Source organism: Acomys minous, assembly GCF_964271855.1.
Source record: "Acomys minous genome assembly, chromosome: 19".
In the NCBI taxonomy this organism is placed as follows: Eukaryota; Metazoa; Chordata; class Mammalia; order Rodentia; family Muridae; genus Acomys; species Acomys minous.
In genome coordinates, this window is record NC_140499.1 from 30,991,653 (window position 1) to 31,063,741 (window position 72,089).

Below are 72,089 nucleotides of genomic sequence, written 5' to 3' on the forward strand. Positions count from 1 at the left end.
GAGCACCAACAGCTACGACACTAAGATCAACAATTAATAAATGGGACCTCATGAAAACTGAAAAGTTTCTGTAAGGCAAAGGACACTGTCAATAGGACAAAACGGCAGCCCACAGACTGAGAAAAAATCTTCACCAACCCTCCATTTGTCAAAGGGCCAATATCCTCTCTCTACATATACATATATATATATATGTAATTCAAGATATTAAACAGTGACAAACTAAATAATATGATTTATTTATTTATTTATTTATTTATTTTACTTTTGTTGAATGTCTGTGATTTACATGTCATGCACCAAAATCCCTCTCTTCCCCCTCAGTAAAATAAAACAGACTAGCAAAAAATCTTGTCACGGAAGCTGTAGTGAATCATGCAGCATAACCTTTTGTCCATATATGTTTACTTTCAAAAGGGTCTGGTTGGAGGACTACACTATAGTTGCCCGGTCCTCACTGGGAATCCTGTCAGATATCTCATTGTTGCTGTGTGTCAAGGAGATTCTTAATCTCTGAATCTGCAGGTCCAGCCCCTTCATGTGTTCCACCAGGTCATACATGGGGTAAATGTTGTGATGAGGTCGACTCAGAGCCCTGGATCAGGGCCTACTCCCTTGTCCTCAGGGTAGGGCCCACTCTCTCACTCCTGTATCATCATGGCAGGGCCTGCTCACCCACTCTGCTGTCATCATGGCAGGGCCTGCTCACCCACTCTGCTGTCATCTTGGCAGGGCCTGCTCACTGGCTCCTGTGTCCTCAGGGCAGGACCTGCTCTCCTGATCCCATGTCCTCAGGGCAGGGCCCACTCTCCCGCTCTTGTGTCTTCAAGGCAGGGCTGGCTCTTCAGCTCCTGGGTCCTCAAGGCAGGCCAGCTCTCAGGCACCCCTGTCCCCAGGGTTGGCTCAGATGCTCCTGCATCCTCAGGGCCATCTCTCCTGTTCTTCCTTCCTCAGGGTCAGCTCTCCTGCTTCCATATCCTCAGGGCCAGCTCTCTTGCTCCTATTTAATTTGCCAGATTGTTGCTGGCCATCAAAGCCTGATGTTCTCCTACTCCTGTGGGTACTGAATCTTGTGGGTCATCAAGCAGGTGGCAAGTGGAGGCCCCTCAAAGTCTTCGTTGAGTAGCTCGCAGAAACCATTGATGTTGTCCTGGCTCAGCTTCTTCTCCTGGGGAACTTATGGCTTTGTTGATTCACGCCTCCTGAGTCTCTGGTTCCATGCCGTGCTCCCTCCGCTATGGGCCCCTACCCCCACCTATGTGCTGCCCATAGCATCCACCTCTGCACCATCTAGCCATTGGCACTTAGCATGCCACTCCTGGCCCCATTTGCCCCCTGCCCATGTGAAGAGGTCCATGAGGCCTGTGGTGTGGGCAATGTAGTCCTTGCTCGGGCTCAGCTCAAACAGCATCCCCTCCTCAAATGCCATCTCCTTGGGCCACACTGAGCCGGGCCACAATCCAATCAGGCTGTTCTCAGGGGTGAACATTTCTTTGTATCTCTGAAACACAATCATCCTCCTCAGAGTGCATTGAGGACCTCATCTTTCGAACCCCGGACCCATGCCCACCACAGGGACCTGTGCCCTCAGTGAGCAAATAATACAATTTAAAAATGGGCTACAGAGCTAAACAGAGAAATCTCTAATGGCCAAGAACCACTTAAATAATTGCAAATCAAAATGACTCTGAGATTCCATCATATACCCATCAGAATGGCTAAGATAAAAAAAAAAAACTCAAGTGACAGCACATGCTGGGGAGATATGGATACAGGGGAACACTCCTCCATAGCTGGTGGGAGTGCAAACTTATACAACCTGTTTGGAAATCAGTCTTGTTATTTCTCAAAAAATTGGGAATAGTTCTACCTCAGAACCCAGCTATACCACTCTGGGCACATATACCCAAAAGATGCTCCACCATACTGCAAGAATATTTGTTCAAATATGTTCACACTGGATTTATTTATAATATCCAGAAACTGGAAAAAACCTAGATGTCCCTCAAATGAAGGATATGGAAATGTGATACATTTACACAATGGAATACTCCTCAGCTATTAAAAACAAGGAAATCATGAAATTTGCGGGCAACTAGGTATAAGTAGAAAAGATCATCCTGAATGAAGTAACCCAGATCCAGAAAGACACACATGATAAGTGCATAGTAAGGAAATCATGCTACACTGCACAGATCCACAGAACCTTAGTAACAAGGAGGGCCAACAGGACAATGTTTGAATCTCACTCAGAAGAGGAAATAAAATAGACATCTGAAGTAGATGGATCAAGGGAACTGGGTGGAAGAGAGGGTGGGGAGAGTAATGGGAGTGAGGATTGGTTGTGAATGGGTGTGGGTGTGGGTGTGGGGAAAGGATCAAATGACCAGGAGAGAGAGAGAATGCAAGTCAGTCAGTGTGAGGGGAGCATCTCTGGGATAGGGGTAGGCTCAGAGAGTCTATGGAGGTAACCCTAACTGAGATTCCTAGCAGCCATGGTTAAAGAGCCTGGAGTTGACGCATCCTTAGCCAGGTGGGACTTCCAGTGGAGGGAGGAGGCCACCAATTCACCCACTGAACCAAAACTTTCGTTGCCTAAAAGAAGTGCAGGGATTAAGCCGGAGCGAGGGAGCAGCAAATCAGTGACTGGCCCAACTTGAGCACACCCCATGGGAGAGAGCCAACCCCTGTCACTATTAATGATACTCTGCTATGCCTGCAGACAGGAACCTAGCACATCTGTATTCTGAGAGGCTTCATCCAGCAGCTGATGGAAACTGATGCAGAGATCCATAGCCAAACAATAGGCCGAGCTTGGGGAGTTTTGTGGAAGAGTGGGAGGAAGGATTAAGGGAGCAGAAGGAGTAAAGGACTCTACAAGAAGACATACAGAGTAAACTAACCAGGGCCAATGGTGCCTCACAGAGACTGAACCACCAGCCAAAGAGCAATCACGGGCTGGACCTACATCCCCTACACATAAACAGCAGATGTGCAGGTTGGTCAGCGTACGGGTCCCCTAACAGTGGGAATAGGAGCTATCTCTGACTCTGTTGCCTGATTTTGATCTTTCCTCCCCTAAGTGGTCTGCCTTGTCAGGCCTCAGTGGGAGAGGATGCACTCAGTCCTACTGCGACTTGAGGTGCCAGGGTGAGTTGGTATCCCTTGGGGGCCTCATCTTCTCTGAAAAGAAGTAGAAGGGGAATGGGGTGAGGGGAGTATGGGGGCAGGACTGGGAGGAGAGGACAGATGGGCTGGGATCAGGCTTTAAAATGATTAAATAAATTAATAAATAAACAAATATTCTTTCTCTTTTTTAAAGAAGAGACCAGCATCACTGAGGTGAAATCTGGAAGTGTTTCCTAAGAGCCAGTAGACGGAAGCTGTGTTCCAGAGGCAGCCGAGGTTGGACCTTGTGCTGGCAGCCAAACGTGGTAGTGTAAGAGTCACCCAGGTAATCAAGTCTCTTCTCGGTAACCTGCTGCATATACAGGGAGGAGGTAATCCCCCTCAGGAACAGTCATAGGGGAGGGGAATAAGGGGAAAATGGGAGGGAGGGAAGAAGGGGAGGATACAAGAGATGGGATAACCATTGAGATGTAACAAGAATAAATTAATAAAAAAATTTTTTTTAAAAAAGAGTCACCCAGGTAATACTGGTTTTGAAGGCATAAATGGGTCGTGAAAAGCAGCTGAGGCTTGGCACTGTGAGAGGCCATCGGTGAAGGTTCAGGACTGAAGGAGTCATGCAAAGAAGTTGAGGTTTGGCACCAGGAAGAGAGCCTAAGAAAGGCTGTTGGTGAAAGTGCAACCCAGTCACAGCAGAAGACACTACTAGCATTTTGGAGATGCCAGTACCATGGGATGAGGACCAAGGACAGCAGCAGCAGTGGAATGGAGTCAGCCAGAGTCTAGAAGACAAATTGTGTGTGCTACAGAGGGTGGAGCTGGAGAACTGACCCAAGACATCTGGAGGGGCTCAGAAGATGGTATGTGGACCTCAGATAATTAGAGCCTGGGTTATTTGTTCTGTTGCTTTTGCTTTGATCTGATTGTGACTGTTCCCTGGTTTTTTCCTCTTGAAGGATGTATTTGATTTAATTTTGATTTTTACAGGAGCCCTAGCTGAAAGACTGTGTGTTTTTAAAAAAAAAGGTTTTAGATTTTTTAAAAGTTTAGATAATTTAAAATGACTGACTTTTTAATTTGTGTGAATTTGTGAAGACTGTGAAACTTTTAAAGTTATTTGGTGAGATCTTGGGGATGAATTTAAAAAGTGGTGTGTTTATGCATCAAGTTGATAAGGTGTCAGTTGTCTTATGTCAACTTGGCACACGAACTAGAGCTATCTGAAAGGACAGAGGACAGAAACTTAACTGAGAAAAAAACCTCTCTAATATCTTTTCTTAGTTAGTTATTGATGAGGGAAGGTCCAACCTAGTGTGTGTGGCTCAGTACTTGGTTCTATAAGAAATCAGGCTGAGCAAGCCAGTCAGCAGTACCTGTCCATGGCTTCCGTATTAGCTCCTGCCTCCTGGTTCCTGTCCTGTATGAGTTCCTGTCCTGACTTGCTTCTATGATAAACAGCAAGATGGAAGTGTAAGCCAAATAAACTCTTTCTTCCCAACTTGCTTCTTGGTCATGGAGTTTCATCGCAGCAGTAGAAACCCTGCCTAAGGTAACAGGTAAGGGGTAGAATGGCAGCCAGCCCTGTGCTCTCTGCCTCAGGTGTAATGCACCCTGTCGAATGGCTCCAGGTCACATTTAAATCCCCAAACCATTGCTGCACTCTCTTGTTTAATGTTCTTTTAAATTCTGTCATCCACACACCCTGGAGAGAGAGAATTGTCATTGCTGTTTCAGGCAGCCTTATATTGCTGCCCAAGGGGTATCAGAACCTCCCTAGCTCCCACGAGGAGTGTTCTATTAGGAGAAAAGCAGCAGCAGCTGTGGCTTTTGCCACCATCGAATGTGTGTGTGTGTGAAAAGATGGAGAGAGATGATCCTCTTTCCTTCTAATCACAGTGGATGGGCAAATTATGAAAGACGATTGGTTCCAGAAGTTTCATAAATACCCACAGGCATGCCACTGCCTTTATCCAGAGCTGTGGTCTGCGTTTAAGCAAACCTTGTGAAAGGAGTTTTCCCAGACTCACATTGATATGACTTTTTACAGCTTAGCCCCAAGGCTGCTGCTTGGGTTTGTTTTCTTGTTCCTGCTATGGCTGAAGAATTCCGTGTGTGTGTGTGTGTGTGTGTGTGTGTGTGTGTGTGTGTGTGTGTGTGTTGGGGGATGGTCTAATGAATTTTGATACTAATTACTGCTTGCTGTCTGGCCCACCTTTTGCTTAATAAAAAGCCATCCCACCTGGGCAGGGCAGGAGATAGGTGGGGCTAGGATAGAGAGGGATCCTCGGGGGGCAGGGGGGGGGGAGAAAAAAGGACCACCACAAGGAGAAAGGAGAGAGACCTGAAGGGAAGAGAGGAAGGCTGCCATGGGTTAGCTGGAGGAGAAACACATGGCTTGAGTGGATGGAGAATCCAGCCCAGATGAAGAACATTAACAAGTATTTGGGATTATGAATGGGAGGTAACTTGATAAAAGTTATTAGAAACAGATGGCATGGGATTGAGACAGGGATAGCGTGCCTGCCACACCATGCGAGGCAGTTTAGAGGATTGATATCTGCCCTGCCCCAGGTTAACTAAGGCTATTTTAAAATATAATAAGGATCTGTGTCTTGATTGATCGCTAGCTTGGCCACAGATATTACATGTAAATTAAAAACAATATGTGTGTGCCTGTGTGTGTGTGCACATGTGTGTGTGTGTGTGTGTGTGTGTGTGTGTGTGTGTGTGTGTACAAGCACATAGGATTAAGGGTAGGTAGTTAGGACCTAACCCTACCCAAGCCAAGAGCTATTTTCTCTTTAGCAATACTTATGATTTAGATAGTATATATGGTTAAAGATCACAGTATGCTAACTCAATTGACAGGGTGTATCTTCTCCCAAGATAGGCCCACTTCACCCCACAAGCCTTTATCCTTAGGACATATGGAGTTTTTCAGGTACCCTCCATGAGTCCCTATCACTCTCTGACTACCCACCCTGGGGCTATACCAATAAGGAACCATATCAGCCTACAGAGCCATAAGAGGACATGACCATTGAATTTAAACAGAGTCCCTTATGACCCACTCTTATTGAGATAAGTAGCCCAGAGCTTCTAGACCCATGATCCCAAAAGATGGGTCTCTATCTGTCGTTGTAGCCCAGGGACTCCTTGCAATAAGCAGACACTGAGAAGAACACCAGAGGGAGATTTGGGGACTGTATGTACGTGCCTGACTGGGAAAGCTATAGTTGTCTGTGCCACACTGTCCTAGTCAGTGGGTCTATTGCTATGAAGAGTTACCATGGCCATGACAACTCTTATAAGAGGAAATGTTTACTTAGGACTGGCTTATAGTTTCAGAGGTTTAGTCCATTGTCACCATGATAGGAAGCATGGTAGGTGTGCATGGTGCTGGAGAAGGAGCTGAGAGTTCTACATCTGGGTCAGCAGGCAGCGGGAAAAGAGAGTGACACCAGGCCTGGCTTGAGCATCTAGACCTCAAAGCCCTCCCCCAGAGACACACTTCCTCCATCAAGGCCACACCTACCCAACAAGGCCACACCTCCTGGTAGTGCCACTCCCTAGAGTGACACTCACTAACACCATCTGAGAGTTCCAGAATGTAAGACAGTATATTTCAACTTTACAGAAATAGAGTCAGGTCCCTTAATCACCTCAAATGACCTTAAGTTTGAGGCTGATCTGATTGATTTGTTTCAGAAAAAAAAAATGTCTGAGGTGCAGACCTTGTCCAGAAAGAGGCAGAAAGTTATTCAAAGTTATTCAGGGTGGACCAGAATCCCACTGGTGGCCAAGAAGGTAGACAAAGTGTGGAACTGGGATGTTAAGGGCCTAAGGTCAAAAGAACTTGGCAATGTGGTGCGTAGTAGTCTCTCTAGCTAAAGTTTAGCTGAGGTAATAGGCATGGACATTCTCTGCACAAGCTTTCCTCAACTCTAGGCATGGCTTAGCCAGACACTCTTGATCCAAGCCTTTCTTCTACTTCTGGATCTTACAAGGGTTTCCTCCTTTCACCCTGAACAGGTTATTCATCTTTCTTCTTCCTTTTCTTCTGGCCATGATCTCAGCTCTGTTCTCTATGCCTCTGTCTGGATCAGACACACATCCATCCATGCTGTGTCCTTCCACACTTACTACTGCTCCCTTTCCAGTTGTATAGGGGGAGGTTAAATGCTATTGTGCTTTGGGATGGAGAAGTAGAGGAGGCTGAAGGAAACTCATGGCTCTGAGAACATAATAGAAGGCAGACCCATGAGCACTTTTGCCTGTTTCCTTTGACTCCATACAGACTAATTCCATCAATGAGTAAATAAACATTTCTTACATTCATTTCTGAGTAACTGCTGGTTTATCTACCTTCTCAGGAAGTTTTACACAATTAACTTTTTTTTAAGATTTATTTATCTTGTGTGTAGGAGAGTTTTGCCTGCATGTATGTCTGTATAGTTCATGTATGCCTGATGCCCACCGAAATCACAAAAGGAAATTTTGGTTCCCTGAAACTGAAGTTAGACAGTTGGGAGCTGCCAGGTGGATGCTGGGAATTGAACCTGGGTCCTTTGGGAGAGCCCTAGTGCTCTCAACAGTGAGCCATTCTCCAAGAAATTTTAAGCTGCAAGAATATATATACCCCCACAACCCCCACCCCCACACAGTCCCCAACATATGACTTTTAATTTTTCAAAAATGAAACTTTTAGTGTCTGTTATCATAAATATTATGAATAGAACAAAGGCATGAAAAAAACTGTGGGGAAAATGAGACCCTCTCAGATTCTGTAGTAATTAACACTATAGAATCATGTTCTAACACCATTCATGTGCTTAAAAGAGGAGGCCGGTGCTAAATCTCACACTGAAATAGCTCTATATCACTTTTTCAAGCCTTCTAAGGACAAAATTAACTGGAGAGGTCAAAAAAGTTCTAAAGGAGAAAAAATTACTTGGAAATTATACATTTATATGAGGCGGGCTGTCACCACAAAATTAACAAGTCTGTTGGTTACTGGAAGTTCATCACTGGAAGCAAAGTAGACTAGAAACGTTTTTAGATTTTCATGAAGAATTTAACTTAACAAGTTTGCTTCTTCCCTCTTTTTCTTCATTCCTTCCTTCCTTCCTTCCTTCCTTCCTTCCTTCCTTCCTTCCTTTGATCCATACTTCTTTTCTACATAGCAGGAAAATAGACTTCCATGTTTCCTTACTGGGTCAAAGTCCTCTTGCCATCTTTCCTCTCTGGGAAATGACCTAGCATCCAAATAGAGGACACAACTTCCTGAGTAAGAACTGACAAGGTTGTTGTGCTGTGATTCTGGGAAGGAGAGCAACAGCACTTTGGGAAAACAGAATGTGTTCCCTTTGCTAAATAAAGTTGCAGGCACACAGATGACAGTTTATGGGAAAGAAAAATTCTTTCAAACACTCTAGGCAGCTTTTACACCCAATAAATGCCTTAAGTAAAAAATAATGTCAGTGAGATACAATGGCGTGTAACGAATAGTGCACAGATTTTCTTCACACAGCTAAATTGATTATCAGTTCAGTTGTATATTTTAGCTTTTCTTGCCAAACTTAGCTCCATTGGGCCATTATTGTATACATAAAGACTCAATTTGTTTTGCTTTATGTTTGTTTGTTTGTTTGTTTGTTTCATAAGTCAATTCAGCTACTACTTTGAGAAAACAAAAATCCATGGCTCATGCAGTTTAGAGTTTAGGAGTTGGCAGCCCCAGGACTCTGTGTGTGCCCCTGAGCATCAAAACAAGGACCTGTGTCATGCTCTGTGCTTAAAATTACTGATTAAATAATAAGGAAAAGTCTATATTCTTAAGAGAGTGAAGAAATAGCAAAGGGAAATGGAAAACTGATGTGAATTCACAAGAGAATCACAGATAATCAATAAGCAAATGAGAAAAATTATTTAATCTCTAGTAAAATGAACAGTTTGAAAATGTGATAATGTTTGGCTACTAAATTTGTAGTAGATATAGTAAGAAATAATGTTGTGCATGTTGTTCACAAGGTTGTTAGGAATGTAGACTTAGTACAATCTTTTTAAAAGCAATGTAATGACATATTTGCCCAAGTGGGAACAATAATGGTCACAGACCTCAGACATGGAACCTAAGTTACCTGTGCTCACGCAGAAACAAATAGGAAAAATATTAAGTTAAATGTGACTGTAATTTTTATAGCCATGTTTTCTAACTTCCCTCCCTGAACAATGTTACCTACTAATATTTTTTTTTTTTGGCTTAAAATCAACTCAACTTAAGTAAGGAAATTTATCAGCTTCCCTACTTCAAGTTCTGAGCAAGGCATTTCCCAAGAATTGCTGACTACAACACTCAAGACTTTGATCAGGGCATTATACTTTTTCTAAATTTCTCTTCCTGGGTTGACTCAGTAAAAAAACAACAACAACAACAACAACAACAACAACAACAAAAACTTTGCTTGAGGTCACAGTTATGAGCTGTGTGTGTGTGTGTGTGTGTGTGTGTGTGTGTGTGTGTGTGTGTGTGTGTGTGTATTCTTCCCCAGGTTCAAATCTTCATGGAGATCAAGTCTGAGATCCATCTGATTAACCACCTTGAATCATGGGCTTAAAATGAACCAATCACAGGACAGGAAAATGCTATGTCCTGACCCATTCTGGTAATGTACACTGTCTTCTACCAAACAGTCTCACACAAAATTCCCGGCTGCTGTCAATAAAGAAGTATGTTAACAGTAAATGTGACACATTCATGCAGGTGTTAACTTCTAGGAGGAAAAGTAACTACTTTTTTCAACCATTACCTTGTCTTGTTAGTTCCTAATTCCTTTGTCTTTCTGGTCAGCGATAGTTATCAATCCGTTAGTATCCTCAAAAAGACAGAACTATGCAGGTTGTTGGTGTTGTTCAGCCACATTAAGGTTATAAGTGACACCTCTCATAAATATTTAGACTGATAAGCAAAAGAAAAATCATTTTTCCATTACAATTCAAAGTAAGATTTTGACTGACCAAACTAAAAGCTGTAATGTTTCATTCTTTATAACATGTCTTTTTCTGCAGCCACTTTTCAAGACATTTACATAAAACTTTTCTATTTTATCAACTTCTGATGACTTACTTGAGTCTTAAATGTCTTGCCAAAGCCATATGGTTTGATGGTTTGGACCAGGATTGGCAGCTATGTTTCAAGTTGGGTTTTGGTCTTACCCACCAATACATTGATAAGTTTATAACTTAACTGAATATCAAGCTATAGACAGTTTGGAAGGTTAGACCTAATTAGAGGAAGGATGCCATGATGTGTGTGTGTGTGTGTGTGTGTGTGTGTGTGTGTGTGTGTGTGTGTCCTTGGAGGAGTCTTTTATTACCACCTCCTTCTCTGTATCTCCATCTTTTTGGCCTACCCCATATCTACCATGAAGGAAGTCACTTCCAATGAACACATGTTCCCAACCTTTATGCTCTACCCCAATACAAGCTAAAAAGCAACACAACCAATATAACCACAGAATGAAACGGTGAACCAACCCACCTTCCTATATGCTGTCTGTCTCAAGTACTTTCTCATAATGAAGAAAAACTAACATAATTCCCAACTCCATTGCTTAATCCATACAAATGCACTAAACGAGAAGCAATCAGAAAGATTGTTGTCTTGCAAATTTCCTGAACATGAATAGCTGCATGGGTGATTGTCTAACACTGCCAGAGGTATTGCTGTTCTTGGAACCTTCACTGCAACCATGGTATAAGATAACCATGGTCTGGAAACCTGTTCCCATCCAGCCATTTCTTCATAATTACAGAGTAACTATCAGTTTGGATGTACCATTAGAGACAGAAAAGAAGAACAGGGTAGAGGGCTCTGAGCTGGTGCTTCGTCTTTCCAGATACTCCTTTGTCCTGTGAAACTCAATATCATGATTTGCACTGGGCTGAACTTTTGAAATAATCACAATATGTCCCTTCTGAGTTGCCTGATGTCTGTGCATTGTTTAATAATGATAACTTTCAAAATGGAGGGCAGACTTTTTGTCTTCTTTCACTTGCCTGCAGTAACAATTTGAAAGCACAGCCTCATTTGCCTCATGAAGAGAAATTATTCTTTAAAAAAAAACCACTTGTTAAGCAAATTCTCATAAGCAAGAAACTCAATTACCAATAACTTTCATGAACATTGATTTATGTAAAGAAAAACAGCAAAGCCCATTAAACTTGGCTGAATTGCTCCAACAATCGCATACATTAAACAACCTAACAAGGCTTTCTTTCCTCTTTACTAATTATACTATAATATGGCTATTCACCTGTTCTCATTAAGTTCTTGCTGAGCCATTATACAGCATATACTTAAGATTATTCTTATGAACACAGCACATTAGGTATTTATACCCATGTTTATATCATCTTCAGATGTGTGCTGGATAGTTTTATGTCAGCTTGACACAAGCCAAATGCTATCTGAGAGGAGAAAAGCACAATTAAGAAAATGCTTTCATGAGGATGCACCTAGTCTGACTTCAATTTGACATTCCAGGGATGGTTGATATCCACGGGAGGCCTGCCTTTCTCTGAAGAGAAGCAAAGATGGGGTAAATGGGCACAGGGAAGAGAAGAGGGAAAGAAAACTGCAGTCATCAAGTAAAATTATTTAATTACTTATAAAAATGCCTCCTTAAGATCAGGCTGTAGACAGGCCTATAGGGCATTTACTTAATTAGTGATTAATGCAAGAGGGCCCAGCCCATTGTGGCTGATGCTGTCACTCCCTGAACTTGTAGTGCTGGGTTATATAAGAAAGCAGGCTGAGAAAGCAAGCCAGTAAGCAGCACTCCTCCACGGACTCTACATCAACTCCCACGTCCAGGTTCCTGCCCTGCATAAGTCCCTGTCCTCACCTCATTTGATGATGAACTGTTATATGGAATTGTGAAGGAAATAAGCCCTTTTCTCCCCAAGTGGCTTTTGGTCACGGTGTTTCATGAAGTAATAATAACCCTAACTAAGATGAATTGTAGTGACTAAAGCATAAAGAAAAGCACTTTGAAGATGCCAGTACCTTGGGATGGCCACCAAGGACAGCAGCATCAGTAGAGTAGAGCCCACCCAAGCTTAGATGGCAAGCTGAGTGTGTGCTACAGATGGCAGAGCCAGAGAAGTGACCCTAGGCCCTGGAACAAGCACAGAGATCATAAGTGAGTCCCAGAGTGTAGACATGGAGTGATTTATACTGCTGGACTTTGGCTTTGCTTTGCTATGATAGCGATTGTGGCCTGGTTCTTCCTTCTTGAAGCAAGGAAGTATTTAACTTATATTTGACTTTATAGTAGTCCATAGTAGGGAGACTGAATTTTTTAAAAAGATTTTAGGTTTTAAAAGAGACTTTGGATTTTTTAAGAGACTTAATGAAATCTGAAATCATTCAGACTTTCTATGTCCACCCCAGCTCTGAATAATGACATGCAGACTTCTATTTATTTATAACAGCTTTAGGCCTTAGCTTACTGTTGTTCCCAACTAGTCCTGATAACCTTTGTTTAATGCATGTTCTGTCACATGGTTCTTCACCTCTACTTGGTCTCTAAGGCCCTGCACCATGTTTCTTCCTCCACATCTGGCTGGCCAATCCTATGCCTAAACTTCCTTCCCAGAATGCTTGTCTCTGGAAGTACTGCTCTACCCCCACCCCCTCTGTCTGTCTGTCTGTCTGTCTGTCTGTCTGTCTGTCTGTCTCTCTCTCTCTCTCTCTCTCTCTCTCTCTCTCTCTCTCTCTCTCTCTTTCCAACCCCCCTCAGCTATTGGCTGTTCAGCTCTTTATTCAACCAATCAGAAGGCGATGGAGGACAAAGCTTACAAAACATTGAGACAGGTGATCATTAATACCAAAGTCCAGTCATATATAGCTCTCTCCTGGTACAGAAATCAGCATTTGAATATACAAAGACAATACTTATACAATGCTAAAAAAAAAAAAAAGTCAATCTGACAACTAAATTTAAATTCTTTGAATTTGTAAAGACTATGGGATCTTTTTTTTTAAGTTTGCAAAATGTTTTCTATTTTGATGTTGACATTTATGTGTAGCCTTGAGGATGAACAAGAAAGAAAAGGTTGTGGTTTAATAGTGATGTTTTTATAAGTCAAGTTGACAAGAGGTCAGTTGTGCTGGCTAGTTTTTTATGAGCACGACACAATCAGAGTCATCTGAAAGCAGGGAACCTCAACTGAGAGAATGCCTTCATAAACTCCAGCTGCAGAGCATTTTCTGAATTATTGATTAGTCAGGGCGGGTCCAGCCCATTGTGAGTGGTGCTATCCCTGTGCTGGTGGTCCTGGATTTTATAAGAAAATAGGTTGAGCAAAGGAGCAAGGCAGTAAGCAGCTCCTTTCCATGGCCTTTTCATCACCTCCTGCCTCCAGGTCTCGGACCTGTTTGAGTTCCTGCCCTGAGTTCTTTCAGTGATGAACAGTGATTTGGAAGTGTATTCCAAATAAATCCTTTCCTCCCCAAGTTCCTTTTGGTCATGAAGTTTCATCACAGTTATAGTAACCCTACATAAAACACCACCTCTACACTTCTACAGCACCCGGCTTGTGTTTTGAAGCAAGACACTTTGTCTGTGTTTCATTTTTCTCATTTACAGAAAAAAAACCCCACAACAACAACAAAGTAAAGTTGATGACCTCTTAGCTCCTTCCAGTGCTGTTGGCATGGCATTGGGATTCTATTTACTATGTAAATGTTTTAATTCTGGAGGTATGCTGGGCTATGAAGGACCCTCCTTATCTGTCTAGGTAAATCCACAACTGCCACACAAAAACACTTGATATAGGAGAGAAGTTCATTATTACTCCAATCGATCGACCTTGTAGTTTCCAAATAAAAATTCAGACATAAAAAGCCAGTAAAAAGAAAAAATAAACAAGCAAATGTTATTTGGTTTGTAGGAACAGTACTCATTTAGTTTAAAAGCTAAAATATATCATGGATAATTTCTGCTTCATCTTAGGCAACAGGCAGAGAAGTGATATGGAAATTCTTTAATGTGGGACCTTAACACATTTGTTTACTTGCTTTGCATTCTTTATTCCTGGGACACTGAATATAAATAAAAAACAGAAGCAAAGCTTTCTTGGAACAGAGATATGCAGGCAAATGGGCCAGGGGAGGATCTGCTTTAGGGCTAAATTTCTGTGTATATTTTTCGTGAGTTCAATGCTTTTAAAGAGGGCGCTCTGTGAGTTACCATGACAACAAGTAGATATTATCTTTAGAAGCCTAAGGCTACAGATCTCAGCTCCAAGTATTTTATCTATACACTTGTAGGGGGGAAAAAAGCCTGTTGATGCACTGTAGATGGGTTGGACAATACACAGAACACTTGACATTAGTATGACCCATTTCTTTGAAATAGTATTACTATGGCCCCAGCTGCTTCTGCAGTGTCGAAGGATACTCTTTCCTCCCAGCTCATCACAGCCTTCAAATCTGAAGCCCACTTTACTTCAGTTTTTTTATTGAACTTCTCTCAAGACAAAGCTAATACTTATTTTTATTTTCATGATTCATTTGAAAGAGAAGAAAGGTTTCAAGTTGTTGATATGACTGTAATTTTGGAATTTTCCTTTGCCCTTGAGCTGTTTTCTCAGAAAAAAAAAAAAGTCTTAATAATAACTGAGACCAAAGAATGACAGTTACTTGAAATTGTGAAGAAACGAAGGGAAGGTACAAAGGAGGGAAAAGGATGTTTTCTATTAATGGTTTCAGTAAAGAAGAAATCTTTGCAGAAAATCCTAAGTGTCATTTCTACTTCAAGTTCAGCAAAGCCTCTACATGAAGTGTATTTGTGCTGAGTGAACAATGGGGTAGGAACTTATAGGAGGCACAGCTTGGAAAAAGCACTGGAGGAACCATAGTGCTTAAACACGAGAGCCCATTTACCTCAAGGAAAGGAAGTGATGCCTTTTCACCTGGAAGGCTAGAGTGGATGTTGTCTAATAAACAGGGTCTTTTTGCCATTCTAGGAAGACATCCTTCACCAGAATCCCCCTAGTCCTGAGCCTTGTCTCTCAGTGGGTAGAATCCATCCTCATCAAAGAGATCCCACACACTTTGCATGCTACATCAATAGAATCTAGCCTTTTGCTTATTACAAATGCCCCCTCCTTAGGCCCTTACCCTGAGCACCATCAGTCAGTCTATAGGACTCATTCTACTGTGAAGGGCACAGGTGCTTTGCTACAGAAATGTACTTTGCAAGGGAGTTTTTAGGTAGCCATCCCTGAAGCTTTGCTGTGACAATTGTCACATGGAGGCTTTCTTTTCCTTAAAGTTTTGCTGCACTTAAATGTGTAATAAAAATGAACCATCGTGTCAGGTTGTGGAAATTTGTTTGTTTGTTTTCAAGACAGGGTTTCTCTGTATAACCTTGGCTGTCCTGGACTCACCTTGAAGACCAGGCTGGCCTCGAACACACAGTGATCTGCCTGCCTGCTGTTTCCCCTCCCTCCTCTCCTCCAGTCACTCACCCCACCTCCCCTCTCTATCCCATATCCATGTCTCTTGGATTTCTCTTCAGAAAAGAGGAAGCCTCCCACAGAGATCAACCAGCCTTGGCATATCAAGTTGCAGTAAGACTAGGCACATCCTCTTCTACTAAGGCTAGAAAAGGCAACCCAGTAGGGGGAAAAGGGTTCCAAAGGCAGGCAACAGAGTCAGAGATAGGCCCTGCTCCCACTGTTAGGAGTCTTACATGAAAACCAAGCTACACAACTGTAACGTGTGTATAGATGGCCTAGGTAAGTCACTTGCAGGCTCCCTGGTTGGCAGTCTGGTCTCTGTGAACCCCTAAGAACCCAGGTTAGTTAATTGTGTAGGGTTTCTACTGGTGTCTTTCTGGTTCCTACAATCCTTCCCTGCCCCTGTTTTGCACGATTCCCCAAGCTTTGTTTGGCTGTGGGTCTCTGCATCTGTTTTCATCAGTTTCCAAATGAAGCCTCTCTGATGACAATTATGCTAGGCTTCTCTCTGCAAGTACAGCCGACTATCATTAGCAGTATTTGGGGTGGGCTCCCTATCATGGCATGATTTCAAGCTGGACCAGTCATTGGTTGGCTACTCCCTCAATTTCTACACCTTCTTTAATCTAGCACATCTTTAATGAAAGACAGATTATAGATTGAAGGTTTTGTGGCTGGGTTGGTACACCAATCCCTCCATTGGAAGTCTTGTCTGGTTATGGGAGATGGCGAGTTCCAGCTCCAAAATCCTCCATCACTGGGAGTCTTAGGTAGGGTCACACTCATAGATTCCTGGGAGTTTTCTTGGTCCTAGGTTTCTAGCTCATCCAAGAGATGCAACCCACCCCCTTGTGTGTACCTAATTCCAGTTGTCTCTCCCAGGATTCTCTTCTTCTTCCTCCCTATTCTAGCCTGATTCCTCCTGTTTTTATCCCATCCCTGTTCAGTTCCCTCCCCACCATCCACTCACAACATCTATTCTATTTCCCCTTCTCACTTAGGTTCACACATGCATATCTTGAGCCTTCCTTGTTACTTAGCTTCTTTGGGTCTGTAAATTATAGAATGAATGTCCCTTACTTGTCAGCTAATATCCACTTAAATATGGGTACCATACCATGTTAATCTTTCTAGGTCTGGGTTATCTCATTCATAGTGATCTTTCCTGGTTCTATTACATTGCCAGATAATTTAATGACCTCCTTGTTTTTAATAGTTGAGTAGTACTCCATTGTATAAATGTACCACATTTTCTTTATCCATTCTTTGGTTGAGGGACATGTACGTTGTTTCCTGTTTCTGACTATTATGGATAAAGATGCTATGAACATAGTTGAGCAAGTGTCCTTGTGGGATGATGGAGTGTCCTTTGGTATACGCCTAGGAGTGGTATATCTGGGTCTTGAGGTAGAACCATTCCCAGTTTTTGGAAAACCACCAATTCATGTCCAAAGTGGCTGTACAAGTTTACACTCCCATAAGCAATACAGGAGTATTCCTCTTGCTCCACATCCTCACCAGCATAAGCTGTCACTTGAGTTTTTTTTTTATCTTAACCATTCTGACAGATATAAGATTAAGAATTCTTACAAGAATAAGAAATCTTGTTTTGATTTACATTTCTCTGATGGCTAGAAATGTTGAACATTTGTTTAAGCACTTCTTGGCTAATAGAGATTGCTGTGTTGAAATTTCTCTGTTTAGTATCCAACTGTTTATTTAGTTTGTTGATGTCTAATTTCTTTAGTTATTTATATATTTTAGATATCAGCCCTCTGTCAGCTATGGGGTTAGTGAAGATTTTTTCCCACTCTGCAGGCTGCCCTTTTGTTCTTTGCCTTACAGAGGCTTTTCAGTTTCATGAGGTCCCATTTACTAATTGTTGATTTTAGTACCTGCATGATTGGTGTTCTAGTCAGGAAGGTGTCTCCTGTGCCAATGTGTTTCAGGCTATTCCCACTTTCTTTTCTATCAGGCTACTTGGACTTGAGTTTTGAAGAATGTGATAAATATGGATCTATTTGCATTCTTTTACATGTTGACATCCAATTAAACCAGCACCATTTATTGAAAATGCTATCTTTATTCCACCGCATAATTTTGGCTTCTTTACAAAAAATCAGGTGTCCATAGGTATGTGTGGATTTACTTCTGGGTGTTTGATTTGATTCCATTGATTAAGCTGTCTGTATTTATGCCAATATCATGTAGTTTGCATTACTATTGCTCTGGATTGCTTAAAATCAGGAATGGTCTGCCTTCATCCCTGCACGTTTTGTAGGCAGGATAAATTTGGTGTCAGAATGTCCAACCAATGCCTGGCCCAACCTCTGAGACCCACTCATGAGAGAGAGAGAGAGAGAGAGAGAGAGAGAGAGAGAGAGAGAGAGAGAGAGAGAGAGAATCCCTAACACTATTAACAACACTCTGCTATACTTGAAGAAGTGAGTCTAGCATAGCTGTTCTCTGGGAAGCTCTGTTCAGCAGTTGATCAAAACAGATGCTAAGAATCACACCCAAACAATAGGCAGAGCACAGGGAGCCTCGTGGAAGAGTGAGGGGAATGATAGAAGGACCCAGAGGGGACAAGAGCTCCAAAAGAAGACCAACAGTGTCAACTAACTTGCTTGGTGCCTCAGTCTTCATAGGCCCCTGTGGGCTTGCTGTACATAGCTTTTATTATGTTTAGGTATGTGCTTTATATCTCTGATCTCTCCAAGACTTTTATCCTAAAGGGGTGTTGGATTTTGTCAAAGGCTTTTTCAGCATTTAATGAGATGATCCATGTGGCTTTTTTTCTTTCAGTTTACTTATATGGTACATTGCTTCATGGATTTTCATATGTTTAACCATCCCTGTATCCCTAGGATAAAGCCTACTTGATCATGGGTGGATGATCTTTTTATTTTATTTTATTTTATTTATTTATTTATTTTTATTAATTTATTCTTGTTACATCTCAATGGTTATCCCATCCCTTGTATCCTCCCATTCTTCCCTCCCTCCCATTTTCCCCTTATGCCCCTCCCCTACTACTGTTCTTGAGGGGGATTACCTCCCCCTGTATATGATCTTTGTGATATATTCTTGGATTCAAATTGTGACTGTTTTATTGCAACAGTGTTCATGAGGAAATTTTGTCTAAAATTTTCTTTCTTTGTTGAGTCTTTGTGTGATTTATGTATCAGGGCGACTTTGGCCTCATAAAATGAACTTGGGAATGTTCTTTTTGTATCTACTTTGTGGAATAATTTGAGAAGTATTGGTATTAGCTCTTTTTTTTTTAAAGTCTGATAGAATTATCTGCTAAAATCATCTGGCACTGGGCTTTTTTCTTTTTAATTGGGAGACTTTTAATGACTTTCTATTTCCTTGATTGGTATAGGCCCGTCAAATTGCTTACCTGATCTTGATTTAACTTTGTAAGTAGTATCTATTGAGAAAATTATCCATTTCTCTTAGATTTTTACTGTTTCGTGGAGTACAGGATTTTGAAATAAGACCTAAGGATTTTTTGGATTTCCTTGTTGTCTGTTGATATGTTCCTCTTTTCATTTCTGATTTTGTTAATTTGGGTATTCATTCTCCATCTTTTATCTAGTTTGGCTAAGGGTTTGTATATCTTATTGATTTTCTCAAAGAACGAACTCTTGGGTTTATTGATTCTTTGTATAGTTCTCTTTGTTTCTCTTTTTAATTTCAGCTCTGAGTTTGATTATTTCCTGCCATACTCCTCTAGGGTGTGTTTGCTTCTGTTTGTTTTTGAGCTTTCAAGTGTGCTGTTAAGTTGCAAGTATGAGATTTCACTAATTTCTTTATCGAGGTACTTAGTGCTATGAACTTTCCTTTTAGCAATGCTTTCTTGTGTCTCCCAAATTTGGGTATGTTGTGCATTCATTTTTATTGAATCCTAGGAAGCCTTTAATTTCTTTCTTTTTTTCCTTGACCCAGTGGTAATTAGGTAGGGGGATGTTCAGTTTCCATGGGTTTCTCAGTTCTCTGCTGTTTCTGTTTTTGTTGAAGTCCAGCATTAAATCCATGGTGGTCTGATAAAATGCAGGGGGTTACTTCAATTTTCTGTATCTGTTGAGTCTTTCTTTGTGATCAAGTATACTGTATTTGGAGAAGGTTCCATGAGGTGTGAAAAAAATGTATATTCTTTTGTATTTGTGTGAAATATTCTGTAGATCTTTGTTAAGTAATTTGAGTCTTAGTGTCTCTTAGTTCCATTAGTTCTCTGTTTAATTTCTGTCTGGATGACCTGTTCATTTATGAGAATGGGTTATCGAAGTCTCCCATTGTTAATGTGTGGGTTTTGATGTGTGATTTGAGCTTTAGTTGTGTTTCTTTTGTGAATGTGGGTGCCCTTACATTTGAGGAATATATGTTCAGAACTGAGATGCCATCTTGGTGTATTTTATCTTTGATGAATATGAAGTGTCCTTTCCCATATCTTTTAGTTAATTTTGGTTGAAAGTCTATTTTGTTAGACATTAGAATGGCTACACCAACTTGTTTCTTTGGTTCATTGGCTTGGAAAATCTTTTTGCAGCCCTTTACTCTGAGATAATGCCTATCTTTGTTGCTGAGATGTGCTTCTTATATGTTAAAAAAATGATGAATTCTGTTTATGCATCCATTCTGTTAGCCTATGTCCTTTATTGGAGAGTTAAGTCTATTGACACTGAGTGATATTAATGACCAATAATTGTTAATTCCTGTTATTTTGATATTAGTGGTGACTGTGTGCACCTGTGTATGTGCTTCCCTCCTTTTGGTTTCCTGGCATGAGTTACTTATTTCTTGTGTTTTTCTTGTGTATAGTTAACCTCTTTGGGTTGGAGTTTCCCTTCTAGTACCTTCTGTAGAGCTGGGTTTGTGGGTAGATACTGTTTAAACTTGGTTTTGTCATGGAATATCTTGCTTCTCCATCTGAAAATTTTGCTGTGTATAATAGTCTAGGCTGGCATCTGTGGTGCCTTAGAGTCTGCAAGACATCTATCAAGGCACTGTTGACTTTTAATATCTCTGTTGAGAAGTTAGGTGTAATTATAATAGGTCTGCCTTTATATGTTACTTAGCCTCTTTTCTTTGTAGCTTTTAATATTCTTTCTTTGTTCTCTACATTGAATATTTTGATTATAATGTGGTGTCAGGCAAGGGGAGGTGTTCTTTTCTGGTCCAGTCTATAATGTGGTAGGTGGGGACTTTCTTTTTCAATCCAATCAATTTGGTGTCTGTAAGCTTTTTGTATATTTTATTTTTAAAGCGATTTATTCATTTCCTCTGTGAAGGTCTCTATCTTCCTCATAAGATTGGGTTTAAGGTCATTTTTTGTGTGTGCTTCAGCTGTGTTGGAATATCCAGGACTTGCTGTAAGAGGATAGCTGAGCTCTGGAGGTGCCTTAATACCCTAGCTGTGGTTAATTGTGCTCTTACACTGGCTTCTTGTCATTTGGATTTGGGGTAATTATAGGTTTAGGCGCTGATTTCCAAGTTTAACTTTGTCAGATGGGTGGTTTGGATTTTTTTTGTTTTGTTTCTCTTGATTTGTGTTTCTTCTTTGGTATTCCGGCCTGAGTGTACTGGGGTCCTGGTGACCAGTGAGTCTTCAGGTGTAGTAGGGTGTCTTTGCTGTGACTGTGTGACCTCTTGGGTTTGGGGTATCAATATGGCCACTAGAGTTCCAAGTACTTGTGTGGCCTCTGGTTTTCTGGGTACCTGCTTGGTGTCTGAGGTTCCTAGTACAGAATGGCCTCCAGTAAAGCAGAAGTCTTCTGGCATGACTGTGGTCTTGAACATGGAGCCCAAGGGGGGCGTACAGCTTAAGGCTATTTGATGGTCTTTAAGGGGAGTTGATGGGACGATGACACTGTTGTGTCTGGGCTTTCTTGTTCCAGTGTAGCATCCTGGAAAGCAAAACCAAACTCCAACAGTACAACTAACTCAAAGTTCAGTGTCTGGGATCTACCTCTGATCTTCTGTGCTCCTCCAAGGGCCTTAGGTCATTTCTTTGGCTCTGCCTTCTGAAGCATACTTGACTTAAGTAAGCTTCACACCAGTGCTACTGCTATCTTGGTGGCTATCCCATAGGATGGCATCTCCAAAATTTCAAGGTCTTTTGTTACAGCTGAGCTGCACTTTTACCAATAGCCTCTCCTAGGCTCTCTTCATGGTGACAAGCCTAACTCAGCATGACCTCCTCAGTCCTGGGCCTTCAACTGCCACTGAGGCTACACCTTCACCCCTTCTAGCCTCTCACAGTACCAAACTCCAGCTGTTCACCATGACTCTTTTATGTCTCTAAAACAAGTACCACCTGGGAGATTCTTACACCACTAAGTTCAGCTCCAGGGACAACCTTGGCCTCCTCTGAAACACAGCTTCTATGTGCTGACTCTAAGAAAACACTTCCAGAAAATTTCACCTCAGTGATTTGTTCTCGTTTTAATTACCACTAATTCCCCAGCTCTTGCTGACCAGAATCAATTGTCCCAAGAATGAAAAAAAGTTTTACTTTAGTGGTTCTGGTCTCTCGTTAATTGGCCAATTCTTCAGCTCCAGCTGACCAGAAATCTCTGGTTCTTCACACAACTAGCCCACTAAAGTCTTTGCTTCCCTCTGAAACTTCATAAGCTAGGCCTCCTTTTCTGAACTGCTCTCAACATGCTTATGCTCAAAGATCTGACAGAACACCCCAATGAGCTTTCAACACTCAATGACTTTTCTAACTCAAAGTTTCAACGTCCTCTCATGACCCTCTCCAAAACACAGCCTGTTCTGTCACAGCAATAACACACTATTCTAGTACCAGTTTTGGGAAGTTACTATTGCTATGATAAAACACCATGACCAAAAGCAACTTGAGGGGAAGGGTGTTTATTTGTATCATACTGTTAATCCCACCCAACAAGAGTAAAAACTATTGACCCTTTTTTGGGGGGGTCAATCTAAGCAAGCTGTACTTTCTGTGAGACATGGCTATCTCCCTAAAGTGGGATTTGAGAGACTAGCTCTGCACATAGGAGAATTAGGTTTCATATCCCCAAAAACTGCAAGGCTAGAATATTTCCCAGGGTTTGGGTTACATAGGAACATGGTAGATTCAACAGAACATCTTACTCTCTCAGGGTGGAGGTCAGTGTATTGGGTGTGGGTGTGGAATGTGTCAAATTCAGGAAATGGGTCAAAACACAATCAAACTTAAGTTTCACAGAAAACAGGAATGAACTTATTTTGACCTTGTAACTAGATGGCTTCTACTCTTAAGATGAAGTCAGGCTAGCTCATCACATTTTCACAACACTGTTCAACATGGAAAGAAGTCAGGGCAGGAACCGGGGGGAGCTGATACAACACCATAGAGAAGTGCTCGTTTCTTAATTGCTTGCTTCTCGTGACTTGCTCAGCCTGCTTTCTTAAAGAACCTAAGACCAACAGTCCAGGAATAGCACCACCCACAATAGGCTGGGCCCTCCCCCATCAGTCACTAATTAAGAAAATGCCCTACAGCTGCATCATGTGGCAGTATTTTCTCAATTGGGTTCCTTGCTTTTATATGATTTTTGGCTGTGTCAAGTTTTGGTATAAAACTGGACAGCGTGGACTGCTCAGTGGTTAGGAGTGTTTACTGGTTCTTGTGGAGGATCCAGGTTCATTTTCTAGTACCCACTTTGGGCTCACAAAATCTGTAACTACATTGCCAAGGGATCTGACAATATATGCACATAACTTCATGCAGGAAAACACACAGACATAAAAATAAATAAATAAATAAATAAATAAATAAATAAATAAATAAATCTTTAAAACTGCGTTCTCTGGAATTCATCAGAGAGTTATCTATTCATTCTACCTCTACTAAAAAGGGCAACAATAAAAACATAGAAAGGTTTTGTTCACTGAAGTCACTAAGAACTGTTTGTAGTTTACACGTTACATTCAATTATTTCAAAATCTCAGGATAGTAACATGCTCTAGCACAGACATGATGCTGTTACTACAACTGGGAGGTATCATTATGAATTGAAGTATAACCTTGTGTGGTGGCACATACCTTTAATTCCAGCACTCAAGAGGATCTCTGTTAAGTTCTAGGCTAACCTGGTCTACACAGTGGGATCTTTCTCAAAAAAGTTCATGGTATATATGAAACCCATGACATATGGAGTCTAGAAAAAATAGAAAGGGGAAAAAAACTGATTGGAAATGCTTATTGGGCAATTTCTTGTCCTTGTTTGACTTCCCAGCAGAAGAGTAAATGCTTGAATTTATAAAACTTGGTGCAGGCAAATTCTAATTCTAGACAGAGAGCCTCCAGAAACTAAGATAAAAATGTGTGGCAGAGGCAATGGGTGTGATAGGATCGGATCCCAGACAAATGGGATCTTAGATTCTTCTCTGTAGTTAAGCCTTGTTATGAAGCTGTGCTGCAGTGTGTGTGTGTGTGTGTGTGTGTGTGTGTGTGTGTGTGTGTGTGTGCAGATCCTTGTTTTCTAACAACTTAACTGTACTGTGTTAGAAGCAATGAGAGGAGGTGATAAAAGGAAAACAGCACAGGTAATTGGAGATGGATTTAGGGAAAACTGTGAATAGCCATTACAATGACTTATACACATGCATGATTTAATTTTCTAAAACATTTAATAAAATACAGTTGGATAATAGTAAGTGTTATAAAGGGCTGTCAGAGACTTCAAAATTTGTATTTTCTAGGTAAGCATTCTCCTCTGTTTTGTTCAGATCACTGATAAATGAGCCAAGGAGCTGCTAGAAATTTATATGCTACTAGTTTTCACCCCAGAACCTGACAACATAATTATGCTGGTACCTGAATGGGCACATGTGAGGAAAGGCAATACAATATGTTTTATGATATGCGGCATGGGGGTTTGTCAGCTTCAGCTGAGATTTTGAGCAATGACGGGATCATTTCATTTTCCCCTGTGAAGATTATATTGATTAGTCAGAGGCTCAGCAAACAGCTAAAGACGAAGGGATTCTATGTGACTACAGACAACTTCTAGAGCAAATTACAGCAGAAGCCATTCTGATGTTAGCTTTACTGAGAGTAATGGGGCATCAAAGTTATCCACAAAAAATCCTGAATAATAACTATCCTTGAAAAGCTGCTTAAGAATAATTTCAGTGGTGCTAACAATCAATCATTAAAGATTGGGGGAAGAATAAATGAATGGCATTTCAGAGACTTCCAGAAAACATGGCTTAGCATACAAATCCGTAAAATTTAAGTCTAACTAGAAAATAGTGGGTGACAATCATGGGAACCACCTTGTTCAAGGCTCAAGAGATAACCCAGAATCCGTTGACTCTTTTGTTGTTGTTGTCTTGTTTTTGTTTGTTGTCTTGTTTTTTAGAACAAAATTTGCTTTTATTATTCACTTACTTCATAGAAAAGGGGTGGAGGTAAAGAGGGTGGAGGTGTGTGAAAAATTCTGGGTTGGTCAGCTCTACTATTTACACATGGGAGCAGCATTATCCTCACGTCAGGCACAGCATATGCACTTGTCTGATGCACACCCTTGCAGACATAGCCCTGGGCACACGTGGAGCATCCCATGGGGCAGCAGGAGCAGTATCTCTTCTTTCAGGATGTGTACCTGCAGTCCTTGCAGCCATGGAGCTAGAGCAGATGCAAGATAGGTGGATCGGGAGCTGTTGGGGTCTGTTCCAAGATCCGGTGAAGCTGGAGCTACTGAGCAAGTAAGGAGCTGGCAGGCAGGCAGGTTGCTGGAAGTGTTGGTCCAATTAGATCTTGTTATTGGCCAGTGCTGGCTAAGAGAGTCCAGGGAGATCAAATAGGTTCTGACACCACTGAGAGTTAGATGGTAAAATTATCTTCTGGAAATTGGAAATCTAAGTTAAATAGAAAGATCAGAGGAAGGTTATCAGATATCATTTTAAAAAATCATCAAAGGGATCTGGAGATCTGGGACCTCTGGTCAAGGTGCCAGTGAGAACATTTTGGCAGATGACTCTCTCAGAATGGAGCTCTTTGAAAGAGTCATGCTCCTGTGAATATCTTACTTGATAAAACACACTCATGCACATGTGGGCTTGTAGGCCAGTGAGCCTGAGTAAAACTCTGAGACTGATCAATTTGTTGCAAATAAAAATTTAATCTTTCAAGGATGCTTTCTTCTTATTTTCTTCTACAAAGTTTTATGGTTTGAGAACATATTGACTTTTTGATTTACCTTCCTCCAAACTCTACAATGGTGGCAATTTTCAGATTGAATGAACATGGCCCAGCATCAAAAATCACAGTCAGAAAAAAGTAACACTTTTAATTCATTAAACACGTATCAAATTTTAGCATCTTCTTGCTGAAGCAATTTGCCTGTCACACCTTTTTTACTCCTCAAAACCAAATTATTACACGGATGCAATCACTTCCATTTTATTGATGAAGAATTTGGAGCAAAGCTTTTCACACTGAAGTCAGTTACAGGTTTGAGATTTGAACAGTCTCATCCGCCTACAAACCCTGTGCTTTAATTAATTAGTTATCCTGGACAGCTCCTAAGAGGGAAGCAACAAGCACCTTAGTAGGAAAAAAGGCTGAGGCCATTTAAAAGCCTGACAACATCATTGTGGGTAAGGAAAGTCCTCCGGAAAGGAGACATGAGGTTTCCCCAGTCTGCCTACATTGCTAAGGAGAGTCTTCAAATGGCACAGTAACTTTACAAACACCAGCACATTTCAGGGAGTAGACAGAAAGCTGGGATGTTGTGGAGTTTCCCAGATGAGCACAAGAGGCCCAGAGTCTGGCTCTCATAAAAAAAAAAAAGTATCTTAATCAGTTCTAATCAGGGCACACACATACACTTCACTGATCCATACTCTGCTAGGCTCTGTTAGGCAAGCATTGCAAAGGACAAGGCCAGCTCCCTGATACTGCCACCAAATTCATCTTCCTCTGTTCCTGTAGTGCTAGGTATTCCAGGCTTCAAATAAGCCCTCTGACTCCATGCTTTTCCCCTTAGGAATCTATGGGAAGCCCCAACATCAGTTGCACAAATGCACACTTAGTCCTTTTTCTGTTGCTGTAAGGGAATACCACAGACCTTGAGGAGAAAAGACTAGAGTATTGTGAGAGCGGCTTGTTTAAAGGAGAGCGAGCATGGGGCTGGAGTCAGCTTGGCCCCTGGTGAGGAAGGGCTTCCTTGGTGCCCTTCAGCCAAGGGCATCTCACTGTGAGGCACAGTTTCCTCAGCTCACCTTCCCAACAAAATCAGCCTCTTGAGAATCCATTAATTCATTAAGTGAGGGATAGAATAATCCATCACAAGTACTAAATGACATAAGGACATAAGAATGACCCAATCACTGAGAGACCTCACCTTTCAGTACTATTAACATAACCATTTGGTGATCAACTTTCTAACACATGGAAATATGGAGACTCCCTCAGGTCAATAAGTGACAGGTAGATATTCAGACTCCCAGCTGTGTATCTCTAGCCTAATTTAAGGAATTCAAACCCAAATAACTAACTCTATATCTGCAGTCTTTACTATGTATTTCAAAAGGTGACTCTGAAGTTACATACAGAACCCAATTTTATATATCCATATATCAATTTTATTTAATTATACACTCATGTAAATATGTGTGTATATATGTATATATATATGTGTATGTGCATACATATATACATATATCAAGACTAATTTTTTCCTTGGTGGTAATAATGGTTAATACGTTTGTTTGAGACATGGTCTTATTATATATTCCAGAATCTAGGCTAGCCTTGAACACAGGGTCCTCCTAGTCCTGTGTGCCTCTCATTACTACTAGATGTGCAGGTATGTGTTACATACTTGTTATTGTCTGCAGGAGCCTTTATGCATGCACACATGTGTGAGTGCATGCATGTATGTGTGATGTGCACATACATGTGTGTGTGCATATGTGTGTAAATATATACATATATGCACATATATATATATAGATAGATACATATATGTGAGCATATGGGGTACACATGGACACATGTATTTGTACATGTGGAAGACAAAGATCAACCTTGGAGCCTGGGACCTGAGACTTATCAATTAGGCTACGTTGGCTGGCTTCAGGGTTCCTCATATCTCCTTCTCCCCAATGCTGTGATTACAGCTATGAGGCATAGTGCCTAGCCATTTTTTATTTAAGTAATTTATCCAGATTACATCTCAATTGTTATCCCGTCAATAGTATCTTCCCATTCCCTCTCCCTCCCTCCCTCTTTCACCCTATTCCCCTCTCCTAGGTTGTGACAAGAAGGGACCTCCTCCCCCACCATAAGCTCACAACCTATCCGTTCTCTAGGTAGCCTGCTTACCCTTCCTCTGAGTGCCACCAGGCCTCCCCACCAAGGGGAAGTGGTCAAATAGGGGGCATCAGTGTTCATGTCAGTCAGTTCCTGATCTCCAGACAACTGTGGAGAATGTGCTGTCCATTGGCTAGATCAGAGTAGGGGTTCTAGGTTTCCTGCATGCATTGTCCTTGGTTGGTACAGTAGTTTGAGAAGATCCCTCTCTTAGTCTAGATCTGCCAGCCTTGATGGTCTTCTTATAGGTTTCTAGGACTCTCTAGATCCTTCTATTTCCCCATTCTCCCATACCTCTCTCACCTGAAATCTCAATAGGAAGACCCAGCATCTATCCCAATCTTCTGCTAAGTGAAGACTTTCAGGGGACATCCCTGTGGGCTAGTGTCCAGTTATAAGTGAGTATACACTATGTGCATCTTTCTGGGTCTGTGTTAACTCACTCAGGATGATCATTTCTAGTTCCATCCATTTGCCTGAAAATTTCAGGATCTCCTTGTTTTTAATATCTGACTAGTATTCCACTGTGTAAATGTACCACAGTTTCTTTATCCGTTCTTCGACTGAGGAACATCTAGGTTGTTTCCAGAGTCTGTCTATTACGAGTAAGGCTGCTATGAACATGGTTGAGCATATTTCCTTGTTGTGTGGGAGAGCATCTTTAGGGTATATTCCAAGGAGTGGAATAGCTGGGTCTTGAGGAAGCCCTAATCTCAGTTTTCTGAGAAAGCGTCAGATTGATTTCCAAAGTGGTTGTACAAGTTTGCACTCCCACCAGCAATGAAGGAGTGTTCCCCTTTCTCCACATCCTCACCAGCATGTGCTGTCATTTGAGTTTTTTATTTTAGCCGTTCTGATTCATGTAAGATGGAATCTCAGAGTCATTTTGATTTGCATTTCTCTGATGACCAGCTATTTATTTACATGGGTACTAGGGATCCCAATGCTTGTAAGGGAAGCACTGTATTGCCTGAACAATATATTAAGCTTCTATGTTCTGTATTCTTAATGTCTTGGTGTTTGCGGCATAGCAGACTAAAAGGAGTACATCTGCCAAAGAGAACATTTGAGTGTCAGCCAAGGGCTCTCCAATAACAAGCCTTTTCATTTGCAGTGCACATTCCCAACAAGCTTTGTCAAAGTCTCAGACACCAAACCAGAATCTCCTCTTCCCACCTAAACATATGACATAAGGCCAGCACCATACTGCCAACACTTGCGTCTAAACTTGATAAGATTATTCAGACTAGCCAAACCTAAATCCCTTGCCTTCCTTGCTTCCTCCACACAAACGCAATTCAGGGTGAGAGTTAGAATTTCTCTTCACTGTCTCTTGCCACCTGAAAGGCATGCTGCTTCCTGGTGTAGATTTGCTGGTGTGGCAAGCACCCTCCTCTTGAAAAGGTAGGTAAGGGGTTGAGGAATCCATTTTCAATGGCATGAGCTACTCTGTGTCATCGTTTTCTCTACTATAGATGAAAATACTGTGTAATCCTGCAGGTAAAATAGAGACCATCATGTCACCATTATGTTATTATTTATCTTCTTTGTGGCAACTGCATTACAATTAACAGAAAAAAAATATAAAATATAAAGACAAGATCTAATTGATATATATGTGTGTGTGTGTGTGTGTGTGTGTGTGTGTGTGTGTGTGTGTGTCTTGAACATGTGAGTGCTAAAATGTCCCAAAGACGCAGTAAAATTAAAGTATCATGAAATTACAGTAATATTTAAGATTTTGACATGCTTTGGCACAGACATATTCTTATTTTCCTTAACTGGAGCATTTTGTTGGCTTCTAGAACTCTCAACTAGCCCTGGCCTGGGGCCTCCAGTAGTTCTTGGCACCAGTGGTACAGGATCCTCTATGTCATCTCTCTGGGAGGTTTCTCAATAATGAAGCATATGGACCAGTACCTGCAGTATCCGTGTCCTGGGTCTAGATTCCTGTTCTGCCCCAAGCCTGGGATAACCTGAAGCAGACTGATTGTTCACTGGGAAAAAAAAAGAATTATTATATCATCCCAAATGTACAGGTGTGAGAAGGATGAACACATCCTTTGATGTCTTAATGTGGATTAAGAGATGTTGTCCCAATGCTGCCATTAACTGTATAAGGTCATGGTACATTTTAAAGTTTCCAGACTTGCTTGTAATTTCCTGGTCGTATTGGCCTTCCCTAGGAGCCCTCTGAATGACAAGGCAGCTTTCAGTGCTTAAACTTTAGCTCTAAAGGCTTCAGATGTATGCCAAGCTGTGTCCCATGCATTTTCCAGTACCTCAACTCAATTTCTAGTTATAGTAAGCATAGTCTGAAAGGAAAAATCAGTGTATTCTGAAAGGAAATTTTAGACTTAACTCTTGTAAACACATATTCTTTCCACTCACACAGTGTAGTCTCAGAACTCCGACATTTTCTGGATCTAAAAAAATGGCAGCTGGCATTGATTTTATGACGCAGTAGATGGTTCTTCCTCTGCTTCATCCTCTTCCTATAATTTCTCCTCCTCCTAGTCTTCTCCCTCTTCCTCCTCCTCCTCTTCATCCTCCTCCTCCTTTTCCTGTTATTGGGAGACAGTCTTTTATATATCAAAGGTCATCTTAAACACACTATATTTCAGCAAATGGCCTTGAACTTGCTGATTCTCCTGCTTCTACCTGCTGAGTGCTGGGATGACAGGCATGCACTGCAACGCTCCCACTTTACTCACTGCTGGAGAGCACACCCAGGCTTGTATGCTACGGAAGCCTGCTACTAACTGAGCTACATCCCTGACCCCCTAAGCAGTGCATGTCCTATCTCACTGCTCCCATAATAAATAAGTCTAGCTCTACAAATGAGGAAAAAGATGGTCTCAAGTAGTTTAATAATGTGTCATGAGCATTCAGGAAGAGGCTCAACTAAGGCAGCTTGCTTCTGTGCACTAGCTCATACACACTAATCCACATTGTCCCTGAGGATTGTTGAATAACTAACTTCTTGTAGATTTGAACCCATTATTTTCCCTTCTTGGATACTTAAAAAAGCATGCTTAGTATGTTCACAGCACAGGCTAAATTTAATAAAACTACACAATGTGGGTAACTGACTACAATGACCAAGATGGTGGATCAGAAAGTACATGCACACAGGCTTCAATGACACTGAGGAGACAGAGGAACAAAACAAGAAAGAAAGAAAGAAAGAAAGAAAGAAAGAAAGAAAGAAAGAAAAAAAGAAAAAAGAAAAAAGAAAACTTACAGCCCTGGCTGTGTGATGTTTTAGTCAATCTTTTGGAACATCACAAATTCGACTTAGTTGTTTTTTTAATTTTGTGGGGCCTGTTTAGGGGCTGACATCAGGGCCTGGCTGAAGTTCTGAATAAATTAGTGGCTTCGATAGAGAATTACCTTTATGAGTATTTCAGTACAGGTAGCAGCAGGCCTGCTGGAGGGTGCTGAGTTCTGGTCATTGGCATGCAGAAACCCCATCAGCTGCCCGAATCATTTTCTAACGAAGTGGGTGCTCATTACATGCCCCGATCCAGGGCATGTTCTCCTTGCCGGACACAGTCCTAAAAGCAGCTCCATCTTAAGGCACTGTAGCCAACACGGATTTCTCCATCCTTATTTCTTTGCAACCTTGCGTTCTGAGGCACCACCCTACCCCCCCCCCCCTTTTCAATATATTTGGAAGAGTATTAATTTCATTTTATCCCTTTCGTTTTCTCCAGTGGAGTCAGCAATTTTGCCAACCTTATCTCTAGTCTCTTGGCTCTGTTAGACTGTTGTTTGCAAGTCCACAGTTTATTGGCAGTGTGTTTTCTACAAGCCATCTTGAACTCTTATTATTTTCATTTTTTTTCTCTCCAGGTATGGAGAGTTGACTCAAGGGTTAAGAGCACTGAATGTCCTTAGGAGAGGACCTGGGTTTGATTCCCAGCACCCAGCATCTCCCATCACAACCACTTTTAACTCCAGTAGAATATAGTTCAATATATGTGTGAAATTATAAGATAGTAAAACTTAGTACAAAATGGAGGGGAATAAAAAAATAAAGCAAAGAATATAGCTTGACAAAATAGTAAAACATGAGGGAAAACATTTTTACCCAAAAGAAACTTTCCTTAGATGGTAGTTTAATGAAAGCATTGCCACACTGTATTAATAAGTCTTGGGGGACACACATGTTTCATTTTCCATACCAAGAAACTTTTCAAGTGTAGAGAAATGTAAAATTCTCAAAATCTCTACAAAGAAGATGGTACCCAGATACTGAAAGGAACTAATTTTTCTGTTCAGATTTCAAATTGAGTCTAACAATAAACAATTATTTCCCAAACTGATGAGGATTAAGAGCTAGGGTTTTATTTAGCTGAAGGTGGAGCAGTAAAGTTTCATCATTTAGCCTGTGAGACTTAATCCTGAGTCACCTGAGACTTTAGCAGTTTCTTCTAAAAGTAACTGCACACAGCCAGTGTAATTCCACATCCTGCCTATGATTCAGCACAAACACATTTTGCTCTCTCTTCCAGAGGAGTTAGAGCCCCTTATAAGTGAGAAGCTAAGCACTAAAAAATGGAAGGACAGGGCTCAACATGGTGATGTTAGTTGTTCTTGTCAGTGGTCTTGGCACCACTGTTAATACCATTTTTCATACCAGAGCTCATGCCTGGCAAATCCAGTGGAAGGGGGCAGGGAAATGACCTTGGAAGATTACATTTTCCTTTTAACTTACCTATTTAATAACCTTTATGTAAAACACTGTGTTTCTCATGTGGACTATAGAAGCATTGTTTGGTTTTTGCCACAGGGTTTGGTTTTTGTTTGTTTGTTTGTTTGCTTGTTTTTTGTTTTGTTTTGTTTTTTACCAAAGCCAAGATTTGTTTCACCTCTCTTTGGATATTTCAGCAGCTTTCCATCTCATAAAAGAGAGAAAAATCAAATATGAAGGAACTGAGGTTTATAGAGAGTCTTTTGGAATTCTGGAAGCCTTTAAAGTTAGAAATCAAAACATGGAGATGCTTCCCTGACTCCAAGCATGCTTCTGAGTCTCTGGGACCTACATGGTTGGCTCACACTCCAACCCATCATCTCCCATCCCAGAGTCCTTCCTGACACTCCAGAATTTGGAGCCTTCCTTCAAAATGACAGTCTTAGAACATAGATTAGTCTTTTATCTTTATTTAGAATGTGGTAAGCCTGGACTGTCATTGAGGATTGGCAAGCCTCCCTCCCCCTCCCTCCTTCCCTCCCTCCCTCTCTTCCCCCTCTCCTTCTTTCCCCTTCCCTTCTCCCCCTCTCCCCTTCCTCTCCCTTCCTCCTCTCTCTCTTCCCCTTCTCTTCCCCCCTCCCTCTGCCCTCTCTCTCCCCTTCTCCCCACCCTCCCCCTCTCTCCCCCTTCTCTCTCCAAGATAAAAAAAAAATTATCCCTAATATCCAATGTAAAAAGAGAAAATTTTATTCGCACATAATAACTCCCACCTATAATCTTAACGTTTGGAAAGTGGCATGATTTTGAAGCCAACCTGGGCAATATAATAAGCCCCAGGCTAGCCTGGACTTAGAGAAAAACCTTATCTCAAAACAACAAATTAAAAAAAAAACGCATCTAGGGTTAACAGAGCTTGTCTTGATTACACAAGGACCTGTGTTCAAAATCTGAGGACCACAAACAAACAAAAGACAAAAACCCAGTAATAATAGTTCCCATCCTGGCAGCTACCTACCTCTTTGTCCTTATCCTACATCCCCAAAGTTTGCCACCAACTCTTATAGTATACATTTGCTTGTTTACAGATTTGCGGTCTGAGCTACCCGCTGCAAGAGAAACTCAATGGCAGTCCGGGTTTACCACTCTATCCCTAGAACCCGGGGGCGGGTCAAGCTCATAAAATATGCCTGGGGAATTTATTCTCCTCTGCCTTCTCAAGTCAAACAAACCTTGAAGACAAACACAGAGAAGGACAGGAAGCCTTGTGCCAAATGAGGTGGAACAGCTGAAGAGATGCTGAGTGTGAGCTCCACGGGGGAAAGCTTAAAATTAGAAAATGAGATGCGGAGTGCTCCCACACATAGGGGTGTGGTTCATGTTAGATCCCTGCCTGAAAACGGGGCGGGAGGGGGGGTGAGCGTCAGGGAGGGAGGCCATTTAAAACTCCTTTCTCCATCCAATGATTGATGCTAATGATGCTTTTCAGTTGCTCCCACTGCTGTCTAAAGCAAACATCGTTTCAAGCAAGCAAGGCATTTACACTGGAAAACCCAGAAGGACCCAAATGGATCCATGCCAATCAAAAGATGTCCAATTTTAAGATACTGCAACTAAAGCTGACTTTTCTTAGCATCTCACTAAGACAAGTCTTTCAGATAGCCTTTAGAGGATCCACAAAAGTCTACACCAATAAAAAGCTAGACTGCAGAAATGCTACTAGCTCATTCTGACAGTACACTTAACAGGAAACCAGAAAAAGATACCCCACCCTCTTGCATGAGGTTCAGTGCCTAGGTACTTACTCAGTCCCTTACTACAGTCATCCTTAGACAAGGGGTGATTATGAGGGATGGACCTAGGGATATCACGGATATTTCAGAGCGAAATGAGTTTTCTGTGTTCCCCGGAAATTTTTATCTTCAGAGACAGCCATACTTCTGAGTTGCCAGCTTGTATTGGTCCCCTAGCCTGAATAAAGAATGGTAAGAGTGCCTCTCTCAGGCCCTTCCACCTGCCCGATTGTGATAGCTATTCCTGGTTGTCAACTCAACTACATCTGAATCAACTAAAACCCAAAAATGGAAGACACTCCTGTGAGGAATTTCTGCTTAATTGGAAATAGAATGACCTACTTCTAATCGAGATTTTTAAGGCAGGAAGACACATCTTTAACCCAGACCTAATCTGTGCCATGCCTTCTGCTAGAGGCCTATAGAAGGATGGGGAAGAAGGAAGCTTTTGCTTTTTGCCTACTTGCTTTCACACTGCAAGTCCATTACTTCACTGGCATTAGGACCTGCTTGTTTGGGACTCCAGCATATATTGAAGACCAGCTGAGACATCCAGCCCTCTGGACTGAGCAACTGCTGGATGCTTAGACTTTCTTTTCACAGCCAGCCATTGTTGGACCACAGCTGGACCACAGCCTGGAGGTCATCCTAAAAAATCATATGCATGTATATGTGGAGCTTCATTCTCTTAAGTTCTGTTATTCTAGAGAGCTTTCATCAATATACCAGTAAAAGCTAGAATTAAGTATTCTCATTCAAACTACCATAGACTCACAGCTGTTCTTTTCAAATCCCCTTTCCACCTTTCTAATTTGCAAATTTTATTTCTCCTTTACGAGCTTGGTACACATTTAGAAGAATGTTAGTTGAGTCACTTTTGGCATTGAAGGTGTATGGGGGAGGGAGAGAAACACACAGACACACACAGGGAGAGAGAAGGAGGGAGAGAGGGGTGTGTGTGATGTGATCAGATAGCATCATTCACATATTGAGTTTCTAGTGGGGAACATACTGCATTCTAGGTGTCAAAGATGTAAGATGGAAATGAGGTAGTTGGCCCTCACAAAGTAAATATCTAACAAAACAACCTCGTTTAAATGTGTGCAATGAGGGCTATCAGCACCACAGATGCTGTACTAACAGATCCCACACTTTGATAAACTCCTGAAAATGATGTTGCTGCAAGTGCTTTTCCATACCGTGCTTCTGAGAACATGCAAGAAGATAGGGCCTGAATGTACAAATGAACCACGGAAATCATTGCAATGTCACAGTTAGACAATCCTAATTCACAAAATTACAAACAAATGCTTTAAAAGAGACTCACTTATTTGTATTTTGTGTGTATGGGTGTTTGCTTTATGCACGTACGTGCCCTGCGTGCTTGCAGTGCCTGCAGAGGCTGTACGGGGATGTCATATCCCTGAAACTGTAGTGACAGATGACTGTGGGCTTCCTGGGCTCCGTGTCCTCTGTAAGAGCAGCTGGTGCTCTTAACTGCCAAGTCATCTCTCCAGCCCCCAAATAATTGTATTTTATTGTGTCATCTCTAGGCCATCCTGATTAGGCCCAGGGTAAATGAATGCTTTCCTTTTATGCTATTTCATTATACTTTGGGGTCTCTGGGCAATAGGTTGCTTTGGACTGTTGTTAAGGAGCCAAAATCCAGGCTTAATGGACTACTCTCTGTGAGTTGCACATACTGCCTTAACAGTGGTATGTGCGACTTAAGTTCCCTCCTAAGTCCTGGCAACCTGAATGACTGTGCTCCATTTCCTCTGTTGAATAGCTTAGTTTTATTTATGGATTCAATTATCTAGTTCCTTATTCAAACTGTATCCAGCTAACACCTACTAGACAGCAATCATTCTCTCAAGAAATTAGAGATACTATAAATGAAGCAAACACTTGCATTCTTTTAAAGCTTGTTTTGGAATTAGCTAAGCTCAAGTTCATGAAGAACCACCTGCCTATAAGGAATAATAAGACACTGGGGCACAGTGTTAAAGTGCTGGATTCCTTATGGATCCCATTCAGGCTAGCTGAGTTTCTCTTTTAAGTTATCCAAATGAGCATTTCCCTGGAACCAGGGTCATGGGGCTTTGTCTCATATTACCTTCTGGTCCTTAGTTTTATGAATTAATGTACATGAGGAGAAACAATCAAATGAGTTTATCCTTCCTCCCCTTTGCTTATTGATTCAAACAATGAAGCCAGAGAGAGAGAGAGAAATGTCTATAAAATCATTAGCCTTGGGAATTAGAGTAGGTTTAAGACTCTCGTCATCCCTTAGCCCTCATCTAAGTCATCTATTTTGCCAGGAGCTGAAAATATTTAACAACTTGGAAATGTCAGTTCTCTAAAAAGGACTTGCAACCATACTAGTGTTTTGTTAAAGGGATACAAGAGATGCAAGGTGATTCTATAGAGGAGGAGGGGAAATGTCTTTAACACCCAATAGGGAAAAAACAAAAAACAAAAACACAAAACTAGCTTTTTATCCCTCTAGGATAGTACCTTGAGATGGTTGGGAAGCTTGAGCAGAATGCAAGGATATAACAACATCAAATGGGGCTGGGGGCATGATTAAGGAAACGATCGCTTTTGCCCCCAATTCCTACAAAATTTAATATTTAATGCTTATAATTCATTTCCCTAAAAACACATGGTTCTGGGCTGTCATAGCCATAAAGAGGGAGGGATTACTGAATTTAATGATGCAACAGTGAATGTGGTTTCCACACATGAGGTCAAGTTCACTTACTCTTGATGGTCCTTCCTTCTCTTCCCCACACCGTACCCAGTCGCCTGCCTCCTCCCAGCTTCATGCAGTAGGGCCTGAAAAGGGCTCTAGAGAGAATCTTCCTTAAATTGACCTAGTCTCTTGCAGAAATTATAGTGTAGAATTTCAACATTTATAGTTTCAAAACATTTATCTATTTGCTTGAGTGAGGGTCTTACTGTATAGCCCTGGTTGGCCTGGAGTTCCCTATGTAGACCATGCTGGCTTCAAACCCACAAAGATGCCTCTGCCCCTGCCCATGCCCCTGCCCATGCCCCTGTCCCTGCTCCTGCTCCTGCCTCTGCCTCTGCCTCTGCCTCTTCCACTTTCTCTTCCTCTTCCTCTACCAAGTACTAGGATTAAAGGTGTGAATTATAATTTGATATACTCTTATTACAGCCCTGACAGTATTGTTCCCATTGGCTGGCTTTTGTCTCACTTTGCTGAAGTCTGAGGACCCGGTTGCTTTATTGCCCCTGACTGCTGTTTCACTGAGATGGGAACACTGAGCTGTCTAACTGCAAATACAAAGTAAATTTTCTTTGTGTCTGTATTACTCATAGAATCTTGGAAGTCATTCCTTGCTGGGAAAGAAAATCCAAGCATGCGTTGTAAAGTGTGGCTGCGTGAGATACTGATTTAGAATATCTATGGTTCCAGGAAAACAGATCCCTAACAGGCCTCCCCTGTGTCTGATGCCCACTTCCTCTTAGACACTCTGCTAAGAGTGATGACGCTCCTCCGTCTCTGTGGCAGGAACACATCATCTCTGGAAAGATAATGAAAACTCCAGTAGCAGGAAAGCTAAAGCCATTCTGAAGAGAATATTCCATTTGAGCTTCTAGCTTTACCTGGGCCCCTGGCAAACAGCCCAGTCATGACAGCTATGTCCCTGGGAACTCTGTCCCAAAGGATTATAGAAGAGCTACAGGGCCAGGGTTGGGGGGCGGGGGGGGGGGGTGCGGCGTGTGGCTTGTGACTGAATGAGAAGCTAAGCTCATTGTGAAATGAGAGCAGCCATCATCCCAGAAGAGCCTAAGACCTTCGCTCATTTTAATATGATTTTATTGAAGGTTTGGCCTGGTTTTGGGCTAGTTTATCACCTGGGATGTACTCGTTCTTCACCGTAAATTCAAACATATCCCTTCATACGCACTGGCATTCGTAGAGTGCAGTTTTGCCCTCACTTCGTTCGACACACAGTTACTGAAAGATCACTGGCTGAAGAGACAGCTCAGTGATTAAGATAATACACTGCTCTTCTAGACCTAGACCGGAGGATGTGATTTCAGTTCCCAGCACTCACTCACTCACAATCGCCTGTAACCTCAGCTCCAGGGGACCCTACACTTCTGGCCTCCAGGGCCACCTGTATTCATCTGCATTCACCTACACACATAACTATGACCGAGCAAACAAACAATGTGGTGAATGAATGTTCAAACTTGGAGCTTCAGTCTTGAAACCAGAAAGGCTAGAACTGACCCACATGGAACTTCCTCTTCTGTGTGTGGGGGCTGGTGGATTTCATCGGAGGCCTGAAATTATAGCCATGAGAAAAGTGGTGTGTGTGTGTGTGTGTGTGTGTGTGTTGGGAGTTGGTCTGGTGAACTGTATATTCAGATGCTAAATTCCGTGCCCCAAGGTCCGGATGTAGTCTGGATGTGGGCATTATCACACACATTCACTGATCAATACAACTTTGTTCCCCAATTATCTCTGATTGGTTGATAAAGTTGCTGAGAGCCTATTGATGGGTGAGAAAGAACAGGCAGGACTTGTATTCCCAGTAGAGAGGTCTCATGTAGGGACCCTGAGAAGGAAGAAAGAGAAGAAAAAGGAGGAGAGGAAAGAAGAAGAAGTAGATAAAGGCCAAGACATGGCGATGAAGACTGACCTGACGGCGCAGAAGCAGCCTAGGCAGGACCAGTAGGTCAAGTAATTCAGGGTGTGTGGCTGGGAAGTAGCCAGACTAGCATAGAGGGTTACAGTAAATCATATCCGCTCACTTCTAGTGTCTTAAATAGTGTTGAATAAATCTAAATAGGTCTCTGCCTCCTTATTTGGGATTTAGAACAGGTGATTAAAAAAGGCCCCCAAATTATACCCTATCATTTCATGTGTGTATAAACATGCATATCAGTTCCTTTACATACATACAGAATAAAGGGATGATTTATGCTCCAGGGAGAACAGATTGATAAGACTTGATGTTTTATCACGCTTTTCAGAACAACACACAGTTTAAAACATATGAAAAAGAGGCTGAGTATGTCGCTCATGAGAAAAATCACTTTCCTAGCATGTGTGAGGTTATGCACTTGGTCTCCATCACTGAAAACCCTAATAAGTGAAACTTGTGAGATGCTTATTTATTTTCTTAATATTTACACATAATGCTTTCAAACTACAGTTCATCATGTGCAATTAGAACTTCAGAGGAAAAAAACTAACATAACAGCAAAACGATGTGAAAAACAACAAGACAGAATAATTTCTTACAGCTTTATTTTCTTTATAAAACCTAACATTATAACATAGAGTGTTTATGATAAAATTTGGTACCTGGTTTAGACTTTTGCTTTGTTCTGTTTCTTTAGGACAAGAATCAGGGCTGGTCTTGCTGATATGACCTCTGAACTTAGACATCAGTGGCAGATACCAGTTTGCAAACATATGGTGGCCAAGGAGCAAGATGAAGATTCCAAGAAACAGAGCATTTTAAACTGAAGAAAAATTAAGAATTTAAAACTTATTTAAGTTTAGTCTTCAGAAAATATTACCTATAGCATCAGAATAAAATATGTTACCAAATATTTATATGTATAACTATTTGAGATAAAATGTGCAGTCATTGTTCAATTTATTTAACTTATTTTAAAGTGTCATAAAAATAAATTCATTAAATGTTCTTGCCTGTGCTGGTCTGGAAAAATTGGGATTAAAGGATTCTATTTTCAGTATGAGAAATCTCCTGTATAATATATAATTTAGTAACTTAGTTACTAAGTTATGCATTTGAAAATTGCTGAAAGCTGATACTAAGTGTTCTCACTTAAAAAAGAAGTATATGAGGTTGCATGTTAAGTAGCTCTCATAGACATTTCATGATGTTTATATGAACCAAAATATCACATTGCATAGCTTACATATGTGCATTTTTGTCAATGTAAATAATTAAGGGGTAAAGTTGGAGACATAATTTAGTGCTTAAAAATATGTATTGCTCTTGCAGAGAACCTAATAGAGTCTAAATTAGCTTTCTTGAGGTTACACACTGCTGAGTAACTCCTGTCTTTGTGGCTACATTTCCCCCATGAACTTGCTTTCCTCCTAGTAGACTGTAGAAGTAGTTTCTAGAGAGATTATCTGCTGAGAAAGCCATTTCTTCAAGAGCAGTAACAAAGTGTTCTGCGCATTGGCTTTCCTAGTGAAACACCCCAGGGATTCACACAATTCACCCTGCTACAGATCAAGAACCTATGATCAAAAACAAAACAAAAAAAAAACCCTGAAATGTTCCACAGTTCAAACCTTAAACATTGTCTAGGTGCTCAAAACAGTTATGATTTTGGAGCATTTCTAACTCCAGATTTTCAGATTCACAATATTTGACCTGTAGAGTCATCACACATGTCTCCACGTCTGAGAAACTTCAGAATCTGTAAGACTGGTGACAAATGTTTTGCTAGGGAACAATCCAGCTGCATATAGGTCATTGCCCCACCATGTTTCCACTGTCCCCTCTATATACTCTATGCCCATGTTTCAGATACATCCTTCATGCTGTCACAAAAGGGGTTTGACTTGTGGTCTGTCTGGAAACACACCCCGTGCCCTTGACCTAAATGAGTCTTCTTTTAATACAATCAGACATCGTGTTACTTTGCTTTCTCAATCAACCCTATTACGTTATTAGATCCTAATGAGCATGTGGTCCAATATCCCATAATCTGTTCTACATGTGCAAATTATGTACAGCTTTAAATTGATCTCCAAATTAATTTGATGTTTGTTTTTTCCAGTACCTACAACATGTACCCAACAGCCTTCAGTAATGTGGATCAACGGTGCCTTAAATCCCTGATAGTTTAAAGAGAACACAAAGTGATTTTAATCATATTTCATATTTATGTTCTTGTTTTAGGTGTGAGAGGACATGTAACATTTACATGTAGAGGTCAGAGGACAACCTTAGGAAATTGGTAATCTCTTCCACATAATACCAAGGAAGAGTATATATGACCACAGTGAAAGAAAATAAAGGTAATAAGAATATGAAAGAATTCTCTGTTTAGATCCAAGCCCCATTTCTCAATTGGGTTATTTGGTTTGGTGGTGTTTAATTTCTTGAGTTCTTTATATATTTTGGATATTAGACCTTTGTCAGATGTAGGGTTGGGGAAGATCTTTTCCCAGTCTGTAGGCTGTCGCTTTGTTCTCTTGTCCCACGAAAGACTTCACTTACCAGGAAACTGAGACAGAGGGGAGAACATTCTAGTGGGACTCTAGATGAGATAAGCATGGGAAAATGGCAAAGTAGAAGGATCCAGAGGGTCCTAGAAGCCTACAAGTAGAACATTATGATAGGCAGATTTGGGCTCAGGGGTCCCGCTCAAACTAAGGCACCGGCCAAGGACAATACAGGCGGTAAACCTTAAACCCCTACCCAGATCTAGACAATGGACAGAACACTCTCCACAGTAGAGTGAAGAGTGGGATATGACTTTCTCACATACTCTGGTGCCTCACCTTTGACCATGTCCCCTGGAGGGGGAGACCTGGTGGCACTCAGAGGAAGGACAGCAGGTTACCAAGAAGAGACTTGATACCCTATGAACATATACAGGGGGAGGTAATCCCCCTCAGGAACAGCCATAGGGGAGGGGAATGAGGGGAAAATGGGAGGGAGGGAAGAATGGGAGGATACAAGGGATGGGATAACCATTGAGATGTAACAAGAATAAATTAATAAAGGAGAAAAAAAAGAATATGAAAGAAGAAAGACAAACTTTTTAAAAAATAATACTCAAAGATGTAAGAGAAAAAAACCTTTCCCTACTGAGATTTTAAAGAGGTACATTGGAAGGTTGAGAATTTCTATTTGGTGATGTTTGGCATTCTAAACCTAAAATATATCTTGAGAGGTTAACCTGCTTCCAGTTACAAGATCTCAAGTCTTCTAAAAGAGTGTTGAGGTTTTTGTTTGTTTTAATTTTATGTGTATGGGTGACTTGTATGTATATGTATATATATGTATGTGTATATCATATCTGTACAGTGATTGTGGAGGCCAAAGGTGGTGTTGAATCCTTTGAACTGGAGTTACAGATGACTGTAAGCTGCCATATAGGTACTAGGAATTGAAATTGAGTCCTGTTTAAGAGCAGCCAGTGTGCTTATCTGCTGTGCCATGTCCCCAGCCAGCCCTTAGAAAGCACATATCCATGTTACACTTTCTTTCTCAATAACTGGTTAATAAGCATAGCAGAAAGTACAGACTGAGTGGTCACATAGAGACTCTGGCTACTTGCCCAGAGAAACAGGATTCACTTCCCTCTTCCAGTTAACCTTTTTTCAGGCCAGCTTCATTCCTACTACATCATCTTTCCATCCAAATGGATCTTCTTTGGGGTTAGTACCTGACTTTAGTTGTTATGACTTTATTGTATATCATTATTTTCATCTTATGTTATTATAATTTTATTATAATCAAAGAATTATACCAAAAATCTATTTCTAAGAAGCAGAGCGACTATTCTAGGTGGTCATTCTTTTTCTTAGCTAAGTATGTGTTTTAGTTAGGGTTTTATTGCTGTGAAGAGACATCATGACCTTGGCAACTTATATTTTTTTTAAAAAGACATAAATTGGGGCTGGCTTACAGTATCAGAAGTTTAGTCCATTATTATTATATCAGGAAGCATGGCAGTGTGTAAGCAGACATGGTGCTGGAGAAGGAGCTGAGAATTCTACATCCAGATTGGCAGGTAGCAGGAAGACTGTGAGCCATTCTGCCTACTTTGATCTGAGATTGCAAAGCCCACCTCTAGAGATGTCCTTTCTCTAACAAGGCCACACCTGCTCCAACAAGGCCACACCTTCTAAGAGTGCCACACACAATGGCCCATGGGGGCCATTTTTATCCAAACCACCAAATTCCACTCCCTGCCATCCATAGACCTGAAGCCATATCATAATGCAAAATATACTCAGTCCAACTTCAAAAGTCCCCATAGTCCATAACAGCCTCAAACTTGTTTAAAAGGCCAAAATTCAAAGTCTTTTCTGAGACTCATAGAATCTCTTACCTATAATCCCCTATAAAGTCAAAATGAAACAGCAGATCACATACTTCCAACATATAATGGCACAGGATATACATTACACGTCCAAAAGGGAGCACAGTGAGGAAAGATGGGAGCAAAGCAAGACCAAAAATCAGTTAGGCAAACAGTATGCCCCTGTACTATTTCATACTGGGGTCCCTTCTGACTGCTTATATGTGACATCAATCTTCTTCAGTCTTCCTGTCCATAGTACAGGTTCTTTGCCTTGCAGGACTCTTTGGTAGCCACACATTGTTACATACACTAGAGGAGGAGGAGGAGGAAGAAGAAGAGGAGGAGAAGGAGGAAGAGGAGGAGAAGATGAAGAAGAAGGAGGAGGAGGAGAAGATGAAGAAGAAGAAGAAGAAGAAGAAGAAGAAGAAGAAGAAGAAGAAGAAGAAGAAGAAGACTGTCTGTACAGTACAAGGAACTTTTACTCAAGTTAAAATGGAATGCCATCAGCATCAATCAAAGTGAGGTTGGCTCAGAGCTCTAACCTGCCTTGCAAAATGCTGAGTGATGTTGCAGTATCTGGAAGAACTTAAGCTATCCTGAGATAATTTGTGCAGCCAAATTGTTGCTCATGTGCTGCTAGCAAATAAGCAACATATATTCCCTGTTGTGTCTCATACTCCATTTGACCAAAGAATAAGCAAAAAATTCAAGATACTCCAAATCATGAGTGTTATGTCAACTACTAAAACACAGTAGGCTTAATTTTGTAAGTATGACTAAATCTATTAAAAAGTAAATATAAAAGAGTTTTCTTGATTATTTTTTTTAATTTGTCATTCAGAATGGGCCCTTTCTTTCTCATCTAATCATCTATGATTAGAAGAATACCACCAGAGTGCAACTGGAATAGAGATATGACAAATTATAAATTTCCTCATTTTATACCCAGAGATCCAAAATGTATTATTTCATTTTTAATTTTATAATAAAAACATAATCATTGATTTTTTTAAAAAAGTCTCTTGCTGATCAGTAATTTTACTGGAAATACTAATCTGTTGGGCAATTTGAAACATTAAGGGGCTTGGGATACCCTGAAGAGCCTCTATCCAAATCCATATCCTTCTGCTTAAGATAGTGCCACTTTGGGGATGGGGTGCATTCTGAGTGTTGAGCTTCAGGCATGACCCACAGGATCAACCTCATACTGTGCCCATCCCCCTTCACTTCTTAGACAACATCACATCTTTCCCTACATATCCCTGTTCCTTAGCACCAGACTACCTTCCATGAGCAGTCTTATCCATATCACATAGAGCATTATTGACTGACACTTCTGAAATACAAGGTACACATCACCCAGAAAAACTGCCCCTTCCTCCCAGGTACTCTATAGGCAGACAGCATAATCTAGGTGCTTCTACGGCCTCCTTAAAGAGGAACCTGTCCCCTGCCCTGTCTGCTCACACTAATAAAGGAGAAAACACACACACACACACACACACACACACACACACACAGAGAGAGAGAGAGAGAGAGAGAGAGAGAGAGAGAGAGAGAGAGAGAGAGAGAGAGAGAGAGAGAGAATAATATTAATAGTGAATAACAGCAGCCAAAAGACTCTGCACACAGTTCCTGGCGATAGTTTTCTATTTGCATTCTGATGTCACTTTGCCTAGGTGGTTGTTCCTCTTAGACTGGTGACTGGGTGTGTAAGCTAATTTATCAGTTTGCTTTAATATTTAGTGAGGAGCCACAGCTGACCAATAATTTTTAATAGCTTGCCTGCTATCGATTTCAACCCACACATTAAAGGCCTAATAAAAGTTTTAACAGGCTTGGTGAACAGACATAAGGACAATAGAAAGGTAATAAGTTTTTGCCCAACTCTGTGAAAGAGAACAAAATTCCTTCAACTTCTTTGTGAAGTTTGAATGATAAGACACTTGCTGACTATATTACATCTCCATGGTAGGTTTTCTTAAGGGGGCCCGGCCGGGTGCTTTCTGTTTTATTCTGTTCTTCTATGATTTGTTTTGTAACTGATACAGTTTTCTTCCTCCGAAATTAGTAGCTGTGGATGAAGGATGGATGGATTAGGTTTATATGTCTGAAACTTTTGTAGACCCAGAAATGAACTCAATAAATAATACTAAAAACAGACAAAAAACAAACAAAGAAAAAGCTATTTCCTAAGAAGAGAAGGCTATTTCAACTGTTCACCAAGATGGATTCTCACCCTCTTGACTGAGTCTGATCACTTAAAGGAGGCAAGGATACAGAGTACAATACAGAACCATACAATGGCGGTCCACAGCCACATGGTGTGTGCTTCCTGAGGTTTACAAAGACTAGGGTCCCTCTGCTTTCTGTATGTGATTTGTTGGACAACTAGGGTGACAGTTGGTTGAAATCTATCATTTTGGAAGGACAAGATTTATTCTGAAGTAGCTCAGGTTGAAACAAGATCAACTAAAATCTTTCTTTAGAGTTGTGCATGTTTTAGCTTCAAAAAATAAAGCAATTCCCTTGGTATGATGAAAGTTGTTGGAGTAGACCAATTGGTGAAGAGTTTCTATGACACTGAAGCCAAATTTAGTGGACTGCCATCAAACACACACGTTCAGGAAAGAAGGCATACTCTTCGTCTGCAGCCAGGCATTTGATGGTCAAACACAGTGCTAGGAGGCATGGGAGACAAAGGGAGTAAGAGTGTCATTCTTTCTGGAAGGTGGTTTCAATTTGGTTCTGAAAGCAAATCATGTGAAAGAAAATGATGTAATGACATCCAAGCAAGGACAGATACTGTTTTGGACTCTGAAAACTAGATGAAAGGAAGTAGTCACATCCAGAGCTTACACAAAGAGACACAATGGGGACATCTGTTTTGTGTTCAAAGCAATTGAGGCCTTTATAATACAGGGGCACAGAGAACTGCTGTCTTCATTTGCATAGGTTGGTGAATCTTTCATTGTTAACAAAGGACATTCATGGGAAATCTGGATTAATTGGCAATTCAAAGTGGTGAATCAAGCCCCAAGCTTAAGACCAAAGTGTGGTGATGTTTCTGAACCTATGAAAAAGTGTTTTAAAATGGCTCCTTGTGTTTGGAGAGATAAATGCGTGAGCAAAGTGCTTATTGCCCAAACACGGGGACCTGAGTTAGGATCCCCAGCACCTATGGCAAAGGTGGGGCATGGTGGTGTTTATAATCTTTGCACTGGCAAACAAAGTAAGAAGGATCCTGGGGGTTCACAGGCCCAGCTAATGAACTATGTGCTTAGTAAGTGATCCTGCCTCAAAATAATAAGATGGTGAGTAATAAAGGAAAACACCCAATGTTGACCTCCGGCCACCATAACACACACACACACACACACACACACACACACACACACACACACACACCCCTACCACACACACCTGTGTGCACAACGCAATGAATGATGAATGAATGCATGGATGAATTGATCCTTGTGTCATCTTTTCCATACCTAAAGAATAAAGTGCTTTGTTAAGTAAGAAATACAGTATATCCAGGCATCTAATCCTGTGTAAGCATGATATTAACTTTACAAGATAAAGAAGTGTTATGGACAGACAAGTCTCAAAGAACTTCAAAGGAAGATGATAAACAATTATTTCGTGTTGGAAAGTAAATTCGTAAATAAGGTAAACTTTTCATTTTTCCTCTAAGCTGGTATGTTTTAGAATAAAAATAAAATCTAAGTACTCCAGGGTTCCAGGTATAAACTGTCCATGATTCATACAAAGAGAAAGCATGCTCCATAGACCTTGGCAAGCTCTCAAAAAAGCCTAGAACTTAGATGAGATGCAAAGCCTTAATTCTACCAAGTGTGGCTATGAACTGTACTTGAATAAGCCTGACCCATTCTTTATCAGGTATTCTGAAATGCAAGGAAGATATTTACCTTCTCCCCCTGGGGAATGACTTGTAGTATTTAAGTAGACTGGCATAGTACAAGACTGTCATGCGGGTGGTCTATAAAATGTGATAGAGGGATGACCCCGTGGTTAAGAGCACTGACTACTCTTGCAGAGGATCCAAGTTCGATTGTCAGTACCCACATGGTAGCTAACAGTAATCTCTAACTCCACAGTTCCAGGGGATCCAACACCCTCTACTGAATTCTGTAAGCACTGCACACACACGGTGCACATACATATATACAGGTAAAACACTTATATACATAAAAATTAAATGGGTAAACAAAAATGTACATTCTTGTCATCCTTTATAGCCAAGATAGTAATGCAAACTAAGTACTCTCCAGTAAATTAGCAGTAGAGGAGAAAAAAAAAACCATGTTATCTATACACGGCATAAAACTGGCATGCTGAAGGTCCTGTGTCCATTGCTCAGTGCCAAACAGGAGACCAAGGTCAGGTATATAGCAAGCTCTGGGCCCACCAGACCTCACACCATGTAAAGACCAATCATACATGCCTGAGCCTCTAGCTCTTCGTATGCACAGGCAGGTGTAGGAAGAGTTTTTGTTTCTTTAAAATCCCAGTTACATTATGTGAATACACTTTTGTTTTAATCCCAGGTGCCAGATATGGGTCTGCTTCAGTTTTCCCACAGCCATTTTAGTAGGGATGTGATTTGTGCCATCTGCGGGTAATTTAATTCTGAGAACTCATGAGAGGGTATCAATGCCAGAACCCCAAGAGGGCCTGTGGTGGCTGCTGCTTTCTCTACTCCTGTTTTGTCCTGCTGCTGGGTTTGCTGGACTGCTGGAGGATATCCTGACTATGAAGACTGGACTTGACCCAAGGAACTACATCCCTAAACAGCAGGAAGTACTCTAAATAGACATAATCTACCTCTTTCCCCTCCAACCTTCTTTCTTCCCTACCTAGTACTGGGGGGTGGAGGGATTATTGTGGATAAGGGTTGGAAGGGAGGTAGAGATATAAGAACCCCCAACAAAATGCATTTTAAAAAGTATGCCTGCAGGCAGGAGCTTGGTACAAGGTCAAGAGCAGCCTCATCAACTTAGACTCATTCTTAAACAGTAAAATCTGTGTTGGCACTTTTTTATTTTTTTTCTTTTTTTTTCCTCCTTTATTAATTTATTCTTGTTACATCTCAATGGTTATCCCATCCCTTGTATCCTCCCATTCTTCCCTCCCTCCCAATTTCCCCTTATTCCCCTCCCCTATGACTGTTCCTGAGGGGGATATGATCATAGGGTATCAAGTCTCTTCTTGGTAACCTGCTGTCCTTCCTCTGATTGAAAATCTATTTTATTGAAGTTTTTATGCCTCTACCTCCCTTCTCCACTGTAAACCCTTCCAACCCCCAAACACCAGGTAGGAAAGAAGGAAGGTTAGTGAGAAGAGGGGACACGGTTCTCTTTCACTACTTCCTGCTGGGTAGGGTCATCAGGTGCCTTGGAATGAGTTCAGACTGCATTGCAGGATATCTTCAACTTCTTCTCGTCAAACTACAACAGCAGCAACCAGGAGCAGCCCCCAGCGACGCCGCAAATGGTCTGCTGCTGTGGACAACCCAAAAGCAGCTCTGTAGCCCACACCTGGGATTAAAACAAAAACAGGTTTACATAACATAACTGTGTTTTTAAAGACACTCAAACTTTCACTACAAATCTGTTATGAGGAAAGATTGGCTCTTTGATTGGCTCTTCTTATTGCAAGAAAAATAACTTCTTCTTTTTTAAAAGGAGTATTTTAAGAGAATTTTTTTTCATTTTCCATTAATTTTTTTGTGTATAAAACATTGAGCTTGATTATGATGGTTTAATATATAGATGATACACAGATGGATAGATGGGTAGATTAGATAGATAGATAGATAGATAGATAGATAGATAGATAGATGATAGATAGATAGATAGATAGATAGATAGGTAGATAGATAGGTAGGTAGATAGATAGATGATAGATAGATAGATAGATAGATAGATAGATAGGTAGATAGATAGGTAGATAGATAGATAGATGATAGATAGATAGGTAGATAGATGATAGATAGATAGATAGATAGACAGACAGACAGATAGACATATATATGATTCATAAATTGATGATATGGATATATTATTGTGCCTTGCTCATATTGATCTCCCAGTACCTTCTCTCCCCATCCTTTTTCTGGCCCACACTGGTTACCTTCCTTTGCTGAAATTGTCCCCTTTCTGCTCTCATGTCATATATACATATTACTTAGATAAGAACATTGGACCTCGTTCGTCTAGACCAAGTGTGATGACAGTAGGAGGAATATAAATAGAATAAGAAAAATGAAAGTGAAATTGAAAGAATCTGCTATTTCTGGAGGATTAGCCCCAACTTTCCTCGTGACCAGATTATGCTGTCCTTAAACATGCCAATTTTTCTTTGAACTAAAGACAAATGAGAATTAAGAGTCGTGAAAAGAATCATCCACCTTCTTCCTGTCTTCAGAGCAGACTCGTCCACCAAAGCCCCAGTGATGAAGGGTTGATCACTAGCCCATGGTGCTGTTGGGAGGTGACAAAATGCCTAACCAGTGGGGGCTGATGGGAGGAAGCTAGGTCGTTGGAGTATATCGTTGTGTAGCTGCTGGAATCCAAGCTCCTCCTCTTCCCCTTTGTTTCTAGACCACCACGAAGTGAGCAGATCTCTTCTGCCACATTGTCACAGCCCCATAACGTAGGTCAAGCAACCATGGAGTGAAGCTCTGAAGCCATGAGCCAAGATAATCTATTCCTGCTTTTACATTGAGTAACTAAGGTATTTTATCACAGTTACCAAAAGCTTACTTGTATTTAGGGATATATGCTCTTTTGGCTGAATGTGTCCCTTAGGTAAAGGGACAGATCTTGGAGAGGGGAGCACTCCTACATCAGGCAGGGAGGACACATCAAATGATCTGCCATTTCTTACTAGCGTGGTCCCTGCCTCCCAGGCATACATGTACCACAGCTATTCCTGTTATATTTTATTATCTTTTGAAAACCAAACCTCTTGTCTTTTGCTGAAAGGATGCAGAAACCCTCAACTCTATTTCTTTGAGTTTAATATTTTTTGTGAGTTCTATATATTTGAATCATTGATAATCAACTTTCTTTTGGTTAATCTTTCTTTCATTTTGATTTTCAGACCCTCATGACTCAACATGTGACGTAGATGAAAGATTTTTCTCCTCTCTATCTTCATTTTAGCCCAAAGAAAATTGTGGGAACTTGGACTTGGCTGACTCCAAGCCTCTTGCCCTTTCAGGTGTATGACTCAGTGTCTAATTCTGGATCATGTCTTTTGGAAGAGATAAAAAATTATTTCAGAAAGTAGAACCCCTGCAGCTGCAAAAGATGGGGGTTTTTAAGGTGGGTGGAAGCAAAGCAGCTCCTGTCTTTTGGGGTTGTTCTAAAGCACAGGTTCCCACAGCTAAAATTCCCTGAGCAGAATTGATTAATATAAAAGTATGGCCTAATAAATGTTTATTATTAGGCTATTTATTATTACAGCAGCATTTTCTAACCCCCTATCAATCAGTGAAAACAAAGACACCTGTTTTATTTAATTAGAACAAGTCTTTACGGGGGACATGGCAGATATTAACCTTCTAAACTCAGGCTACCTCCCATCCATGATCCCAGATGCTTGTTAATGTTCATCATCGCTCCATCCATGCTGACCCAGCTATGTGCTCCTTTCCCAGGCTAACCCACAGCACTGGTCCATTTCCTTCTCCTCCAATCCTGTCGTGTTTCCTCCTCCTTCACTTCTTCCCTCGTGGTCTCCCTTTCCGAAGATCCTTTCTGTCCTCAAAGCCTGCAAACCTTAGCCTCACCTATCCCACTTCCCTGGCCAGGTGTGTCAGCTTTTTATTGGTCAAAAAGAAGAAGTGTTTAGGCAAGGTTACAAACATCATTTTGGGGTACATGAGTCTGTTCATTTGGGCAGCAACCAGATCTTGGGGGCCAATAATTAGCATCAGAATACAAAGCACCACACCAACCCCCAACACAAACGGCTGTGAAGAAAACTAATCAATGTGCCAACGTCTTTAATCAGTTAGTTGAGTTGTGTCCCTTTTCTGAGCTTTCATTATATAACACACACATATGCACAAACCATATCATATATTTGAGGAAACAACTCACAATAAAATATGACATGAGAGTGGTGTGTGTGTGTGTGTGTGTGTGTGTGTGTGTGTGTGTGTGTATGATCTTGTAATACTTAGCTTCTTCATTAAAAACAAAATTCAAATTAAATGGAAGGAACAAATAAATAGTATGTTCTACAAAACAGAATAGAAATCAATTAAAAGAATTATTATAAAGCCTCAGAGCTTAATTGTTACTGTGATGAGAAAGGGAAAAATACAAGTATAAAATCACATCCAAAACTTATTACTTATAAAAAATGCAGAGGCCTCTCGTCTCCCAAAGGACCGATCTAGGCAACTCTTAGTGTTTCAGGAAGTGAGAACCAGAGAGTAATTGCTGTTGTTTGTTTACTCTTGACAGTTTTAAAGGACAATTTATCTTGGAGAAAAGTTTCTCTTTTGTACTTAGAACTTTTTTTTTTCCAAACCCAAGAATCTTCCAGGAGAATCTTAGGCTCTTCCTTGTATTTTGCCAATGAGTTTCACACCAACTTGTGTAATTCATTTATTTAGTTCCTCAGTGGATTATCATGTCTTAAATTTAGAGGGCTGGAAACACCACTGAACACAAAACCCATTCTACAAAGGAAGACAAATGTTATAAAGAGTAGATGTCAGCCCAGTAAGCGAAATACCAGCATCATGTCCAAAGTGAACGCTTACTTGACCACTGCCACCTGCTATGTGCAGGCCTATTTGCTGTTAATGTTGTGTGATTTGATATTTATTCAGAACACATTAAAATGTCCCAAACACTTACCTAAGGTACCCACAATCAGTGAAGCCATTTATATTTGAGAAAGCCAGATTTTCTTAATGTGTTATTTACTGAGTCTCTCCCTCCTTACCACCCTCCTGACCCGCTAATTACTATTAAAACTTTAAAACTGGCTAAAGGACTTTTCCCCTTAAGAACACAATTATCAGTTGTCTCATTTGTGATATTAAAGCTTTAATCACCTTCACCGGCCCCTCCAGGCTGGGATTCTGTTTGGCTTGCATATGCTGTCATAACTCTGTCCGAAAGCTACCTGGCTTTGTCTAGGAAGCTCTGTTTCCGTACAGCCGTGCACCACCTCTCGCTCTTTGCATCTCTCTCCTTCCTATTCTGCAATGATCCCTGAGTCTTAGGAGAAGAAGTATGATGCGGAGGGATGAGCATCCTGCAATCTCTCATTATGGGTCTCTCTTTATGCTTAGGGTTTGGAAAAGGGTAGACCTGGAACAAGACCAAAGAGGATGGACATGAAACACATTGTATGAAATTCTCAAAGAACTAATGAAACTCTAAGGTTTAATCATCTCTAGCACAAAAATTGTATCAATGTACTTGGTCCCAACACTGTATTTAATTACCTCCCTTAAAGAATCATAGTGAATAGGAGGAAACTTTAGAAAAAACAATAACTGAGTTAGAAATTACTTGGAACATGATACTCTAAGATTAACATGTCTCATTAATCTGCAATCTCTTGTTAATGGAGTTTAAAAAGACAACACATCTATCTTAGGAAAGCTAGCAGTGAGGAAGTTGTGACTATCAGAATATATATACCAAATCATTATCTTATCCCATTATTTATGCATTTATAGTGTCTTTATCTCCTACATAATTGGTTTGTGATAAACGCAGATTTTGATTGCCTGCTTAATATAAATTTAAATGCAGTTCACAGATAGTTTTAAGGGAATGGAAAAAAACCCTTAAATTTTATTACTATCTACCTTCCCAATTAATTAGTGGCAGAAGGGTTAAAATTCTAAATGCATGGTAGCCTTGGTAACACATGATTGATTTGAATGCCTCCAACATGTTTATTCTCTCTGATGCTGGACACCAAGGTTGTAAAAACAAGGTGATGCTGGCAAAGAACACAGCACTGACAAGAAGGTCGTATAGCAGCTTCATTTACTTTGTTTTAAAAGATATCTTTAATTATGATCACAATAAGGATTTGCATGCCTTCGATCTACCAAGCACTTTACAAGATCCATCTTATTTAAAGCTGATAAGGACCCTGTGTGATGTTCTGACACCCAGATTTCTGTTAATGTAACTTATACTTGGAGCACAAGTTGTACTCTGTGAAGATATAATAGAAGGACAAGCAAAGGGTATCTCTCCCAGAGTATAAAGACAACAAAAGATCAGAAGTTGCTCAAAATCTAAGAGGACAAAGATTAAACCCTATTATTCCACTATTGGCATCAACTGTGATGATATGTGGGCTCCCCAATGCTTGGTAAGGCAAACCTCCGTTTTTCAGATTATAGAACAATTAGAACTGGTTCTGCACACTGCCTGCAGTTTCCTTCAGCATCCAGGAGGAAGATTTATGAAGATTCAGGAAGTAAAGGACTAGAGAGATGCCTAAATGGCTAAGAGGTTTTCCAGAGGACCCAGGTTTAACTCCAGCACCCACATGCCACCTCACAAGGGTCTGTAACTCCAGTTTCAGGGGATTTGTTGCCCTCTTCTGACCTCTCTAGGTACATAAATATACATGCAAGCAAACCATTCATACACATAAAATAAATATTTTAAAAAATATTTAGGAAGTCTTTGAAACTTAACAATGTCACAAGACCTCTTTCTTCCCAAGGAATAGGCAATAAAAACTGCTGGGCAGAGATTAGACTCTCTCATCTGTCCATTAAGATGACTGCATGTTGTTCAGAGAGTTCCAAGATTGCAACTTTCAGCTACTGGTACCCACAATAAGGTGGTTTGGGTTGGTGATATAGCTGCCTTTGTGCTATCTAAGCTCCCCATAGTAACCCCAGAAAACTCACTGGTTTGTTAAGTTGGAGTTTGATAAAAATCATTTTTTCAGCTTGTTGGTGCAGGCTAAGGAGTAATGAGATATTTGTTCATTTCTCCCCAGATAAAATCACATAATACCCCCATAACTCTTGCATGACATGTGCTTGAAAAAAACATGATCACAAGGACACCACGAAGGTATACTGCTGACATAAACTAGACACACTCAGGCTATGATTGTAATGGGTTCCTAACTTAAGTAGTCATGGGTGAACAGAGAACCTGGGGACTTCCTTCTTAAAAGATTGTGTTCTGTTAAAACATTTTTTAAAAGAGTAAACTTGTCTTTCTCCATTTCTGGATCTGCTATAGGTGGAATCTTTCCCATTTCTAATAAGTCCATACAGCATCTATCTTTCTTAGTATCTATGAGTAAAACGTCTTAATTCTTCTGAAGTGTACTAATTTTATCAGCAACTTTACTCTCCAAGGTTGCATCTTTACACAAACTTTTTTTCCCCTAGACATGAGGCAAGTTTCCCAAAAGTTTCTAACATGTCTCCCTTTGCTCTTCTTGGTAGACTGTCTGAAAGCAGCTAGTGACGTGCCTGTTGTACCTTGTAATCCTGTGATGGCTGAACATCTTCTTTGCCAAATAGTTTGGCATTGTTTCTAAGCTGAGTTTCCCACAGAATCCCAGGGCATGAATGAAGTGCATGTAATTCCTTTGCCCTGGGGTAACCTAGGTGGGTTCTAGTCCCATTTTCAGTGGAATCCTCATTCTGTCCATCATTTCCACCCAAGGAACATAACTTCACTGTGTATGTGCTTCCTTTCCAATCTCTATCATCACTCTGGCATTTTAAGCCCTCACCAGAACTGACAGTTAAAGCGCCACCTGCTTCTGAACCTCAACTGTTTCTAAGGTTCCCCTGGTAATACAATTCCAAAGGCTTTACTGCACTGTCTTGGGTACCATTGTAGCAACAAGTCACTTCTTGATACCGATTTTCTATGCCCATCAGCTTTATCTTAATGAAGTGCTCACCTGCGACATCCAACTGGTAAAAGACAAGGTCTGCTTGGCCTCGTGGCTTCAAACACCCTAATCTAAGCTGGATTGGCCCTGTTGTTTTGATGGAGGGTATCATAAAGCACCTGCTTAGGAGTTGAAGCACTTGCCATGCAAGCATAAGGATGGGAGTTCAAATTCCCAGAGCCCACATGTCAGCTCAAGGGGGCATGCAGCCCACATCCAATTCCAGCCTCAGAACACAGAGACAGGGTTCACTGGGGAAAGCTAGCTAGCAGGACTCGCCATATCAGTAAGCTTTGGATTTGACTGAGGATCCTGCCTCGAAGAGTAAGAAGAAGGAACAAGCAAAAATGATTCCAGACACCAACCTCAGACTCCACGTGCACTGCACCCATACACACTTACATCCTCACAGGCAGACATTAACACACACATACATACAAATAGAAAAGGGGGGGGGGGGAGAGAACACTCCACGCGCAAATCAAACCAATATGAATAAACAGCTTCCTCTTTATCCAAGCGGAAACCTCATGATCCAGTGAAGATAAATTATTGCTCAGGGAAATTCCCCTGGAAAGCAGAGCGACAGCCTGGTCTTGAGCCTAGATTCAGTAAATTCTTGAATCTGTGCTTCAGCTGCTATTTTCAAAACATCTGATAAAATTTTTCTACAAAATGAAAAAAATGTTTCAAATCAGAAAAGCTATTTCTGTTCTTGGCTGCCTATAGCTGATGAGGGTCCATCATTTGCCAGCAAGGCCAGGCAGAAGCCTATTCGCTGTTCCACTTTTAACAGAATAAGGCTCTTGAAAAGTGTCTGTTTATTTGAAGTCCTATGTCAGTGATTTATCATACTTACTGCGGCCTTGCAGTCTAGTGAGAGAACTCCCTGTGTCTTCCCTCTGATGTGCTGGTTGAACCTAAGCAATCTTGCTCAGCAGTATCCCTATCTATCTGAGAAACCACAAAGATCCAATGGCATACACAATGACATTTCTTTGAAGATTCATTAGTTGTCCCGAACAAAATGAAATAGTCTTATTGTTCTGCCGCTATAGCATTTGGTCCTTTTATCCATCTGGGAGTGAGCCATAGTCCTTCTAAATTGCCTTTTATACTACACCATACTCTAGGATGGTATTTGAGTTTTCAGTAAAACTGTTGGTGAACATATCTTAATCTCTTTCATATTCCAAAACATATGGTGACAACTGACTGTTATCATCTTCTCCCCATTCTGACCAAATTAGTTAAACACTTACAAAACACACACACATACACACATACACAAACACACACACCACTTATACATAAACCACAAACCACACACCACACACACACATATACACACAAACACCACACATACACATACATACCACATATACACAAACCACACATACAACACACAAACACATACACATTTAAGCAAATCACTTAAAGAAAGGACAATCAAACAGGAGAAGGAAATGAATAAAAGGTTTTAAGTCCTAAAAATGGAGATAGAAGCTGTGAGGGAAACACAATCTGAGATAATCCTGGAAATAGAAAACCTAGAGAAAAGGACAACATCTATAGACACAACCATTACCAACAGAATTCAAGAGATGGAAGAAAGAAAATCAGGGATAGAAGATATGACCAAAGAAATGGATACAGCGGTCAAAGAAAATATTAAATCCAAAAAGCTCATGACACAGAATATTCAAGAAATCTGGGACACTAGGAAAAGACCAAACCTAAAAATCATAGAGATAGAAGAAAAAGAAAACTCCCAACTGCAAGGCCCAGAAAATACTTTCAACAAGATCATAGAAGAAAACTTCTATAACTTAAAGAAAAAAATACCCATAAATATACAAGAAGCCTACAGAACTCAAAACACGTTGGATCAGAAAAGTAAATACTCCTGCCACATAATGATCAAAACACTAAACATACAGAACAAAGAAAGAATATTAAAAGCTACAAAAGAAAAATGCCAAGTCACATATAAAGGCAAACCTATCAGAATTACACCTGACTTCTCAACAGAGACAATGAAAGCCAGAAGGGCCTAGATAAATGTCACGCAGACACTAAGAGACCACAGATGTCAACCCAGACTACTATACTTACCAAAACTTTCAATCATCATAGATGGAGAAAACAGGATATTCCATGACAAAACCAAATTCAAACAATACCTACCCACAAACCCAGCTCCACAGAAGATTCTAGGAGGAAAACTCCAACCCAAAGAGGGTAATTTTACACAGGAAAACAAAGGAAACAAATAACCCCACATCCACAAAAACGAAAGAAAGGAAGCTCTCCCCCCCCCCTCTCTCTCTCACACACACACACACACTACCACTATCAACATCAAAATAATAGGAATCAATAACCACTGGTCATTAATACCACTCAACATCAATGGCCTCAAGTACCTCAATGAAGAGACACACGCTCACAGAATGGGTGAGAAAACAGGACCCATCAATCTGCTGCATACCAGAAACATACCTCAGCAATAAAGATAGACATTACCTTAGAGTAAAGGGCTGGAAAAAGGGATTCCAAGCAAACAGATCCAAGAAACAAGCTGGAGTAGCCATTCTAGTAGCTAATAAAATAGGCTTTCAACCAAAACTAATCAAAAGAGATGGGGAAGAACACTTCATACCCATCAAAGGAAAAATACACCAAGATCATGTCTCAATTCTGAACATCTACGCATCAAATACAGGAGCATCCACATTCATAAAAGATGCATTATTAAAGCTTAAATCACACATCGAATCCCACACTTTAATAGTAGGAGACTTCAACACCCTACTCTCACCAATAGACAGATCATCACAGTGGAAACTAAACAGTGAAACAACGAAGCTAATAGATGTCATGAATCAAATGGATCTAAGTAATATATACCGAACTTTTCACCCAAACACAAACCTATTCACCTTCTTCTCAGCACCCCATGGAACCTTTTCCAAAATCGACCATATGCTTGATCACAAAGCAAACCTCAACAGATACAAAAAGATTGAAATAATCCCTTGCATCTTATCAGACCACCATGGATTAAAGCTGGAACTCAATAACAACAGAGAAAACATAAAGCCTACAAACTCATGGAAACTGAACAACTCCATACTCAATGATATCTGGGTAAGGAACAAAATAAAAAAAGAAACTAAAAGCTTCCTAGAATTCAATAAATCTGAAGGTGCAACATACCCAAAATTATAGGACACAATGAAAGCAGTGCTAAGAGGAAAGTTCATAGCACTATGTGCCTTTATAAAGAAATTTGAGAAATCCCATACTAGCAACTTAACAACACACCTGAAAGCTCTAGAACAAAAAAGGGCAGGCTCACCAAAGAGGAGTAGATGGCTGGAAATCATCAAAATCAGGACAGCTTTCAAAAAAGCTTCCAATTCCAATTGGTCCAGCATTTCAGACTGTCCCACACAGGACTCCTATTAAGCCTAGAATTTCTCAACATTTAGAAAATGGACCACAATTGCTATTCCTGGCTTGTTTAACCATTTTCCCCAATTTTATTTGGACCCCTACAAAGGTATTATTCACCCTAAATCAGCTGAAAGAAATCATAAGAGAAACCTCCAGCCCCCACTCCTTTTCCCTAAGGGTGTTGAATAGGTTCTTGTTTGCTCTCTTGGGCTACAGGTGCTTAATTTAGTTGGAAGTTGGTTATAAATTGTTATTGTCTTATACAGAGAGAAAATGAGGTTGGACTTAGGAATGTCTCTCTTTTCATTTATCTTTCATTCTTAGGTTTGGAGATAGGCATTGAAAAGAAAGACGGAGAATATAGAAACATATAGGGATGATAGAACAAAAAGTAGATTATTTAATCTACTCCTCAACTTAAAGCCTTAATTATTAGTCACAAATAAGGTTATCTTTAATTCATTGGTATAAAATTTTATATATTGATGCAAAATAAGTGTAATTTTGATACATTGGTATAGAATTCAAATTTAAGATTATTCTTCACACGCATTAGTTATATTTCTACTCTAATATGAGGTTTGTACCCACACAACTCACTTATAACACAAGGATTGTTTCCAATACCTTAAAAGTGATATTGCAGGATGTTTAGAATAATTAAGTAATGCACGCTAGTTGTTAGTTGATCAAATCATGGTCATGCCAATTGCTAGTCTATTTTTATCACAAGAATATATCCTAGTTTTAACAGATAGATATCAAGGGAGAATGGGGGAAATAGAAGGATCCAGAGGGTCCTAGAAACCTACAAGTAGAACATTATGATGGGCGGATCTAGGCCCAGGAGTCCTGCTCAAACTATGGCACCAGCCAAGGACAATACGTGCAGTAAACTTCGAACCCCTACCCAGATCTAGCCAATGGAGGGAAAATGGGAGGGAGGGAGAAATGGGAGGATACAAGGGATGGGATAACAATTGAGATGTAATATGAATAAATTAATAAAATATATTATAAAAAATTGAAAAAATATATAAAATCTGGTGTAAAGTTCTAAAAAAAAACCAGATAGATATGATTCTATAGAAACATAAGTTACAATAGTTAAATAAGGTCTTCAAAAGCCTCAGAAACCTACAGAGTATGACATTTAAAGATGTTTTTTTATTATTCTAAAGATTCTTTGACAACAAGACAGGTTAACTCCTGGCAATACCAAGCCTATCTCAAAGAAGATGAGAAGCATCAGAGAACCTCCTTATGGTGATAGCTTCAAATGTGGCAAAGCAGCCACTGGGCAAAATATCCTCAATTCTGCCACAGACATAATTCTTTCTTAAAATAGGCAAGGTTGGATGCAGGCAGAGTCAACGGCCAAACTCTGCCAAGACAGGGTAAGTAAGTCCTCAATAATTCCTGCCTTACAAATATGTCTGTCAGACATATTGTGCCAGAAGGCAGAAGATGATGCTCCAGCATTAGAGAGGGTTTTAGGTGACTGCTCAGGCAGCAAACTGTCTCTGTCATTTTTTTTCATTTTGGAAGCTGCTAATCTGCACTTCCTGTTTACTCAGGAAATTAATTTTTATTCAACTTTCCATGTGAAAGTGTTTCCAGGAGTACAACCCTGGTAATGTTGCAGGCTTTTTGCAACCTCAGCACCAGCCCCTAGTGACGCACTTCCTTCAACACTATCAATCACTCCAGTCCTCCTCAAACAGTTTCATCAGTAGTGGACCAAGTATTCAGACATATGAGGCCGTGGGGATTGTTCTCCATCAAACCACCACAGTGCCAAATCTTCAGTGTCTAGAGATGTGTGTGCAAGTGTGTACGAGGAAGCTTTGGGCAGCAGCAGAATTGAAGGATATTGCAAGATTTCTTTTCAAAGTGCACACTTAGAATGACAAGTCACCTGCTACTGGCACCATCCCCATTTCCAGTACAGTGCCCGTCTTGTCCTCCCATACCTATGCAAAAGTTGCATCTATAGGACGCCAGCCAAGGACTTTGTTCTTTTTGCACTTACATTTGTTTTTCCAAAAATGGGATGCAAAAACCTAAGTTGGAGGTCCTGAAAAAAAAGTCATGTTTGGGCCATGTCATTGTACTGTCTACAGGCTCCCTCTGGCCTGGTGCCTGATGCATAATGATTCGCTGTGGAATGGAGGAAAGTATTCAGGGATAAGAAATATCATACAAATGTGAAGGATTTTTCTCCCAGGAGGCAAGAAGCCATAAATTATGAATAAGATATAAGTATAGCAATTATTTCCAATATGTGAACAACTTAAATCGTAGGCACACGGCTTCATTTTACATAGTTTTCCCACCTTCATCACTCTGTTTGGTGGTCAGCAGGATGCTAAAGAGTGACATGTCCTCTATGCTTGTTTGTGGTGACGCCAAGGCTGACTCCAGAGGAAGTCAAGATACATAGTCCTCACTTACTCACAATTTCAGTTACCTTCAGTCAATCATGGTCCAAAAGTATGAACGTTCCAGAAATAAGTAGCTAATAAGCTTTTCATATGATTTCTTGAATCACAGTGTTAAATATTGTGACTTATTGTTGTTTCAAATCTCTAGTTTGCCTGATTTAAAAGTTTTATCATAAGAATGTATGGAAAATATGAAGTTCACTATTACCCACAGTTTCTGGAACACCATGGGAGTCTTGAAATGGATAATCTTGGGTGAGGGCAGACATTTTCTGTAGAAGAACCTCAAGGACAAAGGCTGAGGCAAAGTTGAGCACAGCAGTGTAAGAAGCGTGCAGAGGGTGGCACACACCTGTGCTGGTCGATGAGTCTCGGTATCTCAGACCAGGAGGGTCCACTGCAAAGCAGAGGCAGGAGAACCACATGAGGTCAAGGTTAGCCTGGGCTTTATGAGACCTAGAAGGGGTGTGTGTGTGTGTGTGTATGTGTGTGTGTGTGTGTGTGTGTGTGTGTGTGTGTGTGTGTGTGTTGAGAGAGAAAGAGAGAGAAAAGAAGAGGAAGAAGGAGAGGAAGAAGAGGAGGAAGAGGAGGAGGAGGAGCTGTCAGTGGCTGAGTGTCACAAAAACTAGTGATAAGAAGTCTCTCACTGTGGAAATCTTGGGAGTGAGAAAATAGATTTGTGGCCTGAAAAGAAAATCATTTAGGATGATACTGGAGAGAGAGAGAGAGAGAGAGAGAGAGAGAGAGAGAGAGAGAGAGAGAGAGAGAGAGAATATCAACAGAAGATAGGATGTAAGGTTTCTGTGAGTTGGGAAAGCCATGACTCCAAGATAGCCCTGTGACAGTCACATAGAAAGTGATCAACAGGAGTTGCTAAGGGTGTTTTGCTTTGCTTTGCTTTGGTTTGGTTTGGTTTGGTTTTGTCTAATCCAGGCTGGCACAGAGAAAGCTGAAGTTATACTTTTTTTTTAAAAGAACTTTCTCAGTGAAGCTATTAAAAAAACCCTAGTACACATGAAACCAGTAACCCATCAACTACCTACCTAAGAATAAAAATGTAGTCCAATGTATTCCAATAAGTATAAGACAAATGTGGATCTGGGGAGACACATGAAGAAAAAAACTTAAGCTAAGGCAGAAAGGGTGTTGATGATTGTGGCAGGTTTCAGGGTGACAGGCAGAAGGAAGAGCATGTAGACTTAAGAGCAAATATGACTGGTTGGCTCTGAGTGGCAGAAGAGGCATGCCTGAGTGTGTGAAGAATTAATACAAAAGAATGTAAGCATGAGGGGCAAAACAACAGGTACTTCAGTCGCAGCAGAGGACTCAGGCTGGTGTACAAGTTATGGACAATTGCCTGGTGTCCAGGAGAAACTAAATACGGAAGCACCCTCTGGCAACAGGTTGCATTTATATGGTCCCGAAACTTAAAAGAGTCTGAAGCTTCGGAACAGGAAAGAGGACGGAGAAAGTGAAATAGTAAGCAACATTTCAAAAAGGCCAACAGGATGGCCAACTAACTAAAAGGACTGATGAAGACAAATTGAAAGTGATGCCACTCAGAGAAACTGGGTTATTGAGAAGGGAATGTGGTCTAGAAAATGTGTTCATTTGGTTTAAAGCACAGCGATTCTGGCAAGAGCATAGTCCCCGGGGAGGAAAGCTCCCGCATGCCTGATTCAGTCTCTGGGCCTCACCAGCCTGTTAGCTTCAAGGAGATCAGAGCCTTGCAGTAATGCAGCAAGTCCTTCTGCCACCCCAACACTCCCCATGGACTCCCCCCAGGTTTACAAGGAGAGCTAGGAATAACTAGTGTGCAGACAGACTGACTACACAGGCCTTTGTGTGGATGGCATACTTCTGTAAGAGTTTCTGTGTTGTTCTTTCTTCAATCTTGTACAGTGGATACTGGGGTAATACTGCCCACTATATTCACTAAAGCACTGCCACCCTTAACACTGACAGATTCCATTATCTTTTCTCACCATTTCCCATTCAACGTGAATACGAGTACAAGATCATATTATTAACCCAACAAAACTAAACTCCAAAGAGGTTAAATTTTAAATTCACAAAACTAATTAAAAAAAAAAAAAGAATGAGAATTCTTACTCATTTCCTTGTGGTTCAAAGGCTTACGCTGTTTCCCCTAGGTCCACCAATGGAGACATCCTGTCAAAACATGGAAGAACTGAGGCGCTGTCAGTTGAAATGTACACTGAAGCCAGGTCTGATGGTGCATGCCTGCAATTGTAGCACTTAAAAGAGTCTGGGGCAGGAAGAGTGCAAGTCCAGGGCCACCCTGTGGAAGCTAGTGAGACACTGCCTCGAAATAAAAGGGAAAAACAATGTGTTGAGAATAGAGCTAAGTGCCAAGTTCAATGTTCAGTGCTGTGAAGAAATAATATAAAAAAAAAAAAAAGGAAAAACCATAACAACCAACTGGAAATTGATGAAATGGCAGTCTCTCCGTTTCATCCTGAGAACTCTGATGTTCTTAAGTGGCCATCCTCAATGACTAGGCATTTATTCCCCTTAACTGTTTAGATTTACAACATCTGTATCATAAACACATACGTACTCATTGCAGCATATTCAAACTTATACACTTACACATATACACCCACGCGTGCACACACACACACACATCAATACAAATGGATAAAGGGGAGTTATAAATTAATAAGTAAAAATGGCCAAAATCTAAACAGAAAAAAAATGCCCAGTCCATTAATAGCTACAAAAGTTGAAATTATCATAGGTAGCATTTTCATCTTTATAGTCAGAAATATGTTTTAGAATCTAATGGATGAGAATGAGTGAAAAATACCATTTTTATATTCTGTTGATTAAACCATAAATTTTTATCATCTTTCTAGAAGACAAGATGTTACTGTAAATCAAAGCCATCAGAAGACGGGAACTCTCGGGAGTTCCCAGTGTGCCAAAGTATCTGTCACAATGTCATTTAAGGCAATGACATTCTCTCAAGAGCCTAATGGCCAATGACAAATAATGACTCAACAAAATTAGAAGTAGCATGCATTAGAATGTACAGCAGTTACTTAAAATATTACATCACATAAGAATATACTACAGTCATTTAAAATATTACATCACGTAATAGTATAACTTGGAAATGACTATATCATATTACTAAGTAAAGAAAATATTGTCTCAAAATAACATTATCCTATACTTTTATTTTATTAAGTGTAAGATGAAATCCTGCTCCAGATATTAGCAAACATTCTTTTTGGACAATAGATTCTATTGTCTTTTGCATAGTTTCCTGTGACTTCTAAAATTGCTATAGTGAATATCTATGGCACACCTTTTTATTATAAGGAGGAGTCATATTTTAAAATTAATTCTAAGCCATGCCTGGAGGTATAGGACTGTGATCCTAGCTACTTAGGAGGCCAAAACAGGACGATCATAAATTCAAGCCCCCTACGATATAGAATGAGTTAAAGGTCAGCCTTGGCAACTTAGCTAAATTCTGTATCAAAATAAAAAGTGAGAAGAGGGGCATTTCCGGTATTTGTCTAGAATTTGCAAGTTCAGTTCAGTCTCCAGGAATGAGAACAAAGTGTAATTCTCTTAAATTATCCATTCTACATTCTCAGAAAATACATATACCAACACAGGTTTTCTATCAGGATATTTAAAAAAAAAAAAACTGTGTCCTTTGCTCCAGAAAAACTGCAGCCTCTTCAAACCACCGTAAACTCAAGCCCTGCTTTCCTGGGCTACCCAGCTAATTCTAGTTTTGCTGTGATGATAACCATTTCATGAGAAAATGGCACCTTCCTTGTGAGTCACACTTTTTCACCTTCCACCATCCAATCACTTCACTTATTACTTCAGTGGTTATTAAATGCCTGTTTTGTGTAAGACAATACAGTAGATGCCAGAAATGCAGAGATAAGGTGGGGAAGGTGTGAGGGGATAGCTCAGTCCACAAAACACTTGGCACACAAGCATTAGGACCTGATTGGATACCATGAGCCGATATAAGAATGCTGGGTGTGGTGGCACACACTCACAACCCCAGTGCTGTGGAGATGAAGACAGGCAGTTCTCCACGGCTTCCTGGAAAACCACACTAGCCTCATCAGGTGAGCTCCAAGCCAGGGAGAGACCATGTCTCAAAAAGCAGGGTAGATGGTGTCTGAAGACACGCAGAACGCGTGGTTGTCCTCTGACTTCCACAAGGCACCCACACATGCACCTGTACACCTACAAAACCAAACACATGTGAAGACCTGGAGGAAAAGAGCCAGTTGCAGAGTCATTCTTGAATATACTGTGTGTGCCTCAGTCAAGTTAATGGACCCACAGAAGAAGGTGTATAAAACGGGCAAATGAAGGCAGCTCAAAGGCTATGACATCCTGAAAAAGAGGGACGTACTAAGAGCTGCAATTCTACGATGCACTGTGTCTAAAGGAAGATCCATGAACAGCACACAGATTGGGAAGAGCTTTGTAATTTGAGGACCCTCAAGAGCTTGATTTAGGTAAAACAAGAGCAAATGTCTGAAGATAAGGCTGGGATGGAATGCTTCAAATTGGGTGTAGACTACCAGAAACCTGAGATCATCCTTGGAGAAAAAGAATTTTGAGCACATCATCTGTGAAAGCTCAGGGCTTCCCTCATCTGCCCCAAGGCACAGTGCAGTCCACCTCTTACATAGAGATCCATGATGCACATCAGAAGGTCTGCAGGACTACCTTCCCTTGCTTTTCCTCAACATTCCTAGGAACATTCTTGAAAAATAGTGAACAGAGAAATGGGAAGAATCTAGAAAAAACAGGCTTGTGTGTTAAGCTAACGAGTGGGTCCCTTAATTTGAAAACTCAGGGACTCTGAACAGCATTCAATAAGAATCACATGATCAGTTCTGTGATAGAACAATCTGTATTTTTGGACTCTTTTAGGGCCCTTTTAAAAAGATGTTTCAATGTTTACCCTAACATGAGTAAAAAGACCTTTAACAGTTGGGGACAGACAGACAGACAGACAGACAGACAGGTAGATAGACAGACAGACAGGCCTAAAACTAAAAGGGAGGAAGCAGCAGCAGGATGTACTAGAAAGAGTCTGCCCCCAAGACAGAGGGTAATCCTTAGTGATGGCTAGAAATCAAGTTTCTCAATGTTAAAATCATGAGAGAAACACATCTAAGGTGAGTCTCAGTTTCTTCCTAAGGTCGCTAGAGAGAGGAAAGCAAATTTGGAGTCATGCAAGACAAGTTTGGAACATTTTATGGAGAAAAGGAGATAAGTGGTCATCACACAATACATGATTAGAAATAAGTATAAAGTTGAGAAGTGAAATGTTTGGAGAGAGGATGTCTGCCTATTTGCATTAAAAATTATGTTAAAATTTTTTCCTTTTATATGTACGAGTATTTTGCATATATACCATGCAGTACCAACAGAGGCCAGAAGAGGGCTCCTCTTGAACTGGAGTTACAGATGGCTGTTACTTTGTGGGTGCTGGGAATGGAACCCGAAGTCTTCTGCAAAAGCAGGTGGTACTCTTAACCACTGAAGCATATCTCTCCGGCCTCTATTGTTATTTTTCTTTAAAGACTCCAAAAATAGCCTTAAAATAAAGATGCCGACAATGTGGGTGCCAAAACAGATACTTAAAGCCACTTGATCATATTGTACCAGAGATCCAAACAACCAGAAAGATTCCCACTCCATGGCCAGAGTACAAAAAGAATCCACACCTGCAGGGAAGATGTGAAGCCCGTTTATGAGCTATTTTTAGTTGCTTGATTATAGCAAAACATCATCAGTACATACTTCTCAAAGGAAAACAAGATGCAAACAGAATGAAAGGCAAATCAAGAAAGGTGATGCTTCTAAAGCCGGCTCCAGTCTCAGCCTCACCAGTTCCTCTCCTGCATCCTGAGAGAGAGAGAGAGAGAGAGAGAGAGAGAGAGAGAGAGAGAGAGAGAGAGAGAGAGAGAGAGAGAGAGCCCTGCTGCTTTCTAAGTGTTAATACTTCCAGCCCAGTGGCAGGGAGGAGTTCCAGCAAGCCATCAACATGACAGAAAACCTGAAGAGGGACCAGTTGACCCAAGTAAGGTATAAGGGTCAAGAACCAAGAACGCTCCAAGAAAATATAGCATATTTATATCTACTCCTCTTTCTCACAGACCCAGATTCTGACATGAACAGAAACAGTCATCAGAATGGCACTTGCATCCACTTATTCCCCATTTTTACAGCAACAGCACATAATTTACTGCCGATCCTTTATTCTATACAGAACTTAGAGTTAACCACTCATGATCCTTTACAACAAAAGAAATATCACTATCTAATTTTCCAAATCTTAAATCTACATTTTTATGTACTCTCTTAGGGGCTCTTTAAAAAGATATTTCAATGTAATCTTAGCGTATGGGAGCCACGTTGTGTTTAATTTTGACTAATGCCCTTGATGTTCACTAAAATGCTTGGGACCATGCTGTTCTTACAGAATTACTGTGAAGACTGTGTAGCCAGGTATGGAAAGTTAAAAACTGTGTAAGTCCAGACTGTTAAAAAAAAAATGGAGCCCAGATCTTCCTTGCAGAGTCTGGCTGCTGTCATTGTTTTCAATCTTTATATTACCAATAATAGAACTGATACCAGAGCCAATATGGACATGGGATGCTGGCATGTGGCATCTGTAACTTAAGCAGGGTACCACAGTCATTGCTGTAGCACCATTTGCCGTCTCTTTTGCACATTGTAACCACAGGCTTTGATCTTGATATCCTGGGGAGGGCACAGCCATTGTGCCCATTGTCACAATGGGATCTGAGTTTGCCATCCTAGGGAGAACATCTGATGATCCAGATGTGCTCGGGTGCCTGTTGTATAACAGGTGAGGATCCAGGAAAGGAAATTCTCCCTCTCTTAATCTTCTCTAGGATCCTTCAGACATGAGAAAGAAAGATGGATACCACATAATCAATTCAAATGAATGTCCACTTCAGGCACAACTTTAAACCTAGACAGTGTCTAAAGCTGCTCCCTGAAATGAGGAGGACTTTTTTTTGCACTAAAAAGAATAGATACAGACTTTACTGAATAAAGCATATAGAGCATGTTGTATTTTCCATTGTTTTTAATAATGTACTTTTGAATAGTGTTGTAAAAACATATTGACTGCATGGAAACTTTTTGGAAGAAAGAAAAAGACCAATTTTTACATTCTGAGAAATAAAACACACATCTAGGGAGGAAAGCAAAGGCAGTGGTAAACTGCCTTGCAATAGAGACTATATGAACTGATGTAAAGTGAGCTGGCCCTGATGGAACCTGAGGAGAGAGGATGGAGCCACAGGCGCACTTCTTCTGTATGCAGCAGGCATCCACAGAGACGGTACTGGAGACACTCATGAGCAGCATTTACCATTCCTGCCATGCACAAAGACCAGACAAGGCAGAACCAGGCTTCCCATTCAAAGGAAGGAAATCACACTGCTATGGTCCTTTGACTTGAGCTCAGCCAGTCAGCCATCTATCTATCTGTCCAACAGTCAGCAGGAAACCTGTTCCCTCTGTGTTGTTTATCATGCCATGGTTTGGTGAGTACAGTAGACCAGGCCCTTGGTTTACTTCACTCTTTCTTCATTTTGGACATGCCCAACCATCCTGTGTGGATGTTGATATGAGCATCTTTGGAGGTCCACACATCAGTCATCCTCAAGGCAGCAGGGAAAGAAGAAGCAGAAAGAGCCTGCATCTCAGGAGGTTTGGGCCAGGGCAAGGCACAACTCAGATATTAAGAGTTCTTACTTCTGCCTTCATCATTAAAATATTTTATTTTTATTGGTCACGTGATAAATTCATATCCCAGATTACAAAGAGACATAAAATTATTCGAATTTATGTTGTTCATAAGAAAAATTCTTTCATTTTCCAAAGGTTTATATTTGTTTGGGGTGTGTGTGTATGTGTGTGTGTGTGTGTGTGTGTGTGTGTGTGTGTGTGTGTGTGTGTGTGTGAGAGAGAGAGAGAGAGAGAGAGAGAGAGAGAGAGAGAGGGTGACTTAAGCAAATAAGTAATCAATTCAGAGCAGTTTTGGTCCTGTTCTCCATCAGATGGCCTTACTAATAAGTTACTCTTCTGTATTCTTTCTATACTGATGACATACTGTGTCTGCAACTGAGCTCAGTCCTTGGCTCTTGGTTTCTTGAGACAGGATCTTGCCATGTAGCACAGGGTAGCTGTCTTAGTTAGGGTTTCATTGCTGTGAGCAGACACCATGACCATGGCAACTCTTACAGTTTGGAGGCTTAGCTCATTACAGTCAGTCACGGCAGGAAACATGGTGATGCACAGGCAGACACGGTGCTGGAGAAGAAGCTGAGAGTCTTACATGTAAATCAGCAGGTAGCAGAAAATGGGAGAGTGAAAGGAGAGGGAGAGAGAGAGGAAGAGAGAGAGAGAGAGAGAGAGAGAGAGAGAGAGAGAGAGAGAGAGAGAGAGAGACTGGACCAGGATTGAGCATTTAGAACCTCAAAACCCACTCCCAGTGACGCACTTCTCCAACAAGGCCACACCTCCTAATAGTGCCACTCCCTATGAGCCTGAGGAGCCTGAGGCCATTTTTATTCAAAACACCACACAACATGTGATGAAGGTACTGTGGGGCACCAAGAGTTTCCTTCTTATTAGACAGTTATCATTATTTGAAAACATTTTATAAGTGTTCTTCAGGGCTCAGTGCTGGGCCAAACATAAATAAAGATATCCTGATCGTTGCATTCCAGAACTCAAACTCAAACATAGATTATACTGAGAGAGGCCAATAAACAAAGGAGAAGGGGTTCATCTATAGAATAATGCAAACCTGTTTTATTAAAGTGATGATGGTAGTGATAGTGTAGTGACAGTTGGTGATCATGGTGATGGTGTGATGGTGCTATGACGGTGAGGGTAATGATGATGATGATGATGATGATGATGATGATGATGGTAACGCAAGGGTTAAGTTTTACTGAGCATTTCCTATCTCTCAGCGGGTGTTCTAAGTTCCTGTGCCTTTCCCTTTCTGCTCCACCCCATGACACAGAGCACGCTCAAAATTAGCCATATGTTTCATTTGTTGGAGTGTAAGATTGAGGCTCCATTCATCCTTCATATATAACCACAGATCTTATGGTTACAGTAGGTTAGTCACTGTGACTAGCTTAGAGAGAAACTATACGCCCAATTCAGGGATGTGGGAAGCAGGAAAAGCAGACTGGGCTGTTTGGCTGAGAAGAATGAGTACTATGAGAAAAGAAGGAGTGGGCAGCACTGGGAGCTTGGCTGTGCTTTGAGGTAAAGCAAGAAAGAAGTCCCCGTTGGAGAACCTCATCATTTAGATGCTTTCTGACAAGCTCCCAGAGAGATATCAGGTCAAGAAGGGAGTGCTGCCGACGTGACAGCTGCAGAGGCTTGAATGCCACAAGCAGAACTCAAGGTTACCATGGGCCAGGCTGGGGAGAGTCAGTGTTGGCCTGGATGTAACTCTGATTAAATGGCAAAGAAACAGACACCAGGATAATAAAGCAAGAGGGGTAGATGGCAGATTGCGTGAAGGTACAGAAAACAACAAAAAAGCAAAAGGTGACCGAGAAGAGATCTGGAATGAGGGATGTTCGGCATTTGAAATGTGTCTGTGGTGCTGGTGTTGTCCTTTGTCTGTCTGTGTCTCTTGTTAATCTGGTCCTGTTCCATCAGAAACCTTCCAATTTCCCCCGGTGTCCTAGAGCACTTTGCCACGTGTGCTGGCCTCTCCATTGCTAACATTTCTCAGCTGTTGGTGGTGCTGCCCACAGCTGCTGTTCTCTGGCTGTTGTTATTCCCTCCAAGCTCTGAATTGCAATACTGGTATCATCAGTTACCCCTCGGCTTGTCGTATTTTTATCGTGAGAGCGACGCACCCAAGAAAATCTACTTTAAGTAGGAAAGACTTATTTGGGTGCACAATTCCAAAGGCTTTAGTGAATAGTCTGATGCCTCCACTGCTCTGGGCCTGTGGCAAAGCAAAGTGTTACCGTGGTGGGAGCATGTGGGTGAGAAAGTTGTTCACAATATGAGAGCTAGGAAGCAAGGGAAGAGGGGGTCCCTAGGAAAGAACCAGAGACAAATATCATCCAAAGGGCACACGCTCCAAATCCATTACCTTCAACTAGGTCTACTCCTTAAGCTTCTGTTACCACCCAATGGCCCATCAGGTTATAAGTGAACCCATTGATGTGTGAGTCCATTGATCAAGACTAGCACTCGTGATTTAGTCATTTCCCAAAAGCCTATAAGCTGGCAACTAAACCACTATCACATGAGCCACTGGGAGAAATTTTATATCCAAAGCACAACAGCAACAACAATCACACACACACACACACACACACACACACACACAGAGAGAGAGAGACAGACAGACAGACAGACAGACAGAGGGAGAGAGAGAGAGAGAGAGAGAGAGAGAGAGAGAGAGAGAGAGAGAGAGAGAGAAAGAAGAGAGAGAGACTTAGTCCCAAAGATACCATGCTCTAGTACTTGTGATTATCTTATATAGAAAAAATGGAAACACTCCCTCAAGAATATATGTTTGAAAGTCATACCCTACTCTCCACTCAACTGTGGAGAATGTCCTGTCCATTTGCTAGATCTGGGTATGGGTTTGAAGTTTACGGCCT